The 72,089-nt window shown below is 46.3% G+C and overlaps 1 protein-coding gene and 2 long non-coding RNA genes across 14 annotated transcripts; 2 read left to right on the top strand and 1 right to left on the bottom strand.

Annotated features, from left to right (window-relative positions):
* The first annotated feature begins 24,471 nt into the window (after positions 1-24,471).
* LOC109741177 (uncharacterized) lies at positions 24,472-27,128 on the top strand. Of its 4 annotated transcripts, none has more exons than XR_012184453.1 (5): positions 24,472-25,143; positions 25,239-25,388; positions 25,577-25,669; positions 25,773-25,841; positions 26,642-27,128. XR_012184453.1 is itself a non-coding variant. In XM_045228597.2 (5 exons), the coding sequence occupies exons 1-4, from the start codon at positions 24,979-24,981 to the stop codon at positions 25,817-25,819; spliced, it is 393 nt and encodes a 130-aa protein (XP_045084532.1). In that variant the 5' UTR covers positions 24,697-24,978; the 3' UTR covers positions 25,820-25,841; positions 26,642-26,915. The 4 variants fall into 4 exon arrangements, 2 of the variants coding, with proteins under 2 accessions (XP_045084532.1, XP_045084531.1); XM_045228597.2 differs by having other exon boundaries at positions 24,697-25,143; positions 25,301-25,388; positions 26,642-26,915; XR_012184452.1 differs by lacking the exon at positions 26,642-27,128 and having other exon boundaries at positions 25,773-26,040.
* A 1,742-nt stretch (positions 27,129-28,870) lies between these two features.
* On the bottom strand, positions 28,871-34,706 carry LOC109741178 (uncharacterized). 8 transcript variants are annotated; one of them, XR_005756675.3, is made up of 10 exons: positions 34,289-34,706; positions 32,255-32,431; positions 32,129-32,167; positions 31,842-32,010; positions 31,716-31,754; positions 31,261-31,327; positions 30,402-30,892; positions 29,645-29,808; positions 29,376-29,567; positions 28,871-29,226 (listed from the first exon to the last, which is right to left on the bottom strand). It is a non-coding gene; the product is annotated as an uncharacterized lncRNA (long non-coding RNA). The 8 variants fall into 8 exon arrangements; XR_005756671.3 differs by having other exon boundaries at positions 31,842-32,167; XR_006663838.2 differs by having other exon boundaries at positions 30,550-30,892; positions 31,842-32,167; positions 34,289-34,705.
* A 6,251-nt stretch (positions 34,707-40,957) lies between these two features.
* On the top strand, positions 40,958-44,746 carry LOC120964432 (uncharacterized). 2 transcript variants are annotated; one of them, XR_012184447.1, is made up of 4 exons: positions 40,991-41,615; positions 42,852-42,947; positions 43,219-43,337; positions 44,018-44,746. It is a non-coding gene; the product is annotated as an uncharacterized lncRNA (long non-coding RNA). The 2 variants fall into 2 exon arrangements; XR_012184448.1 differs by lacking the exon at positions 43,219-43,337 and having other exon boundaries at positions 40,958-41,615.
* Positions 44,747-72,089: the final 27,343 nt, after the last annotated feature.

Below are 72,089 nucleotides of genomic sequence, written 5' to 3'. Positions count from 1 at the left end.
TGTAGAAGAAACATTCCTTGTACTTATCCGAATTTGGGTTTTCCAGGGGCGTTTATGGATCTGCCATGCAGTATATCAGATGCTGCTGAGCATTATAGAACCGAAGAAGGGATGTCTATGGAGAAGCTATTCTGGTCCCAATATCTTGGACCCGAACATCCGGTGCCCTTTAGCGACCAGCTAAAGCAGTTGGCGAGCTGCACAGGTCGGCAGAGCTAGCCATGAAGGACCTGATAGTACGGTTGTGGCCTACCGAGCCTATACCTAGCAGCTACTTCGGACTTGTTAAGCGGCTTGTAAGTGCCTGTCCGCGGCTCGAACCGTGAAGCGATCGGTCTGTATTGAAGGTGCGCGTATGGCATTTGCCCGCCTCAAGACGCATTGGGTAAAGCTAGATGCCAAGAAGCTGATGACCGAGGGGCCGCCGGAGGGCAAGGAGCATCATCGACCCGAGCTCTATTTTGATGGTGTCCTGGAGGGGTCCCGCCTTGTAGCGGAGCAATGTTCGAAGGATGTCATACTCCCATGAGAACATTTGTATCATCCTGTCGTGTAATATGGAACAATGATGTTATGTATTATAATGCTTGCGATTTACATTTTACCTCCTGTGTGGCCGTTTATGCAATCTGAGGGTTGACCAGTCATCGGCTTCTGCCCCCACGTAGATAGTACGGGGGTGTTCAGGATAAATCTAAACACACTTTACTCCACATTATGGTCCTTAAAGGAGGTTTTTAGCGCAACAAACAAGGCAATCAAACTATGCGGCCTTTACCGCCCTCACTTAGCCATAGGAGTTTGACAATTAAGAAAGTTGGCGAAGCCCCTGGTATTCGGAAGGCCGAACTAGGGGCGTTGTACACGCCTAATCAGAGGAACCGATACTTCGCAAGAAGCGGAAAAAATCTCTAACGATTTGGAACCACTCGAACAGCTGACCAACTCTCGCCGCATCATGACAGTCAGTTTTTGGCTTTCTCTACTGAGGTGCTCGTCCAGAAGAACTGGGACACAATCGCAATAGTTCTCCCTTTACTACCCTAGCCGATATAGCGGAACGTAAGGTAATAAGCACAGGAGCCGGGCAACCCAACTATTGACCAAAGACATGATTCGGAGCTGATGCATATAATGCTATAAGTTCGGGGTGCCGAACTATACTGTAAAAGTGTTCGGACTTTCATTGCCGTAATGCGGGGTGTAATGAAGCCCCTGGCGTAGTAATACGTACCATGGTGTACGTGTGCAATGAGTAATAAATACAAAGGTGAGGAAACAGGAAAATTAAGTAATAAGCTGACGCCACCATTTATTCACCATTGGTGATGTAATTAGTACGTCGAGGCATACTTTGTGCAAGTAATGCGATAAGCAAGTAAGGCTATTTAACATGCCGCAACCAAGGGCGAGCTGTGTGCGGGTATGTAAAGCAGGTATGGCAATCGTTTAGTAGAGACCACCTGGGGATTCCCTTGTATGCCAGAGCTCCTTGCCTCCTTGGTGTGTTCTGCAAGCGGGACGTCCGCATAGACCTTGAAAAGAAAAAAACCGAAATGAAAAGGAAAAGTAAAGGCGTGCGAATCCTAGGGTTGGTCAAGCCTTACTATGGATCGCGAGCGAGTTATGCCTCCGTCAGTACCCATGGGGTTTTGAGTGCGTAGTTATGTACGCGCGGTACGAATGCCATTTCTTCATCGGGGCTGGGATGGAGGCCGAATTACTAATTCAGCTCTTGACGAACCGAGCTGCCCTATTACAGTGTAGTCCGGACCTTCTTAACGATGTCCAGGGGCTCGGCGGCCGGATTATGGTGCCGCTTGAGAAGGCCGCTCTGTACTTCTGCTGCTAGGGCTGCGGTGTGCTCCTTGGTATGGAGGGAAGGTTCCGTGTTTCCATTTACTGTAATGACGCCGCGTGGACCGGGCATCTTGAGCTTGAGATAAGCATAATGTGGCACCGCGTTGAATCTAGAAAATGCGGTTCGTCCGAGCAGTGCGTGGTAGCCGCTGCGGAAGGGGACGATATCGAAGATTAGCTCTTCGCTTCGGAAGTTATCCGGGGAACCGAAGACCACCTCCAGCATGATTGAGCCCGTACAATGGGCCTCTACGCCTGCTATGACTCCTTTAAAGGTAGTTATCGTGGGCTTGATTCGTGAGGGATTAATGCCCATTTTGCGTACTGTATCTTGATAGAGCAGGTTGAGGCTGCTGCCACCGTCCATTAGGACTCGTGTCATGTGAAATCCGTCGATGATTGGGTCGAGTACCAATGCGGCCGAACCGCCATGACGGATACTAGTTGGATGATATCGACGATCAAAGGTGATCGGGAATGACAACCATGGGTTGAATTTTGGGGCGACTGGCTCTACCGCATAGACGTCCCTGAGTGCGCGCTTGCGCTCCCTTTTGGGGATGTGTGTAGAATATATCATGTTCACCGTTTTGACTTGAGGCGGGAATTTCTTCTGCCCCCCAGTGTTCGGCTATCGAGGCTCCTCGTCATCGTCCTTGCTCTATGATTCCCCTTCCTTGTTTCTGCTATTTACCCCGCTGGCTTGCTTAAAGACCCGGCAATCTCTGTTAGTATGGTTGGCCGGTTTGTCTGGGGTGCCATGTATCTGGCACGGACGATCGAGTATGTGGTCCAAGCTGGATGGTCCTCTGTCCTTACTTTTATAGGGCTTCTTTCGCTGGCCGGACTTGGAGCCACTGCATCTGGCGTGACTATAGTGTCATCGGTGTTATCGCCATTGCTTCGGCGTTTGTGTCTGTTGCGCCGGAGCTTGCCGGTGCTGTTTTTGGCCTCGGAGGGGCCTGCTTCGTTGGCTGTGTTTGTACTGCGAGCCAGCCAACTATCCTCTCCCGCGCAAAAGCGGGTCATAAGTGCCGTGAGGGCTGCCATGGACCTCGGCTTTTCTTGGCCGAGGTGGCGGGCGAGCCATTCGTCACGGATGCTCTGTTTAAAGGCCGCTAGGGCTTCGGCATCCGAACAGTCGACGATCTAGTTCTTTTTGGTTAGGAACCTAGTCCAGAATTTTCTGGCGGACTCTCCAGGTTGTTGAACTATGTGACTTAAGTCATCGGCGTCAGGTGGCCGGACATAAGTACCTTGGAAGTTGTCAAGAAAAGCTTCTTCAAGGTCCTCCCAGCTGCCGATGGAATTTTCAGGCAGACTGTTTAGCCAGTGTTGAGCTGGTCCTTTGAGCTTTAATGGGAGGTATTTGATAGCGTGGAGGTCGTCCCCATGGGCCATATCAATGTGGAGAATAAATTCCTCGATCCATACTGCGGGATTGGTTGTTCCGTCGTATGATTCAATATTGACGGGCTTGAACCCCTCGGGGAATTCGTGATCCATTACTTCGTCTGTGAAACAAAGAGGGTGTGCGGCGCATCTATATCGGGTCGCGGCGCGGCGCACCTCCAATGGAGTCCGCCTACGGTTATCGGCCCGGGCGGGACTGGGTTTGTCACGTTCAAATAGGTAGCCGTCGTTGCGAGTCGAAGAACATCCTCGCGATCCGTAGATTGATTTGGTGTGTTCTGCTCTCTTGTCCAGGTCTTGCCGAAGGTCGTATGTATAATCCCGAGTTGTTTTGTCTCTGCTTTTGCATGGTGGGGCGGGTTGCTGTTCGGCCTGGGTTGCCGCTTTGTTCCGACCGCGGGGCGGTCAGTCCGCCGCGCTGTCACGACCGCGTGGTGGTTGGTCTGCATTGCACGAGGGAGGTATGGGCTCCGGTGCCTCCTCATCGAACTGAGGTAGCAGTCTCTGTTACGGGTAGCTCTTGGTTGGGCGCTTGAGGCCGTATTCTTCGGCTGCTAGGACGTCAGTCCACCTGTTAATGAGCAGGTCTTGATCAGCTTGGAGCTGCTGCTGCTTCTTCTTCAGGCTTCTTGCAGTAGCTATTAGTTGGCGCTTGAAGCGCTCCTGCTCGAGGGGTGCCTCAGGCACGATGAAGTCCTCATTTCCAAGGCTCTCCTCATCCTCGGAGGGTGGACGATAACTATCGTCATCTAGGTCACTCAGCATATCCGGTTTATCAGTGTTAGCTTGCTCATTGTCTTGTTCCTCCTGTTTGGATTTTGCTCCAACAGGGTCTTCATTGTTTTTGGCGTCGTCCGGAGTACTATTTTCTCTGGTGCCAGTGTTGCCATCTTTTGAGCGGCGTTTAGGGCACCGGCGCTTGGACTGTGTCTCAGAAGGTTTATTCGTATCTGGGTCTTTTTTGTCATCGCCGCTAGATTCTTTGGGTGTATCAACCATGTACACATCGTATGAAGAGGTGGCCGTCCAACGTCCAGTGAATGGCGCGTCTTGGCCTTGCTCCTTATCAGCATCGTCGTCCATACCATTGATGTCATCGGAGTCATAATCCAGCACGTCGGTTAAGTCCTCGACGGTACCTATGAAGTGGGTGGCGGGTGGGAAGCAAAATTCTCCGTCGTCAGCCCCTAGTTTGAACCGGACATAGTTCGGTTGTGAGTCTCCCGCCAATGACAGGTTCTTTAAATAATTTAGCACATCGCCCAAAGGTGAGTGCTGGAAGATGTCTGCGGCGCTGAATTCAAAAATCGATAACCGATCCAGCTCGGTGTCCGCAGGCGTTCGTGATTCGGAACTTATGGCCGAAGACGAGTCCGGAGTTCCACTAAAGCAAATATTGCAAGGTGTCGAGTCTGTGTGCGGCTCCAACACCGCGGACTCTGTGGCCCTGTTCCGGCTCTAAGGCCGTTGCAGCAACAGGAACCATTTCCTGGACGTGATCCGATGACAGAATTAAGTCATGTTTATCGGAGCGAGGGGGAGCGATCGCCGCGGTCTCGAATCCGTCGAAGATCAAGTCTCCACGGATGTCCGCAACGTAGTTCAAGCTTCTGAGTCTGACCTGATGGCCAGGGGCGTAGCTATCGATCTGCTCCAGATGGCCAAGCGAGTTGGCCCGCAGTACGAAGCCGCCGAACACAAAAATCTGTCCGGGGAGGAAGGTTTCTCCTTGGACAGCGTCACTATCGACGATTGAAGGGGCCATCGAACCTTTCATCGATGGCACAGTGGAACTCTCAATGAAAGCACCAATGTCGGTGTCAAAATCGGCGGATCTCGGGTAGGGGGTCCTGAACTGTGCGTCTAAGGTTGATGGTAGCAGGAGACAGGGGACACGATGTTTACCCAGGTTCAGGCCCTCTCTATAGAGGTAATACCCTACTTCCTGCTTGATTGATCTTGATGAATATGAGTATTACAAGAGTTGATCTACCACGAGATCGTAATGACTAAACCCTAGAGGCCTAGCCTATATGACTATGGTAATGAGTATATCCTTTCCGGACTAACTCCTCCGGTTTATATAGACACCGAGAGGATCTAGGGTTTACATAGAGTCAATTACATAAGAAAGAATCTTCATAGTCGGTCGCCAAGCTTGCCTTCCACGCCAAGGAGAGTCCAATCTGGACACGGGTACAGTCTTCGGCCTTCACGTCTTCACAGCCCATCAGTCCGGCCCATGGATAACAGGTCGGACGCCCGAGGACCCCTTAGTCCAGGACTCCCTCACCCAACCACCTGCGGCCTTGATTGACGCGTGGCGACTGACGGGACGTGGGCGTCTCTGCTTCCCCACGCTGCCTCGGCAACTGCCGGACTGACAAAAGGCTGGCGCGGGTTGCGCTGCCTTCATTGCTTTCCTTCGTCTTGCTCCAGATCCCCTTTCTAGCTCCTCGCCTCCAAAGACTCTAGATCCGTCCAGATCCTCCTTCAAGCCTGCCACCAATGGCGCCCAACAAAGCTCGGGCTGCTCCTCCGCCTTCCTGGTATGAGCCAGCGCTCAGTGCGCTGAGCGTCTCGGGAAGAACCTTGCCGCCATGCTCCTGATGACGGCGGAGGGCGATGAGAAGAGGAAGACTACGCTCTGGGCTGGGTCCGCCGAGCCAGAGGCCCCAGGCAGCATCTTTTACCCCTTCTTCATGCGCAGCATCATCGCGGGGTTGGTTCCTCCTTTCTCCGACTTCTTCTATTCCGTGCTCAGCCATTACAATATTCATGCCCTCCATCTTCATCCCAACTCCATCCTCCTCCTGGCGATCTTCACCTTCTATTGCGAGGCGTACGTCAGAGTGATGCCATCCGTGGCACTGCTGCGCCACTTCTTCTTCCTCCGGATCAAGGAGGGCCACTGCTCGGGGTGCGTCAACTTCGTCACAGCCAACAAGACTAACGCGATCTCGAAGGCCGGGAAGAAGGCCGAGGGCTTCAGGAGTAAGTGGGTCCTGATGGACGCCAAGTACTCCCACCCCCGGCTGGTGCTGCCGACGGAGATGCCTGTGTCCCACGACGGGTGGCTCCGCGCGAAGCTCACTGACCCTCGGGCGGAGTCGGTGCTGGAGAAGATGACCGCCGACCTGAAGCCTGGTGTCTCAAGGATGGCGAAGCTGACGGGAGCCATGATCGTGAAGGAGTTCATGGTGCAGCGCGTGGCTCCCCTCCAGGCACGCGCGCGCCCCTGTGGAAGCTCGGGGACGAAGGGGACGACCTTCGCCTGTGTCCGGAGGCCCTGTCTGACGAGGAGCTGGGCACGGCCCTCCGCTCCTTGGTTGGGGATGACCAGGGGTACCCGCCGGACAGCTTCGTTCCCTTGTACCGTCGCCTGGATGGGGCAAAGATTGATGTGGCCATGCCTGTCTTCGATGGGCGTGGTCTTGTGTCGCTGGCGCCCTCCGAGGCCCCGGTGGTGAAGGTTCCGGTGGTGGTGTCCTCCGACGAGGAGGAGGAGCAGGACTCGGCGGCCACCCTGGAAGGGTCTGGGGAGACCTCCCCTCCGCGCAAGGCTGATGTTCTTCGCGCCTTGCCCGACGACGACGATGCTGACGACCACCTGGTGAAGGAAGTCCCGCCTCCCGCTGGGGTTGCCACGAGGTCCAGGTTCTCCCCCTCGGGGAAGTCGACGTCCAGCGTCCCGACGAAGAGCATATCATCCCTGATCTCTCGGGGTGACGCCCCTGCTTCACCGCCGCCCGGGGCTACCGCGGCCTCGCAGACTCCTGGGGACCGCGTGCCTGCGCCCCAGGCCGCGAGGCCCCTAAGCTTCGCACTTCTGAAGAGGCGTCGGGACTACACCACCGTGGACCGGTGAGTTTCCGGCCTTGACCTTGCCCTTGTTCCTGCTCCTGTCGCGGCTTCCTGATCCTTCCTCATTGATCTTCTAGGCTGACGTCATCGTCGAAGAAGAAGAAGGAAGGGCGGCCACACCCTCGGGGGCCCAGCAACCTGGCACGGCTGCACCTCCTCCGGTGCAGAAGGGCGACGATGGCGCCCGCACTTCTCCGGCCCGGTCGTCCTCGTGAGGCCTAGAGGAGCGCCCCCAGGAGAGGGCGACCGCCAAGGCCTCGCCAATTCCTGAGGCGCTCGTCCCAAGCCCGCTGGCCGAGGCCCCGTAGGCTCGGGAACTCCTGGCCTCTTCTTCTACCGCCATCAGCCTGCAGGTCTTGGCGACGACACTGCCTCCTTCTTCGGCCTCACCATCAGTTTGCAATCCTTCTGCCTGGCCTATCCTGGAGCACGCTCTTTCTGCGCTGACCCTGCTGCGGGAGGATCTTCAAGGCCCCAAACATCGCCTGGTGGCCGGGCGCCTAGAGCTGATCTCTGGCTGGCCACTCCGATGCGTCCGTCCGGGCGGTGCTGAGCCAGGCCGCGGTGGCCTCTGAGAAGGACAAGCAGGCCGTCGCCCAAGCCGCGGCTACCTGCGAGGTGGCGCTGAAGGACGCCGGGGCTACCCAGGATCGCTGCCGGCCGCTGGAGGCCGAGCTGGAGACCATGCGCAACGAGTGTGCGGCCGAGGCTCGAGGCCGCCAGGCGGAGGAGGAGAACGTGAAGGCCCGAGAGGACGCTGTCAGGGGTCGCGACGCTGAGCTGGAGCAATTGGCGAAGGCGCAGGCCACGGAGCGCAGCCGGCTGGAGAAGCTGGAGCAGGAGATGAAGGAAGAGAAGGCCGAGCTGGAAGCCAAAGCGAAGGTCCTAGCTGAGGACCGCGTGGCCTTCAAGTCCCTTGAGGAGAAGTCCTGCGTGGCGCTGCGGCACTCTACGAGAAGGGCTTGGAGGAGCCGCTGGCGACAGACGACGAGGGCCCCACCCAGCTGCTCCCTCATCTGGTCGCGGTGCTTGAGGGTGTCATGGACGGGATCGGCCCCTTGGTGGAGGGGGAAGCCCGCGCACTCTCCTCGGCTGCAATGACGCGTGTCTTCAGCCACCTCCATCTTCATGATCCTGATGCCGACCTTGACGAGCTGCTCGAGCCCGTGGACGGCGAGCGCTGCGCAGCTGCTGCCGAAGCTGTGAAGAGCCAGGTGGAGGCCTTGCTGAAGAGGTTCTGCTCCTTCGACCCTGCGCCCTCAACTGGTGGTGCTGCTGAACCTGCAACTCCGGCGGGTGGCGCAGGTGAGGGCAATGTCGCTGTGGAAGGGGCGTCCCTTGCAAGTGACGGCGGCGTCCAGGGATGACGAGATGGCTTGCTGATGGCTCCTTTCCTGTTTTGCTTCTGCAACATGCACCATGCCTCGTGGGGGTGTATAACTTGTGTTTGGTATTGGGAGAACAATATGTCTTGTAATATGTGTTTGAGATTCCGCGATTTCCTTCCCGTTTGCTTGGTGTTCTATGTCGGCAGGGCCCGACCCCGCGCATACCTCAACCACCGTTGGATCGTCCGGATCGCCAGGACGAGACCAAGGGGTGGGGGCTACGTGGCCAGTTAGGCTCCTGAGTCGCGATGCTCAGGAGTCCCCCTTGATGCGCAAACAGCTTACAGAAAGGAGATGCGGGAGTAGGCCTAGTGTTCTACGTCGGCGGGGCCCGACCCCGCGCATACCTCAGCCGCCGTTGGATCTTCCATATCACTAGGACAAGACCAAGGGGTGAGGGGCTACATGGACAGTTAGGCTCCTGAGTCGCGATGCTCAGGAGTCCCCCTTGATGTCCAAACGACCTTCATACCTTGGCTCGGCTCGGGAGGGCGCGTGACGACCAGGTCCGAGAGACCTGGCAGGGCGGCGTATGCTTGGGCGTGACCCGAGCGCAGCCCCCGTGCCTAGCCCCCTCGCGCGGCTCTCCTGAGGGGAAAGAGTTCCGGTGAGGCTGGACACTGAGTCGGGTGGCTCCGTGAGGTTGGTACGGCCATGGGGCCGCCCTCAGTTGTTTATCACCAGTGCGGAGCATAGCGCTTCCGCACTTGCACGGGCATAGCCACTCCTCGACCGTGTCGACTGCCAGCGCGGAGCATGGTGCTTCCACTGGTGTGTGGGTGAGGGCTCCCTCTGAGTGGAGCCCCCGAGGCATGTACAGCCCCGCCCTGACACGTGGCTTGCACAGCAGGGCTGGACGAGGTGTGTCTGGGCACTCATGTGCCAGCGCGGGACTCACGAGGCCCTACCTCAAGGCGGGTTGCGCCTGGTCTTGATTCCTGATGGCTGCGACGGTCCTGCGAGATGGTTAGGCAACCTGCGTCAAGCGAATCTCCTGAGGCGATCACATGAGAAGGCCAGACACCAACGACCCCAGGAGGTGACGTGAGCGGGGCCGGCCCACCAGACAGAGCTCAGTCGTTGGGTTTATTGACGCTGCAGGGACGGACCCGAGCACAGACGTCGTGCCTAGTCTTCTCATGCGAAGAATCCTGAAGAAATACGACCGGCGCGCGGCTCCCGCGGTGACGAGGCACCGGGTCGCGCGCCCTAGCCTGTCCATCCATGACTAACTCATGCGAGAACAAGGCACCAAGGGCCACGGAGGTGACATACACAACAGCGGGCCCACGAGCCAGATCTCGACCTCTTGGGTTTGGCGACACTGCAAGGACGGACCCGAGCACAGACGCCGTGCCAGTCCTCCATCATGAGGCGGTCGTGAGTAGGCTTGCTAGGGCGTGCGACGTTCATGGCATCGTAGTGTCGGGCAGGCAGGTGGTAATCGTAGGTAACTCATGCGGGGGAACAAGCTAACTTAGATAGATGCAAGAACGATACAAGCCGTCGGGACGGACCCGAGCGGCCTGGGGATGATGCAGCCCGAGGGGCGCCCCCGACAAAGCAAGCTAAAGATGCAAAAGGATACATGCCGCAGGGATAGGCCCATGCGACCTGGGAATCGTGCAGCCCGAGGGACGCTCCCAGCTGAGTAAACTTGGAAAATGTCACCTGGTATCGTTGTCGAAGGAGGGTTGAGGTAGCTGAAGGCGCGCGATGAAGGAGTCGCTCCTCATGAGCCGCCGGGGCCCTGAGGCTCTCGAGGCTCTAGGGGCTCGGGTGGTTCCTTGAGGATCCATCCCCATCTCCGCCAGGACTGCGTGATGCCTGACCTCCTGAGCCGCCAAGATGCTCCGTAGATAACGCTGGTAGGCGGCCGCCATGTTCGGCAAGCCAAATGGCATGCGGACGTAGCTGTGAGGTGGACCCTCGCAACGCCCAACGCGTGAAGGCCAGAAGCGCTCCTGAGACGCGGCTCTGTTGAGCCCTGGAATGTCGATGCAGACACGCAGCCCGCCGTCCTCGCCAGGATGGGGGGTTGCGCCAGGTGGGCGGCGGTCGCCGCGCATGGTCCTTGCTTCTTGAAGCTCCTGGGTGGCCTTGAAGATGAACTCCTGAGCACCGAGCGCTCCTTGCCCAGTGCCTTCTTGAGGGAAACGTGCCGCAAAGCACGCCTTCACGTGGTGCCCGAGCGCCTCCCTCGTGATGTTGGCTAGGTCTGAGGCCCTCCAGAAGAGAGCCCCCGAGCCTCACCCGAGGAGGGCGCCGGGCGCACCTTTCTATGCGAGGGAGGGAGGCGCCCCAGGTGCGGGCGTTGATCCTGAGCCGGCGCTGCTGGAGACGCCACTCTCCTGAGGCCCTGTGCGGAGTAGTTGCTTCTTCTTCTTGGGGATGGCCTTAGGAGGGTACTGGATGCCCTCGCTGTCGGGGTTTTCGATTGCTGCGGCTTGGAAGGCACGCTCCAGGGAGCACACCGCATCTCTTTCTTCGCAGGGAACTGTGATGATTCCACCACTTCCTGGCATCTTGAGGACGTTGTAGCCATGGTGGTGTTGGGGAACGTAGTAATTTCAAAAAAATTCCTACGCACACGCAAGATCATGGTGATGCATAGCAACGAGAGGGGAGAGTGTTGTCCACGTACCCTCGTAGACCGAAAGCAGAAGCGTTAACACAACGCGGTTGATGTAGTCGTACGTCTTCACGATCCGACCGATCAAGTACCGAACGCACGGCACCTCCGAGTTCAGCACACGTTCAGCACGATGACGTCCCTCGAACTCCGATCCAGCCGAGTGTTGAGGAAGAGTTTCGTCAGCACGACGGCGTGGTGACGATGATGATGTTCTACCGACGCAGGGCTTCGCCTAAGCTCCGCTACGATATTATCGAGGTGTAATATGGTGGAGGGGGGCACCGCACACGGCTAAAATATCTTATATCAATTGTGTGTAGAGGTGCCCCCTTGCCCCCGTATATAAAGGAGCAAGGGGGAGGCCGGCCGGCCCTTGGGGCGCGCCAAGGAGGGGGGGAGTCCTCCTCCTAGTAGGAGTAGGACTCCCCTTTCCTAGTCCAACTAGGAAGAGAGAAGGGGGGAGGAAAGAGAGGGAGAGGGAGAGGGAAAGAGGGGCCGCGCCCCCCTCCCCTAGTCCAATTCGGACTCCCCATGGGAGGGGGCGCGCCACCTCCTGGGCTGCTGCCCTCTCTCTCCCTCAGGCCCACTAAGGCCCAATACTTCCCCGGGGGGTTCCGGTAACCCCTCCGGCACTCCGGTTTTATCCGAAACTTCTCCGGAACACTTCCGGTGTCCGAATATAGTCATCCAATATATCAATCTTTATGTCTCGACCATTTCGAGACTCCTCGTCATGTCCGTGATCACATCCGGGACTCCGAACAACCTTCGGTACATCAAAACATATAAACTCATAATATAACTGTCAGCGTAACTTTAAGCGTGCGGACCCTACGGGTTCGAGAACTATGTAGACATGACCGAGACACCTCTCCGGTCAATAACCAATAGCGGAACCTGGATGCTCATATTGGTTCCCACATATTCTACGAAGATCTTTATCGGTCAGACCGCATAACAACATACGTTGTTCCCTTTGTCATCGGTATGTTACTTGCCCGAGATTCGATCGTCGGTATCTCGATACCTAGTTCCATCTCGTTACCGGCAAGTCTCTTTACTCGTTCCGTAATACATCATCCCGCAACTAACTCATTAGTCACAATGCTTGCAAGGCTTATAGTGATGTGCATTACCGAGTGGGCCCAGAGATACCTCTCCGACAATCGGAGTGACAAATCCTAATCTCGAAATACGCCAACCCAACAAGTACCTTTGGAGACACCTGTAGAGCACCTTTATAATCACCCAGTTACGTTGTGACGTTTGGTAGCACACAAAGTGTTCCTCCGATAAACGAGAGTTGCATAATCTCATAGTCATAGGAACATGTATAAGTCATGAAGAAAGCAATAGCAACAACTAAACGATCGAGTGCTAAGCTAACGGAATGGGTCAAGTCAATCACGTCATTCTCCTAATGAGGTGATCCCGTTAATCAAATGACAACTCATGTCTATGGCTAGGAAACATAACCATCTTTGATTAACGAGCTAGTCAAGTAGAGGCATACTAGTGACACTCTGTTTGTCTATGTATTCACACATGTATTATGTTTCCGGTTAATACAATTCTAGCATGAATAATAAACATTTATCATGATATAAGGAAATAAATAATACTTTATTATTGCCTCTAGGGCATATTTCCTTCAGGTGGGTCACTGCCATGAACTTGGCTAATGCTGGATACCCAAGGATGGCGTTCTACGGCAGACGGATGTGGGCAACGTCGAAGTCGATGAGCTCGGTGCGGTAGTTGTCGCGCTGGCCGAAGGTGACAAGGAGACGGACCTGCCCTATCGGGGTGGTAGAGCCATCGGTAACTCCTGAGAAGGGTTTGGTAGGCTGCACCTGATCGTATGGCACTTGGAGGCTATCAAATGTCTCAACGGACAGGACATTGAGCCCCGCACCACCGTCAATGAGGGTCTTGTTAACTTGGACGTTGCTGATGACGGGCGAGCAGAGCATCGGGAGGGCGCCGACGGTCGCCGTGCACTTGAGCTGGTCCGACGAGCTGAAGGTGATGGCGCATTTGGACCACCTGAGCGGGCACGTGGCCTCGAGCCTGGGAACAACCGCGTTCACCTCGCGAGCAAACTGCTTGAAGACGCGCTGGGATGCTGGGGCCTGAGCTCCGCCCAAGATGCAGGCGATAGCGCGTGGTTCCTGGAAGCCCCCAGCCCCTTCGTCCTGATGATGGTCGCCGTTTCTTCTTGGTGGTGGCGGCAGTGGAGGGAGACCAGCATTGCCCTGAGGGCGGTCCTCGCGCGGCTGGTCCCTCCAGGCGCCCTCACGAGGCTGGTCCTGCCAGCGGTCCTCATGAGGCCTGTCGTGTCACTCCTGGCGGGGGTCGCGGTCGTCCCAGCGTCCCCCACCTTGTCCTCCTCCTCGGCCGTAGCCCCGGTCATTGCTCTCGGGGCGTCGACCGAAGCGTCCATCTTGGATGGCCCTGAGCTACTGACAATCGTTGGTGTTGTGGTTGTGTACGTTGTGGAAGGCGCAGAACGGACGGCTGCTCTTGGACGACTCGGGGTTGTCGCGGCCGCGCTTCGTGTCTGGCTCCACCGCGAGCACGACCACCCCTTTGCACTTCACATCCTTGGCCCTGGCTTTCTTCTCCTCTGGGTCAGTAGCAGGGAGCTCGAGGAGGGAAAGGCGCCCTTCCTCAGCTCTTGCGCACTTGGTCGCCATGTTGAACATCTCCAGAGCCGTGCATAGCTCCTCGTGGATGGCGAGCTCCTCCTTCATCTTGACGTCGCGGAGGCCATCGGAAAACGCTGAAATGATGGCCTCGTCCGTCACCTTGGGGATCTTGAGGCGAACGTTGTTGAAGCGCTGAATGTACTTCTACAAGGTCTCTCCTGGCTTCTGCTTGATGTGGTGCAGGTCACTCGCAGCCGGAGGGCGGTCGCGAGTGCCCCGGAAGTTGGCGACGAAGCGGTCGCGCATCTCACCCCAAGAAGAGATTGACCCCGGGGGCAAGTTCAGGAGCCACGAGCGAGCACCATCCTTGAGAGCCATGGGGAACCAGTTCGCCATGACTTTCTCGTCGCCGTTGACCGCCTTGATGCTTAGCTTGTAGAGTTGCAAGAACTCCGCAGGGTCGGGGGTGCCGTCGTAGCAAGGAGGCAGGTCTGGCTTGAACTTGCCTGGCCAGACGACGCTACGCAGCTCCGGAGTGAAGGCGCGGCAGCCTGCTGTGGCCACCGGAACCCTTTGCAGAGGCGGAGCCTGCCCTTGATGTCCGCGCACCGCCACCACAGGCGGCACGCGGTCCTGTCGTGGTGGCGCCGGGAGCGCAGGAGCATTTTCTTGCGGCCGGGGAACTTCTTGGCAGCTTCCTTCTTCTCGCGCGGGCGCTCGGCGCGATGGGTCGCGCCAAGGGGCCGCGCGCCTTGGTGCCAGGGCGCCGTATTAGTGCGGAGGTGGCGGAGGCGCTCCGTGGGCTACGTCACCCGCGGCTGGAGGAGGGCGAGGTAGCGAGAGAGACGGGACAGGTGAGCCCCCAGCGGCGCTGACGAGCTCGGCGATGCGGTCCAACCAGTCCTCGTAGAGGTCGTCGACCGGGCGGTAGCGCAGGAGCTCACGTGCCATGAGCAGAGCGGCCTGCGCATCCGTGGGCGTGCGGCGAGCGTGGGACGATGAACCGGCCGGAGTCAGCGACGGAGTAGTGGTGCGGCCGTCCTGCCGCACCGAGGGGTGCAGCGAAGATGCTTGCTGCTCGTTTCCCATCGGGTCGGTGGTGGCGTTGGCGAAGGGTGATGGAGAACAACGGGGAGGCCCGCCGACAGGGCCGTCTGAGCGACACGGGTGGCCAGGGCGGCCCGGCGCTCGGCGCTCGTCTGCCATGGACGTGGTGGAGCGGTGGAGCACGGATCGATGAAAGGAAAGCTTCAGCACACCCCTACCTGGCGCGCCAAATGTCGGATTTCGGGTTCCGGCAAAACCCTGAAGGTTCGAACACTAGGGTGCGCACGAAGGTCTCTCCCTCCCCCTAGCTCGCTCACTCACCATGATCTGAAAGCTCAGCACGTTGAACTCGAATAACAGGGGACACAAGAGTTTATATTGGTTCGGGCCACCGATGTGGTGTAATCCCCTACTCCAGTGTGGTGTGGTGGATTGCCTTGTAGGCTGGGGATGAACAAGTACAAGAGAAGAACAGCCTCTTGAGGAGAGGTGTTCTTGAGCTCGGTGAGCTTGTGTGGTTGAGGCTGATCTGAATGATCCGTCCCTTTGCTAAGGTGGTGGCTAGTCCTATTTATAGAGGCCCGGGTCCTCTCCCCAAATGTTAGGCGGGAAGGGATCCCACAACTGCCAATTTGAAGGGGGACAACTAGTACAAGCTATCCTGACAAAAGGTGGTCTTCGCCTGCCAAAGGCTCTGGTGGTGACGCCATCGTGGGCTCCGCGATGACCTCCGTCCTGCCGTCCTGCTGGTCTTGGTCTCATTGCACCGATATGGAAACCTTTGCCTGATGCCTCGGGACTCCTCGCGTGCGCTTGCCCCTTTAGCACCAAAGAGGCAATGGGTACTCTGCGCCCGCATGGCCTTGGTCGTCACAGCTCACGTCACGGGAACCTCACGAGGTGCCCCTCGCCTTGATCTCTCCGCTCCTCGCGAGCCAGCCTAGCGAGGCCGCCCCTAAGGAGGTCTTGTGTCATCCGCCTCGCGAGGCTCGGCCCCTCGCGAGGGTCTTGAGTGTTTGCTGGTGAAGGTGGGCCATACCAGGCCGCTGCAGGAGCCACGCCATGGGCCGCAGGCAGGCAAGTTTGGGGACCCCCGTTCCTAGAACACCGAAAATATCATCACTTGGTTGTTCATCAATCTCAATTTCCTCATCAACAGGTAAACTATGGTTGGAGTCTCTGCCGTTGAAGTTGGCAGTTCTGTTGGGTCAGCTAATTGTAAGATGGGATCATCACCTTCTGCCGAATTTGCTGCAAAGAAACTCTCTGTATTTTCATAATCTGTTGGAGGGGATTCTAAAGGAGAATGCTGGATGCACTTCATAACAGCTGGTCTCCTGGGAGCAAGACTGAGGTCAAGATTGGAAGCATCCTGCACCTGTTCAAGATTTGCAATATTATGCACTTGTTCCTCAAAAAGTGGGTTGACCACTGGTGCTAACAGAGGTATAAATTGAAAGTCATCTAACTGATGCTGAGGAATGGCTGCAGGGAAATTATTTGGATGAGGAGCCTATTGAAGTAGTTGGTGAACTTGGATGGGCCCCAAGACCAGATTAAGGTCTGGGAGCCCATGGAAAGCCTCTTGGGCCTGGTCCACTACATTCGAAACTTCATTTCCCTCCATCTGCTGCAACTCTTCCCCCTGCAAATTGTCCTGAGCCAGAATATTAGAACCCGCAGAGAGGGTAATTTCACTATGATTATCCATAATTGGCAGGTCCACCTGGTGCTGCTCATCAAATGGTGCCATCAAATCAGCAAGTTCCATGAACTCTCCTTCTTCTAATTCTTGGTCAATTAAATCTTCCTCCCCATCAGCAGGCATAGCCCAATGGCCCCACCTGGCACGCCCACATCATCATCTGGTTCTCCTGAATATTCTGAACTGGAGGATTGTTATGCCCATTATCCATGTCATCTTGAGCTTGATGTTCCATGATAGGGCCCAGGAAGTGATTAATCTGATTAGGATGAAAATTAGGATTATGTGGCAGGGGATGAGGGTTTCCATCAATAGGCACTGGGTCTTGATGTGTCTCCATCGTATCTACTTTTCCAAACTCTTTTGCCCTTGTTTTGGACTCTAACTTGCATGATTTGAATGGAACTAACCCGGACTGACGCTGTTTTCAGCAGAATTGCCATGGTGTTATTTTTGTGCAGAAATAAAAGTTCTCCGAATGACCTGAAAATTCACGTAGATGATTTTTGAATTAATAAAAAATATTGGCGAAAGAATCAACTGAAGGGGGCCCACACCCTGGCCACAAGGGTGGGGGCACGCCCTCCGTCCTTGTGGCCCCCCTGGACCTCCACCGACCTCAACTCCAACTCCATATATTCACTTTCGGGGAGAAAAAAATGAGAGAGAAGGATTAATCGCGGTTTACGATACGGAGCCGCCGCCAAGCCCAGTTCTTCCTCGGGAGGGCAGATCTGGAGTCCGTTCGGGGCTCCGAAGAGGGGGATCCGTTGCCATCGTCATCATCGACAATCCTCCATCACCAATTTCATGATGCTCACCGCCGTGCGTGAGTAATACCATCGTAGGCTTGCTGGGCCTTGATGGGTTGGATGAGATTTACCAAGTAATCAAGTTAGTTTTGTTAGGGTTTGATCCCTATTATCCATTATGTTCTAAGATTGATGTTGCTATGACTTTGCTATGCTTAATGCTTGTACTAGGGCCCGAGTGCCATGATTTCAGATCTGAACCTATTATGTTTTCATGAATATATTTGTGTTCTTGATCCTATCTTGCAAGTTATAGTCACCTACTGCATGTTATGATCCGGCAACCCCGGAGTGACAATAGTCGGGACACTTCCCGATGATGACCGTAGTTTGAGGAGTTCATGTATTCACTAAGTGCTAACGCTTTGGTCCGGTACTCTATTAAAAGGAGGCCTTAATACCCCTTACTTTCCAATAGGACCCCGCTACCATGGGAGGGTAGGACAAAAGATGTCATGCAAGTTATTTTCCATAAGCATGTATGACTATATTCGGAATACATGCCTACATTATATTGATGAATTGGAGCTAGTTCTGTGTCACCCTATGTTATAACCGTTGCATGATGAATGCCATCCGACATAATTATCCATCATTAATCCATTGCGTATGAGCTTTTCACATATTGATCTTTGCCTCGTTACTTTTCCGTTGCCACTGTTACAATTGCTACAATACTGCTACTATGACTTTTGCCACCGTTACTGTACTTCCTACTACTTTGCTACTAAATACTTCGCTGCAGATATTAAGTCTTTCAGGTGTGGTTGAATTGACAACTCAGTTGCTAATACTCAAGAATATTCTTTGGCTCCCCTTGCGTCGAATCAATAAATTTGGGTTGAATACTCTACCCTCGAAAATAGTTGCGACCCCCTATACTTGTGGGCTATCAAGACCTTTTTCTGGCGCCGTTGCCAGGGAGCATATCTCTATTCTTTGAGTCACTTGGGATTTATATCTGTTGATCACTATGAGGAATCTGAAAGACAACAAAACCAAGATCTATCCCTCAACTACGAGGGGAGGTAAGGAACTGCCATCTAGCTCTGGACTTGATTCTCCTTCTATTTTGAGTAAACTTACGACACCTACACCTACTATTGATTCTGATATGTCGCATGTTATTGATGATGCCACTTCTGCTATGCATGATGCTTATGATGAAACTACTTCTCTGCTTGATAATATTGTGCCACTAGGTGAATTTCTCGATGAACAACTTGCTAGGGTTAGAGAGAATGAAATAACTAAAACTGGTGATATTTTTGTAACTGAAGATTATGATTCTCCCCCTAGATATGAATTGCCTGTTGTACCTGAGGGTTATGTAATGGATGAAGAAAATGCTAGAGACTTCTTTGCTTGCAATGATAGAGAAGATCTTAAGAAATTGTTAGCCAGGCTGAAAGAAAAATCCTTGAATGCTAGAATGAAATATGATCCCAATTTTGCTACTTCACCTATCTTTGTCACTAATAAAGATTATGAATTTGCTGTCGATCATGATTTAATTACTTTGGTTGAATCTGATCCTTTCTATGCTTATGAATCTGAAATTGTTATGGCACATCTTACTAAATTGAATGATATAGCCACCCTATTTGCTCAAGAGGAATTTTTTTGCTATTACTATATTCTTAAATTGTTTCCTTTCTCATTAAAGGGTGATGTTAAGTTATGGTTTAATCCTCTTACTCTTGGTTGTGTGCGTAGTCCCCACGATATGATTTACTACTTCTCTGCAAAATATTTCCCCGCTCATAAGAAAAAAGCTGCTTTAAGGGAAATATTTAACTTTGTGCAAATTGAAGAAGAGAGTCTCCCACAAGCTTGGGGGAGGCTTCTCCAATTACTTAATGCTTTTCCTGATCATCCTCTCAAGAAAAATGAAATACTTGATATCTTTTATAATGGACTAACTGATGCTTCCAGAGACCACCTGGATAGTTGCGCTGGTTATGTTTTCAGGGAAAGAACTGCTGAGCAAGCTAAATTGCTATTGAATAATATATTGAGTAATGATAATGATTGGGCACTTCCTGAACCAACTCCTAAGCCAAATCCAAAGAAAAGGGGTATGTTATTTCTCAGTTGTGAAGATATGCAAGAGGCAAAGAAATCGATGAAAGAAAAAGGTATTAAAGCTGAAGATGTTAAAAATTTACCGCCTATCAAGGAAATACACGGTCTTGATAACCCAACACAGGTAGTAGAGGTAAACTCTCTCCATAGATTTGATGAAGGTGATATTCCTCATAATAAGTCTGCTAGTCAATGCTTGGATGAGTTTGATAATTTTATTGTTAAACAAGAAAAATTCAACGCTTATGTTAGTAGACAATTGAAACGTAATGCTTACATGCTTGATGACTTGGGTAATTATATGATTAGAACCGTTAATGATCTTAAGCTTATTAGTAAACATGCTTCCATGGTTACAACTCAAGTAGAAGAAGTACTTAAGGCACAAGATGATTTGCTTAATGAGTTGAATAGTTAGAATATTGATAATGATGTTAGGGTTATGACTAGAGGTGGTAAAATGACCTAGGAACCTTTGTATCCCGAGGGCCATCCTAAGAGAGTTGAGCAAGATTCTCAGAGAACTAATACTGATGCACCTAGTCCTAGTAATAGAAAGAAAAAGAAAACTGATAGGACTTTGCATGCTAGTGAACCTGCTATAGACACACCTGAGAATCCCAATGATATTTCTATTTCTGATGCTAAGACACAATCTCGTGATGAACATGAACTTAGTGATAATGTTAATAATGATGTTCATGTTAATGCTCAACATAGTAATGATAACGAAGTTGAGATTAAACCTGCTGTTGATCTTGATAACCCATAATCAAAGAATCAACGTTATGATAAGAGAGATTTTGTTGCCAAGAAGCATGGTGAAGAAAGAGAACCTTGGGTTCAGAAACCCATGCCCTTTCCTCCTAAGCCATCCAAGAAAAGGGATGAAGAGGATTTTGAGCACTTTGCTGAAATGATTAGACCTATCTTTTTGCGTATGCGTTTGACTAATATGCTTAAAATGCCTCCTTATGCTAAGTATATGAAAGATATTGTTACTAATAACATAAAGATACCGGAAGCTGAAATTTCCACCATGCTTGCTATGTTGGAGATATGCCCTAGAGGCAATCATGTATGATCATATTTCCTATGTGTTTATGAATAAAGATAGTCCTTGGACATTATCAATGATGTGTATCAGCAAGTACGTGACTTGTTTGTGGGACTATGCATTGTATGATGACTGCCCTAAAAGGTCCCTAGTCGAAAGGGCTATGTGGACATGCAGCCAACTAGACTAGCATATGACACGGTCGATGGCTTGGTCTCACTAACCATGGGGCATTGGATGCTAACCGGATAATATGGACTTGGAAGGATCTGGTCGGATTCGACATAGTCGGATCCGAGTCAAGATAAGGTCTGAGTCGGATAGACCCAACTTTGAGATGCAGCGATATGTCATATGTGAGTCTCTGGTACAACATACATTCTATGTCCTAAAACTTGAGCTGGCGCATGTACTCGGGATGGTGACAGACCTGCTTTGGGCCGACCAAACGCTACTCCATGACTGGGTAGTTACAAAGGTAGGTTTTGGGCTTGTCCAGACCCATGCTGCGAGACATGGTCGAGCAAGATGGAATTTGCCCCTCTGACCAGGAGAGATGTACTCTAGGCCCCTCGTGTGATCCGACCGGGATAAGCATGGCCATGCGACAAGGATTATGAGATAATCCGGTTTGTGGTCGGTGATACGTCTCCAACGTATCTATAATTTATGAAGTATTCATGCTATTATATTATCTGTTTTGGATGTTTATGGGCTTTATTAAACACTTTTATATTATTTTTGGGACTAACCTATTAACCCAGAGCCCAGTGCCAGTTTTTGTTTTTCCCCTTGTTTTCAGTGTTTCGTAGAAAAGGAATATCAAACGGAGTCCAAACTGAATGAAACCTTCGGAAGCGTGATTTTTGGAACGAACGTGATCCACGAGACTTGGAGTTGAAGTCAAGGAAGCTTCGAGGTGGCCACGAGGCAGGGAGGCGCGCCTGCCCCTGGGCGCGCCCCCCACCCTCGTGGGCCCCTCGTGGCTCCCCTGACCGACTTCTTTCGCCTATATATATATCCATATACCCTAAAAACATCGGAGGACAGAATAGATCGGGAGTTCCACCGCCGCAAGCCTTTGTAGCCACCAAAAACCAATCGGGACCCTGTTCCGGCACCCTGCCGGAGGGGGGATCCCTCACCGGTGGCCATCTTCATCATCCCAGCGCTCTCCATGACGAGGAGGGAGTAGTTCACCCTCGGCGCTGAGGGTATGTACCAGTAGCTATGTGTTTGATCTCTCTCTCTCTCTCTCTCTCTCTCTCTCTCGTGTTCTTGATTTGGCACGATCTTGATGTATCGCGAGCTTTGCTATTATAGTTGGATCTTATGATGTTTCTCCCCCTCTATTCTCTTGTAATGGATTGAGTTTTCCCTTTGAAGTTATCTTATCGGATTGAGTCTTTAAGGATTTGCGAACACTTGATGTATGTCTTGCATGTGCTTATCTGTGGTGACAGTGGGATATTCACGTGATCTACTTGATGTATGTTTTGGTGATCAACTTGCGGGTTCAGTGACCTTGTGAACTTATGCATAGGGGTTGGCACACGTTTTCGTCTTGACTCTCCGGTAGAAACTTTGGGGCACTCTTTGAAGTTCTTTGTGTTGGTTGAATAGATGAATCTGAGATTGTGTGATGCATATCGTATAATCGTACCCGTGGATACTTGTGTGACATTGGAGTATCTAGGTGACATTAGGGTTTTGGTTGATTTGTGTCTTAAGGTGTTATTCTAGTACGAACTCTATGATAGATCGAACGGAAAGAATAACTTCGTGTTATTTTACTACGGACTCTTGAATAGATCGATCAGAAAGGATAACTTTGAGGTGGTTTCGTACCCTACCATAACCTCTGTTTGTTCTCCGCTATTAGTGACTTTGGAGTGACTCTTTGTTGCATGTTGAGGGATTGTTATATGATCCAATTATGTTATTATTGTTGAGAGAACTTGCACTAGTGAAAGTATGAACCCTAGGCCTTGTTTCCTAGCATTGCAATACCGTTTATGCTCCCTTTTACCACTTGCTACCTTGTTGTTTTTATATTTTCAGATTAAAAATACCCATATCTATAATCCATATTGCACTTGTATCACCGTCTCTTCGCCGAACTAGTGCACCTATACAATTTACCATTGTATTGGGTGTGTTGGGGACACAAGAGACTCTTTGTTATTTGGTTGCAGGGTTGTTTGAGAGAGACCATCTTCATCCTACGCCTCCCACGGATTGATAAACCTTAGGTCATCCACTTGAGGGAAATTTGCTACTGTCCTACTAACCTCTGCACTTGGAGGCCCAACAACGTCTACAAAAAAGAAGGTTGTGTAGTAGACATTAAACTCTTTTCTGGCGCCGTTGCCGGGGAGGTGAGTGCTTGAAGGTATATCTTTAGATCTTGCAATCGAATCTTTTTGTTTCTTGTTTTATCACTAGTTTAGTCTATAAAAGAAAACTACAAAAAAATGGAATTGAGTTTGCCTCATACGCTTCATCTTTTTAATATATTTCGTGAGAATGATGGAAAGGAAAATTGTGCTCAAATGCTAGAAGAAGAAGTCTATAAAATGTTTGGCACTAAATCTTTGAATGGTGAGCATGATTGCAATGTTGTTAGTATGAACTCTTTGAATATCCATAGTACTAATGATGATTGCACTAGTCATGATGAAAATATCTCGTATAAGCATGTCGATTTTTGTGGAGTGCATAGAGTTTGCAAGTACATACCAAACAGGGAAGATAGATTTTGCAAGAGGCATAAGTATTTGGAAACTAAATGGTTGCAAAAGAGGCTAGATGTTAGTGCTGAAATTTTAAAATATCTTCGCCATACTTGTGAACTTTGCAACGAGCATGGTCATTTAAATATCAAATGCAAATTGTTTCATGATCGAATCGTGTCCAAAAATTGTGATGACTTGATTTTCCTTGCACATCATAATGAACTTAGTTTGCTTTTGGGTTATGAAGAAATGAAACGTCAAACTAAACACATTCAGAAATATAACCTTGAGAAATTCCCCGATATTGATCTAGAAGAAATTTATATATATTGTGCGGTGAATTGCATTGAAAATCCTTATATTGCCAATTACATAAAGAAAAGAAAACAAATAGAAGATGAAGAGAATACTAACGAAAGGGAAGAGACCTCACAATATTCTCCTATTATTTTTTACGATGAATCAGGTAACGAGGAGGAGCCTTCTATTCAACCAATCTCATTAATAAGGAGCTCCAAAAAAAGGATTGAACCCACACATGATGTGAAGAAGAAAAAAAAAAGACGGAGAAGCAAAGGTAGAAAGGTATCCCTCCCTAATGATGTTGCTCCTATTACTCATTGTGATGATGATAATTGCTATACTATTGGTGCTATCCATACTATTAATGATGAGAGTGATTATGCTTATGATATGAAAATGCCCAAGCTTGGGGATGCTATGTTTGATGAGAATGACATGTTTGAGAATATATTTGCTGCAATTAATGTTTGCCCCAAGCTTGGGGTGCTATGTTTAATGAAGATGATATTTTTAGTCTCCCAAGTTTTGATGAGCAAATTTATTATAATGATATCATGCCTCCTACTTATGATGATTATATTGATGAAAGTGTGTTTGAAAGAGTGTCAACTTTAAGAAGTAATTATCTCACTATTTTGGAGGATGTTGAATCTTATTGTGATAATTATGAAAATGCATGGTCATGACTTTATTTAAACCTATAAAGATGCTAGCCAACTTGCCTCCACGGAGCTTCCCCGATTGGGTCCTCGCTGGCCGTCCGATCTGTCCCTCCAACTCAGTTGAACCGTTGGATTTTCACTTGCAGTTAAATCAATTTTCACCTCGCAGTCATTTTACTGCCCAATGACAAGTGGGCTCGTCTCACGCTTGCATTGGCTGGGTCATTTTCGGTCCGGTGAACCTTTCCTCGCACGTCGCGCATTGCCTGGTTTGCCTGCGTCTGGAGGGAAGAGCCCATCCAACCCTAGCCCCCGACCCACATCCACGCACTCCTCCCTCCTCCCTCTACAACCGTCGCGCCCATTCCTCTCTTCCGCCTCCCTCCTCCTTCCCAGATCCCTGCCACCGCCACACCCACTCGTCTCCTCCTCTCTCTTCTAGCTTCCTCCCCCTTCCCGATCTCTGCGTCGGCCGTCGCGCGAGAGGAGCAGCGGTGGCGGAGACGCTCAGGTGGCGGCGCTCGGGTGCGAGACGACCGAAGCGGGAGGGGCTACTCCGGGCCCCGATCTGAGGGTTCAGTTCCAGGGCGCTGGCACCTTCTCCCTCTACGACGCCGGGGGCGAGCTGGGGTTGGTCGTCACCACGGTCGACCACCTCCCGTCGGTGCACGACGGCGGTCGGGTCGGACCGGGACAGAACCGCAGGAGGCCATGAAGGGCACGGCGGCTGCTGGCGGAAGCAGCAGGGTTTGAAGGAGCGGCAGATGTGGGCAGGGTCGGCGGTTGGGGCAGGCTCGCCAACTGGGCAAAAGCGAGCGCTGGTGAGCGCAATGAAAGGAAGCCAAGCGTCGGCGTACGTCAACGATTCGGGCGCCTGCGGCATGTATCTTGGTGAATGTACAGAGCTAATGTTCAATACATTCTCTCAGGCATGAATTTACAGATTCAAGATTTTCTTACACACTTGCTATTTGTCTTCGTCCTTTGCTCAACTTCCATGGTAACCTGTAATTTTTTCTTATAGTTTTTAGAGGGCGTTTCGGACTCAAGATTGATCTAGTAGTGCACGTGGTGTGGTGTGACCAGGAATATCTGATCTGCGCCATGACAATATGGCCTTGCTGCAGCCAGGCGGTTCTTGGGAGTATGGTGCTTCGATTTGGTTCCTGTGGTGGTATCTTCCCTCCTCTCTCCTTTTATTTCTTATACTTATGCTTTGATGCTTTGATATGTTGTATTGGCTTAAATTATGTACTTAGTTGAGTCCTACTTGCTTATTGAGATGAACCGTTTACAAAGCTATGATATTAGTTTCAGAATTTGAAATGACACCGTTACCTATCTGAGATGATTTATTTTCAGAGTGTATATGGAGAGGCCGCAAGCAGCAGGGGTCAGCGGAGCGGCTGCTGCGGTCGACAGAGCAGCAGGAGCAAGGAGCTCGAGATGGTTCAGGTTTGCCTCCACTTCCTCTCTTGTTCGTTGGTATACAGCTAGGTTGTTATATAAAGTTGTTTGTTGTTATACCGCTAAGTTTTGGGGGCATTTTCTATTGTAGGTAGAGCGCCTACAACGATTACTGAACTGGATAGAGGTGCCTTATGATAGTATAGCTAAAGAACATCAGGTATGAGTAGATGGCACTGCCACCTATGTGTTTGATATTTGTTTGTTGTGATATTTCAGGCCCCCAAATTGTTGTGATGTAAATGAACACACGATATTCCTGTTAAAATGTAGAGACAGGCCTTGTTCTCTGATTATAAGGTTGTCCAGTGCTGGTTGACATTGTATATGTGTGATACCTAACAAATTGACTGTGTTCCCATGTTTGCTTTATTAGAACATAATAATCTGATGTTCATAGGGTATCAGGAGATGCTGGACCTTTGTAACTCGATTCATCAGTTTAGTTGCAGTCCATGCTAGCCACTCTGTAGTGTAGGCCTACATTCTGGTGAGATGTATATCCGCCTTCTCTCATCAGGCGGTGGCTTCTGGTGATCTGTTCCTTTTCCTTGTTTTTAATTTTTCCCTTCCCAAGATTATTATCACCCATCCCAATTGCTACCTCCTCAGTCATTGGTTTATCTCCCAGATTGGTTCTTTGGATGGTGAGGTTAAATTAATTGTGATTAGCTTCTTCTACAAATTTGTCCCAATGCAATTAGCAGGCTAGCAAATTCGAAAAATGAAATTTTGAGTGAGTGTGTGGATGCATACAGATAGTAGATGAGCAATTAAACATCCTCTATTTTCTGTAAGTATATGTGGATGTGCATAAAGTGTTCTCTATTTTTTTAACGAGTATATATTGATGCATATAAGATGTATATGGTGGTTTCCATTCTGGTTTACATGAGTAGTATGTGGAGCTTATTTAATCTTCAACTATTATGGCTTTATCGGTACTTCTTGACATATCAGGAGCTGGTGTTATGTTCTACCTGATCGATTTTTAGCAGACTTGGTGAGGGGGATGTTGGCTGAGTGCGCTCTTGCAGCGTGAATGTTGGCTGAGTCAACTGATTCTAGGTGCGGGTGCGCCCTCTCCCTGGGCGCCGCGTGCACATCGCGCTGTCTGCAGGAGCGTGCGGCAGGCTGTGGACGGGTGCCTCAGCTGCGTGCGTTTGTTCCCTGCCGCTGCAGGTGGGCTCTGTTTCTAGCTGGTTCGGCTCGTCTGTCACCGGCTTGTTTTCATGTGTGTGTTGTTGGTCTCGTCCCGTTTGGAGAGAGATGTTGGGCTGACCGATGCATCGTGCGCATGGGGTCCCTGGCTGACTCCGTCGCTCTGACCTGACTAGTTGACAGCCCGTGCGCTGCCACGGGCTTTGTAAAATTTGTACTGGTTGCATGTCGAATTTAACATGGACAGAAAAGATAGCCAATAACACACAAAAATGATCTAAAATCCCCTTCACTTGCAATGTATTTCGATAAAAAATTGACCGTATAATAGAAAGACCTATCATATCTGATTCACAAAATAAAGAAGGGGCTACAAAAACATTGAACTCTTTATTGTGCTCTGCATTACAAATGATAATAACACTTGAATGCCTTTATTATTTATGCTTAAGATACCATCTCACAAAAGCAAGTGTATTATTATTATCCATTAATTGAAGACAAACACATGGAGTATTTTGTTCCCTTTAAACAAATGTTTTAACAAGTTACAACCAGAAACTCAATTCCATAAAAAAAGAACTTGATTGCAATATGCAAAAGCCTATATTCTAGAACATGCAATTCACCATTTAGGTACTACTGCAACAAAACACATCTTCTAGAACATGTTACTATCTTGGGAGAGGTAAATACATCAATCTTTGATAACATTTATTGTTAAAAAATTATGTATACATTTATTTGTATTTTTATAATATTGTGATAAATCCATTGACGATTCTTTTCTAGTTTGTTTGAGCGGTGTAACGCCTGATTTGGTGTATCGGTTCAATAGTAACTCACAGAAGAGTCAAAAGGAAATGTGTGTTGTAGTGTGAACTCTGACATAAACCGATCGAAGGGAAAGCCTAATTCGGTATACACTCAGACTTTAAGTTCAAATATAAGTGTGAATCACAGGCAGCATTAATTGTGAACAACAAGGCTAAAATTTGCACAGAGAATATGTTGTCGCAAGTTTAAAACATATGTTTTTTCCCGTTTTAGCACAAAACTTGGAAAATACAGTCGGATTGAGGAGAAAACAAGTCTATAAGATTAGTTCTATCAATTGTTCATTATTCTATTAGCAACTAAAATAGAGAGATGGATAGATATATAGAGAAACAATACATAATCAGATCCCCAAACATCGTGAGGCAATATAAAATGTCTGAAAAAATATAGTTCTCTGAAATATTGCAAGGGAGCCCCAAAATATTGCAAGGGAGCCCCAAGACATTGACATTCTAAATTGCTTAGAGCTTAAATGCTTAATACAATCATGCTTCTCCATTTTGAGCCAATCCACCTAAGGTGGACTACTTCATTAATACATGCAATCATTCCAGATAGCCTGCAAAACAAGAGGTAAAAGTCAGTAAATATTGTACGAATAAATTTTTTAGTTGAATTGAAAGGCTCAAATTAAAAATCAATAAATATATGCAGGGTTATTTCATACTGCTAGTTTATTGGGCAGCATTAATCTCCTTGTCGGCATATAATGTATAATCCAAAATCATATTACCAATTTTGGGGCAACTTTATACTACTTGCGGATATAAAGAATATGATTAACTAACAAATATTGGATTGTAACAGATGTGAAAAAGTACTTCTATGCTTCAACGAATCATATGGTGTGAGTATCGTCTGAAAGCTTTTAGGATAAATAAAGATAGAGGGCTGTTTTGTTCAAGGAAACAGAATGACTCTCCTTACATCAAGTCTAAGTTCATCATCATTCATCATTGTTACATGTATAAAACGGGGAAATACACAATGAATAAGAGGAATAAGGATAGAGAGCTGTTAACTTCATCGCACTGTTCATTTGCTTATACTGAAGAAATAAGATAAGATCCCCTGTGACAAATCTATTTATATTGACAAATGAATTCCCTCCATTTGTTAAAAAGATGCCTATTTGGTTGATCTGGAAGGCAAAGGAGAATTTCAAAACATGTATATGGTACCTTGCTAGAAGGAAAAAGATAAATGATATACTTGTCTCAAAATCAGAATGGATGATAGAATTACATAGAGCGGTTTGCCCATTTCGAAGATTCTCAGTGTTGTAAGGAACTGTGTCAACGAATTCCCATAGAAAATATAGCGTATAATTCCAGGAAATGATTTATTTCTGTTACTCACAAACAACATGTACAACATTGAGAAGCTCCTCGTGAATCAAGCTTACAACACTAAATATTAGAAAATCATACTCTCTTCTTGCTAGCCGGTGGTGAGAAAACATGTGCTGCAATTAGTATTGAAATGTTCTCCTTGGTAGGTTCATGAAGAATGCCAGCAATGAGAATCTCATCCAGTATTTAGGCCTGAAAATTTCACCACTGGTACTCATGAGAATTAGTCAGTACTAAAAAGAATGGTGTAGCTCTCGCAAGAAATTTCATATAACTCCACTGCTGGTTCTTCGGTGTCTGAATTTCAGCATATATGTGAATATTAAATCGACCTCACATACCTAAAGAAATTAGGAAAAACACCAAGGCCGCAGTACGGCTCCTGTGTCTTTGACAATTTCGACACGCCTACCGCGTCCTCGCCGATTGTGGCGGGACCCCTACATCCTTGGTGGCGGCCACGGTGCCCACGTCCACCTGCAACCACGTTTGGGCGGTACTGGGGCATGCGGTAGCACTGGAGCAGCCACACACTTGTACCCGGCACTACTGCGTGTCAATGCAGATTAGAGAGATATATAGTTTAGGATCCAGAGATGGAAGAAGATACCTGGGCCGACACTGCTCTCGTTGATTCAAAAATCCCTAGGACCACCCCCAGCAGCGGGCCCTCTCATCCTCTTCAAGGCTACCTACCGCCTCGCGCTACTCCTTTTCTCGCTTATCTCCACTGGCGCTCACCTTTCCGCTGGTGCCATCCGTCATGCCCTTCGTCTGACAACAAAAATAATTTGTTGTGAATATATATTGCCAATTAGGCAGGAACAATCATTGCAAACTCAAAATTCGATTACTGTAAAAGAAGGAGCTTGATATCAGATTACTTGATCTTTCGTAGAGAAAAACAAAATACTAAACCAAACTTTGCTAGAACAGCAGGAGATCTGCCCAAATAGCTGCTCCATCACCATATGCATAGTTATAAGATAATTAAATATTCTGATTCATCTGCACGGGCATCAAGTTTCATTATAAGGGTTCAGATTTATTTTAGGGCAGAGAGACTTTAGATGGTTTCTATCTCCCTAAATTCTAACCCCAATGTGCATCTATGTCCCTGTTTCTTACATCCTCACTCACCGACCAGATCAAGAAGAAGCACCCAGATCATGATTCAAGTATTTTAAATTCAAAAGACAAAAAATTAACATCAAAATAATCTCGAATAACAATGGCACCACCAATACCAAAATTGAGAAGTACGCTAGATGGTTTCTCCGAATTTGTGAGATTTCCATATATCTAGATCTTATGTACACGGGCTCATGTCTAGATCACTTTCATCAAATACTCATCATCAACTTAACTTGGATAGTTGGTCACATGTGCCATGGATAGTTGGCCACATGTGCCATGTGGTACGTCTAGATCACTTGTTGGGCGTATTTAGGACTGCTCTCAACGTACAGGTAGCCACTCCTATATGTACAGGTACCTCACCGTACCGCTTCTCACCGTACAGGTAGCCCCCTCACTACACAGCAGCCGATCACACAAGCCGCTTGTCCCCACCATGGCGTTGCTCTGCCCACCTCCTCTCCCGTCAGCCTCCACAGCCTCGTGCCCATGTCCTCTCCCCACCATGGCCTCGCGCCACCCCGCCATGGTCCCGCCCCACAACCAACTTCGTCGGTATCAGAGATCGATGTTGTTGCTGGCGTCCATCCTCGGCGACGACGACCTGGCATGGCTCTAGGCCAAGGCGGTTGCCGAGGCAAAGAATCTCTGCCTGGCCGCCTAGAAGGGCGTGTAGCTGGCGGCCAAGCTGCCGTCCAAGCACACTCCACCTGTGGTCTTCCTGCAGGTCGTATTGTGGCTGAAGATACTAACGATACCAAAGATAAACGCAGAAACTTTAAAAAGATCATCTCAACAAGGTATGCAAGTAATTTCTTTTGGGTGTTTGAATTGCCACATCTTGGGTTTTGTTTTCAGTCCATTATATATTCTAGGGACAAACTTCATCTCATTTCATAGACCAAATAATATTTAACTACAGGACCAGATTCGCGTAAACTAATTTGCAAGGTTTATTCGATTTTGTGCATGACAAGGGGCAAGTAGAATTTTTTCTGTATGCACTTAGCAAGATTAAAGTAACAGGCACAAAATGAATCAAGTGTCTTCAACAAACAATTTAAAAGTGAAAGTAGATAAACAACTTACTAATCCACATAGAAGAGTGTTGAGTATTGAAATTTGATTTGCCGCATTGCAATGGTCCGCTATGGTCCTACAGTAATATGTGTATGACAGCAAAAGGATCTTCAAATCAGTATGTACACTAACTTATCCATTATAATTCGATATAGTATATGAGATAACTTGAACATCTCTAGAAACCAGTGTGGAAAAAATATAACAACCAAATCGCACGTGTGGATTTTCATATGCATCCCAGACGCTACAAACTTGATCAGAGCCGAGAGCAAGGAAATGCATATCACAGTTGCAATGACCGCTAGGAGAACCCTCTCCACATCCGCGTGTTGAGAGACTTGAGATATTAATTTTGCACGCACTCCACACAAGCACATTGATGTTATGTTAGCAGAGTAGAAGAGCCATCATCTTAAGTTAGGGTATACATTATCATTTTGGGTATGATCAAATGGAAATACCTGCTCATGTCGTCCTCTGATCCACTCATCCAAATCATCCTACAAAGCTCATGCATAATGGTTTAAGAAATAAAGTATATATGCTCAAAGGACGAGATTGATAGCTAACAAATAGTTTATGCTTACAATTAGCTTGTGGTCTCCTCCTCCAACATGTGTTTCCTGTTTGAGCGTTGTGAAAGGTCAGGAGGTCCAGGCAGGTCAAGGCGATGGCCACCTTCAACTTTGGCAATGCAAACCCCCTCTCGATGGCCCTCTCCACAACATCATCCATCCGCGTGTTGAGAGACTTGAGCTATTAATTTTGTAGGCACTCCACACAAGCACATGCATGTTATGTTAGCAGAGTAGAAGAGCCATCATCTTAAGTTAGTGTATACATTATCATTTTGGGTATGATCAAATGGAAATACCTGCTCATGTTGTCCTCTGATCCACTCATCCAAATCATCCTAAAAAGCTCATGCATAATGGTTTAAGAAATAAAGTATATATGCTCAAAGGACAAGATTGATAGCTAACAAATAGTTGATGCTTACAATTAGCTTGTGGTCTCCTCCTCCAACATGTGTATCCTGTTTGAGCGTTGTTAAAGGTCAAGAGGTCCAGGCAGGTCAAGGCAATGGCCACCTTCGACTTTGGCAATGCAAACCCCCTCTCGGTGGCCCTCTCCACAACATCATCCAACATATTGACATTTAGCTGACTGAAAGGAACTATAGCAAGGAAAGGGGAAATGTATCATCAGATAATTCTTTGGGCCAAATAGCAGAATCTTACTTAATTCATGAAATTACACTGCTAGGTGCTTGCAGAAGAAACAATGGCACGAGGAAAGATTCGTGTATGCATGTGCCTTTAGCAAGCAATAGCAAGAGGCAAAAGAATAATAATAAATAAATGCTCAAATAATAATCTTTGATGGGGGGGCGTTACACTGTATTTCAGAATAATCCATTCATTTTATGATAAAACCAAATATGCAGCAGAATAAAAAATTATACAAGGTGAGTAGTAGTAGATGAGTTTTTGAAGAATGGATCACTTTCCTACCACAAGGACTGCCCAAAAACAGTGCTAAAATATTATAAAGCATCTCATCAAGCATTCCTGCTCAGGTCCTAGGTATTGTATAATCCCTTCTTGCCATGTATGTATTCCTATACACATACAGCCTAAAATGCGGTAGTTAACAAAAGTCAAGACACTATAAAAATATATTAAAAAAAACTTCATCAGAATAGTCTCGGTATTCAATTGCTATCTTCTGATGACATCTGGGTCATTGTATTTTGAAATCGCAAACTGACAATAATTAACTGCAAAAATTGCCCGTTCATACATCTCCATCTGTCCATATTCACAAGGATTTCGCTGTCATAACTGTAGAGTATTTACTATTTACAGTGATTAGGCACACACACACACCCTAAAATCAAACACAAGGATCAACAAAAACACCTTATCTTCTTTTACTTCCATCACATTCCATTTCTTTTGACAAAAGCTAGCGAGTTCTTGCAGTTTCAATAACAAGCAGGTAGCTGAAACTCACATCAAACTAATGTTCCAACTATACAAATAAAAAACTAAAAATGAAAAATGGAGATGCGTATGCTTGTTCAAATAAAAAAAAGTCACATAAACTAAATTTTCCTAATAAAACCTCCTTGGATAGCTTATTCTAATTAAAATGTTTAATATCAAGTGAGCAACATGTTCCAGAATAATGATAATTAAATGAAAGCAATTGGCTAGTTAATAATCCCTCTGTAAAGAAATATAAGAGCATTTAGATCACTACTTTAGTATTCTAAACGCTCCTATATTTCCTTACAGAGGATGTACATACAGTTGCAGGAAGGTAAGTGTGCATATACAGGACAAAAGCAGAAAATGTTCAACGCCAGGGCTATGAGATTAACATACCAGCTCTATCAACTGTTATTTCTAATTCAGTAAATTTGGTACAAAGCTTTTATAAAGCAGCCCTTAGAACCTCAAGCTTCTGAAAAATGTAACTATAACAGAAGAAATGAGATGTGTTATGTACTGCAGACTGTACTACCAAGCAAGCAAAGAAAACAAAGTTTGAAATTCAGATCATTTCAGTACCTTATTCAGCATGCATAATAAACCTTATTCAGCTTGGTACTCACAAATACATTGATTTTGAAAGAGCAAACATTTCCTGCATCGAACTTGAATTTCTTTAAGATGTGATTGGGAACACTTGCTAGTGTCCAACATAGCCTATGTCAAGTCTGCACAAGACACCTAGCCAGACATCCAACTTGAATTGGCAGAATCAGCCTTTTCTCATCTGATGGGTTGTAGTTTATTCAGTTTTTTTTCTTTCAAAATGGCATCGCTCAGTACAAATTTACGTAGGCACGCAGGCGAAGCCGTTTGAAGCTACAGCCAACATCAGCAAGAATTCAAGCGAAAGGCACCGGGGTAATAGGAAATGATCATATGACGAAGAATTAAACATAAAAGAAAATATTTTTGGAGAAGGAAGAACATGTCAGGAGGATCTGATGAACCTGCTACGCATACTCATATGGACTTACGGTTCCGGTGAAGTGGAGCTGAGGGAAGAGGGGATCACGAGCAGCGGCGGGATGGTCGGCGCTGGAGCTCATGGCGAAGTGGACCTGTGGCGCGGCGGCGGGGGAAGGGGTCGTTGGCGCGCAGGGCAGCGGCCGCGGTGGGACGTGGGGGCGGCGGCCGCGGCTGGATCTGGGCGTGATGGCCACGGCTAGAGCTGGGGCGGCGGCCGCGGCGGGAGGTGGCGGGGGCAGCCACGACGGGCGGTGGCGGTCGCGGTGCGGAGACGGGTTAGCGTTTGAGGGAGAAAGATGGGGGAGGGGATCGGCGGCGGCTGCGAGGGCGAGGGCAACGGCGAGGGGATCTGGTGTGGTGTCGCTCGAGGGCACCTGGAGGCTTCGCCCGTCGCTCGCTCGTTCGCACGTTGCCAGTCCAAGACGGGTTTTTTTTCGCTGGTTTTCTTTCGTTGGTTTATTTTCGTCCGTTTTTTTGGCGTGGAGGGGAGTACCTGGAGACATCGCTCCCTCGTAACATTGGTTGGTTCGATTTTTTTGGCGTGGAGGGAACTACGTGGGAGGTGGGAGGGAGGACGAAAATAAACCGTGATAGGTGGGACGAAAATAAAACCCGGAACGCGGACTACCAACTGAGACATTAGGAGTAGAGATTGATGCATCGTGCGCGGGGGCTACCATGCCGCTTCCCGTCATGGCGTCCTATGCGGCGCCCCACAAACCCTACCCCCTGAATCCCCGATCCACACCCGTTGCTCCCCTTCCTCCGCCCTCCATCCTTGGTGACAGAGCCGCCACACCATTCCCTTATCTCTCGTTCGTCAACCCAGCCAACACCTCCATCCCACCTTCGTCGTCATCACGACCGACCACCTCCTGTCGCTTAGGGTCCATGACGGCGGCCGGGTCGGGCCGGGGTAGAACCGCAGGAGGCCAAGAAGGGTAGGGCGTCTGCGAGCAGAAACAGCAGGGTTTGAAGGCGCCAACTGATAAAGAATGTACCTTTCACTTTCTTATAGTCTGTTGGTGGCGCTGCCAGTTTGGTTTTCCTTTAAAACAACAAATAGCTTTACATGTTGCTGTATTTGCATCTTTAGCACCATCTCTTTCCATAAATATTGAGATGGTTCAGGGTCAAAAGCAATGAAAGAGTATTTCAATTTTGATTTCCATCTTTATACAGAATTATACCAGTGGCTGTCCTATTACTATCCCGCTTAGGATTACCTATATCTCTTGTCGGCTCTTACGGTCTTATGTTCTATGGTCTTTTTTCCTTGAGCACCTTTTGTCTCTCCTACATGAGAAGGAGTTTGGAGAGTCTTATGCGAGCAGGACTAGGACAATTAATCAACCACACAAGAACTTGGATTGATGATATATAGTATAGTATGGTTACTCTCAGCCTGGCCTGCCATGTTTTATGTGTGTACTTTCAATTTGGCTGCAATGGGAATCTGTACTACCAAATTAAAATGTGTATCTATATCTCATTATAGACAACAAGCCACCATTTTTATACTAAAGGGGGATCAATTTGTTGCCACATGTGTTTGCACATGACAAAACCAACTAAACCATTGATGTTTTTTTCAATGTGTACATGGATTCAGTGGGCCTCTGCGCCATTTGGCGCAACAGCTCACACACACCATTGTTCGTTGGCTGGGCTAGGTAGCAATGGGCCTTTCAAATACCTATGCCTCTGTATGCACAACACAAAGAGGTTTTTCTTTTCATGCACATGGAAAATAAAAGTTTGGTTCAAACACTGCTAAAAAAATACATCCTTAACCGGTCTACACATCTTATACAAATATGTATTTTTTTCAAACTTGGATTTCTCATGGTAATAACCATATTTTCAACTAAAACAATGCTTCCTTAGCTGGTTTGTACATGTTATACAAATGTTTTTCTTTCAAACTAGGATTTCGTAGTGTGATAAACATATTTTCAATATAACATGGATTCACACATGGGCTTTCTACTACCAATATCAAATATGCCCTTGAAAAATAAAACCATTTTCATCGACAACATGGTTTTAGCAGGTCTCTGCGCCATTTGGCGCAACGGGTCAACTAGTTTAGTAATGATTCCACTATCTTGAAAGAGGTTTCAATCGATTATGATGAGAACAAAGTTGCTACTTATGATGACTAGTTGAATGCCCGTGCGTTGCCACGGGAATACGAAATATGATGTGAACAGATGTAACGCCCTGAGACCGACGCTCCAGACGGCTTCCATGTGTTTCGTTTGTTTGTTGCATTCATTATCGCATCATTCGCATTGCATCGGCACTCCGTTGCCGTCATGTTTTCAAAACTTGCATCCGCTCGTAGTTGCCACGCTTCCCCCTTTCTTTCGTTGACCGTTCCGAGTCCCATCGGGTTTTTGCTTCCCTCTTGTCTGTGACCGCCTTAGCCCCCCTTTTGCGTGCGTGTCCGAAACTTCCCCGAACTCAACCCAGACAGTTGTCACCGTTGGGTCCGGATCATCTCCAAGTATCCCTAAAATATCTTCGTTTTATTTATTGGACTTCCTAACCTATTTATTTTGGTCTGTCCGATTACAAATGAAGGGACGAGATAACCCTACCCACACCCACCTACTATAAATAGCAGTGCAATCATCAGACAAATCCCTAATTTCTAGGGATCCTCCTCCCCGCCGCCAGCCTCTGGTTCCCTCGGGATCCATCCCGAGCCAACCGCGCCAGCCCAGCGAGCCCCTCCTGCTACCTCTCCACAGTGCTGGGCAAGGCCCGTGGTGAGAACAGATCCGGCCCGACACGTTTTCCCCAGTTCTGGACGATTTTCCTAATTATCCAGAGACTGCTGTTTTACAAAAAAGTCCCTCTAGATCATGCATTTAATAACTCACAAATGGTGCATCGGATTAAAATGATTTATATATGAAAAGTGCTTAGAATTTCATCTAGTTTCATAATATGCCACTTTCATCCATGTTTTAAATGTTTAAATTGCTGTTTGATTAAATTTGCTCACATGCCACGCTAAAATGATTTATTTCATAACTAATTAACCGTAGCTCCAAATTTAATAAACTTTATATGTAAATGGGGTGGAAAAATTCCTAGTTTAACATGGTGCACTTTATTTTGATGGTTAACAACATTAAAATTGTGTTTAGGGCAGAACAGTACCAAATCTAAAATATGCACATGAGGATTTTCCGGAATTGTTGTTTGTTGTTCCGGCCTCATTTAAACTTGCCTAAATAGTTAGTTTATTTATGCTTCACCCTCTTGCCATGTTTAACAACATTTAACTTTGTTGGGTACATAAACGAGAGCGAACTAAATAATTGATGTGGTGTTTCGTCAATATGCAACTCGTTGCATATTGAGCTCCACTTAATTTGTTGTATTGTTTGTTGCATTTTGCCATGCCTCATTAAATCGGACATGCATCATACTTGTTTGTGCATCATGCCATGTGTATGTGATGGTTGTTTACCATGTTGCTTGCTTCTTTCCGGTTTGCTTGTCTCGTTAGCTTCGGTTTCGTTTCGGAGTGTGAGGATTCGTTCGACTACGTCCGCTTGTCTTCTTCATGGACTCGTTCTTCTTCCTAGCAGGAGTTCAGGCAAGATCACCATTATCCTCGATATCACTTCTATCTTTGCTTTGCTGGTTGTTCGTTCTATCGCTATGCTTGCGCTACCTACCACTTGTTTATCAAGCCTCCCAAATTGCCATGTCAGCCTCTAACCTTTTCACCCTTCCTAGCAAACCGTTGTTTGGCTATGTTACCGCTTTTGCTCAGCCCCTCTTATAGCGTTGCTAGTTGCAGGTGAAGATGAAGTTTGTTCCATATTGGAACATGGATATCATGAACTTTGTTGGGATATCACAATATATCTTATTTTAATTAATGCATCTATATACTTGGTAAAGGGTGGAAGGCTCGGCCTTATGCCTGGTGTTTTGTTCCACTCTTGCCGCCCTAGTTTCCGTCATACCGGTGTTATGTTCCTTGATTTTGCGTTCCTTACGCGGTTGGGTGATTTATGGGACCCCCTTGACAGTTCGCTTTGAATAAAAGTCCTCCAGCAAGGCCCAACCTTGGTTTTAACATTTGCCACCTAAGCCTTTTTCCCTTGGGTTCTGCAGACTCAAGGGTCATCTTTATTTTAACCCCCCGGGCCAGTGCTCCTCCGAGTGTTGGTCCAAACTAGAGCCCTTTGCAGCGCCACCTCGGGGAAACTTGAGGCCTGGTTTTAGTTGTACGGACTGCTCATCCGGTGTGCCCTGAGAACGAGATATGTGCAGCTCCTATCGGGATTTTTCGGCACATTCGGGTGGTCTTGCTGGTCTTGTTTTACCATTGTCAAAATGTCTTGTAAACCGGGATTCCGAGACTGATCGGGTCTTCCCGGGAGAAGGAATATCCTTCGTTGACCGTGAGAGCTTATAATGGGCTAAGTTGGGACACCCCTGCAGGGTATTATCTTTCAAAAGCCGTGCCCGCGGTTATGTGGCAGATGAGAATTTGTTAATGTCCGGTTGTAGAGAACTTGACACTCGACTTAATTAAAATACATCAACCGCGTGTGTAGCCGTGATGGTCTCTTTTCGGCGGAGTCCGGAAAGTGAACACGGTTCTTGTGTTATGGTTGTGCGTAAGTAGTTTCAGGATCACTTCTTGATCACTTCTAGCTTCACGACCGTTGCGTTGCTTCTCTTCTCGCTCTTATTTGCGTATGTTAGCCACCATATATGCTAGTGCTTGCTGCAGCTCCACCTCACTACCCTTTCCTACCTATAAGCTTAAATAGTCTTGATCTCGCGGGTGTGAGATTGTTGAGTCCTCGTGACTCACCAGTTACTTCCAACAGTTGCAGGTGTCGATGATACCAGTGCAGGTGACGCAACCGAGCTCAAGTGGGAGTTCGACGAGGAACGTGGTTGTTACTATGTTTCGTTTCCTGACGATCAGTAGTGGAGCCCAGTTGGGACGATCGGGGATCTAGCATTTGGGGTTATCTTCTTTTCTTTTGACTTTGATCATAGTCGGCCTATGTGTACTCTGAATGATGTATGTTTAATTTAAGTATTGTGTGAAGTGGCGATTGTAAGCCAACTCTCTTTATCCCATTCTTATTCAATACATGGGATTGTGTGAAGATGACCCTTCTTGCGACAAAACCTACAATGCGGTTATGCCTCTAAGTCATGCCTCGACACGTGGGAGATATAGCCGCATCGTAGGTGTTACAACAGATTACTTGACAGTGGACATCTTATATGAGTGCTTTTTATGGAGTACATTTCAACAACAGAACAATGCCAAAGTTAATTGGAAATCTATGAACATGGTCTTATTTTCTAGCCAACGCATTGTAGACTTTGATCAGATTTTTCATTTGTCGAAATTTTATTTGGAGAGAACATGATGAAAAATGTAAACAACAGAGCATGATGTGACGCATTGGTAGGGGACCAACCCCATGAAACTGCGAGCTTCAGATCCACCGTTTGTACATTGCCATCAGCTCTCACTTATTGGTCTTTGACACATAGTTTATAAAAGAAAGACACACGGTGTGACTAAGTTTTCAAGCTCCGCGCGGCAACCAGGGTTTCATCGAAAAAGCACCATTCAGCATCGACGGCTTGATCAAAGAAGAACCCTTCTGTGCTGCCTTAGACTTAAGTTTTATAATTTTTGGCTCTTCAATTTTCTGTTTATTTTCCTGAGATTCTTCGGTCAGTTCGAACTCTTGTTGGTAGGTTGTATAGAACTTGCTGAGTTTTTGATCTCTTCCAACAACATCACCTTCGGACTCTTGTTGGTAGGTTCTTTTTGATGGTCACTAATATCCATATCTATCATAGACACGTTCTGAAAAAGTGAAATATATATACAAATATGATGTAAATATAGTACCATCATTTATTCTTTTTCTTTGCGGGGAGTACTATCATATATTCATATAAAACATGCAAACTAAAAAGGTTGAAAAGACAGACATCTAGAATATGCAAAACGAGATTTGTTCTAGTCTAGCCAAGATATTTGGTAGCCCCGACAGACCGTCCAAATACCTCAGTTCTTATGCTATAATGTATAGAGAATGGCGTTTTGGCTCTCGGCCTCCATGGAGGCCTTTAAAAAAACAAAATTCAAAAATTCCAGTTCTAAACTTTTTCGTACAAGTAAACAATGATGTGAGGCGTATGTGTGTAAAATTTAAGGATGAAATACGTTGAAATGCGACCTGTACAAAAAAAAACAAATTCATGATCTGGGAGGATGAATCGTATCATGTGTTAAAAAATCACAAATTTGTACTCCATCCATCTGGAAATACTTTTCATCAAAATGAATAAAAAGGGATGTATCTAGATGTATTTTAGTTCTAGATACATCTCTTTTTATCCATTTTGATGACAAGTATTTTCGCATGGAGGGATATTTTTTGCATAGGCCACGTTTGAACGTATTTGTCTTCAAAATTTACACGCTTGTGCACTATGCCTTCATCTATTTCTATATTTTTTCAGAATTTGTTTGAATGTAAAAATATGATTTTTCAAGAATTTTGAATTTTGCATCTCCATGGAGCTCGGCCTCCACAAGCAATTTCGCGTAATATACACTAATATAAATAAAAAAATTATAGAGCCGTGGGGCAAAAAACAATTCTGCTACAGCCAGCACTGTCAGTCTCTTTCTCCTCGCTGCTGACCCCTTTCCCATTCCACCCATGACCCACCCTGCTCCCTGTGCAGCCGCCGGCGCATCATGGCGCACGGCACCCATCCCGGCCCAACCTCCCACCCCACGCCTCCGAACCGTCCCTGCAGCCTACCTGCGCCGTCGCGAGCCTCCCACACCGCGCCCCCATCACTCCCAGCTGTCCGGCGAGATCTCGGGGGCAGGCAGACGCGCACGCAGTCTGGGCGGGGGCATCCACCGCGCGGCGCTCCCTGCCCCGCGCCCCCGCCGCGATGAAGCCACGCCGGTCCGAATCATCAGGTGGTAACGCGCGGCGACTGGCGCGCGCCGTGCAGCGCGAGGTGGGCTCGATCTGCATCCACCGGCAGGATCGGGCTCCTCATTTTGGAGACCCTGCCGCAAACTGTGCTCGGCCGGATGGGCGGAGATCGATGAGGAGTAGATTCCGTGGTGCAGCACGATGCCGACGGCTTCTCTTCGCCACCGAGCTCTGCTCCCCTCCCTATGCGTCAGGATCAGGGTGCCCACGGATCTTACCTTGTCACGGTCGGCTCTCGTCTCTCCCTCCGCGTCCTGCATTGGTAGCTCTGTTGGATTGGCACCGCCGGTGAAATTCGATCTTAGAGGTAAACAAAAATCTGGAGGTAGATTGAATCTATCTTATATATACACAGTTTGAAGGATAGCTAGATGAGTAGTAATTGGTATACGGTTGTGATTAAGTTGTTTATTCTGTGAGATGAGGATAAAACCTTTCTTGGGTTGTCTGGATACGGAGTTTTTGCCAGTTCTGTTTCCCATAAACTCGTTTAAAGGTCTAACCACCTGAAATGAGTTAGCGTACCAAAAAATAGTTTTTTTAGGGGCAGAAATAACTAAAACTTCGTTTTAGTACAACAGGAAAAGTGGGTCTTAATAGTTTTTCTATAAACGATTTTAGCTGTCCCTATTGAAAAAGGCATGGCTTGAAACTTCAAAAAAAGAAAAAAAAAGTCTGGTCAAGGAGGCTTAGCTTCCTCTTCCTGGAGAGTTGACCTTCCAATCCTGAGCAAATTCTAATTGTACACACACACAATGCATTTCAACAAAGCAAAACACAATGGGGGAATCATAAAGATTTATGCAAGGTAACCTGACATAAAAGTCAGCACTGTCCAATGGTCACATTCATACTGATGTACCAATTGTAAAAAACGAACGCAAAGCTCGGTCTGCATCTTTTTGCAAATGAGCTCAGCATAACGCGCTATTGTGGTATTGGCCAAAGCTTCCATTCCGAGGTCCTTGCCATTTTGCAGGTTAGCGATGTTTGTATTCAGGGTCTAATATGACTCATTCTCCAGTCACCACAATGCTCTTTCTGAATAGCTTAAGGGTTGATGTTTCTAATCCTGTACTTGGCACTTTGGAATCACCATCTGCAACGAGTTTTGAGGCCTGAATTTAAGGACACATGCGTGCTAAATCTAATCACAAAGCTACAGAAAAAGAGCAGATGAACAAATTATGTTCCTTTTGTTCATATCGAGGTTTCTATTGTCTTGAAAGACTCATCCTTTAATAGTAGAGATATGAGGAGCTCACTGATGGCAAACTCAGCTCGAATTTGGGTTCTTCATAAATTATCAGATACATAGTTCCTTATCCATGTATTTCCAACGAGAGATTCTATGGAACTGAAGTTTAAGTCGGTTTTTTAATTGTTATGATATTAGATGCCTCAGGTTTTTACCATATTAAAAAGCGTATGCCTTAGAAAGAAACGACACCTTAGTATTTTTGTTCTTCTGTAGCAAGTCACTGTCCAAGCATCTTCATCCTTAATCTGTTTGCAATTTCACACTGTCTCTTGTTATTTCCAGCTTAAACAGGTGCATATTCTACCAAGTATAGAACGGGGAGATGTCGCGAAAGGAATATTCATGGTTTCTGAAGACTGATTATGCTCACAAACTCAGGTTAGTGTGCATTAAGATCTACAATAGTTATGTGCTGTAATGCAGAATTGAACATACTTTACCTTGAGTTGTTATAATTTGATCCGGCGACTTCATGTGCTAAGGACTTCCTTGTAGACTATGTTCTTCATGGTCGTTAATAAGGGTTCAAATCTTTTTCGCTTCTTTGAAATCTTGCTTTGTTCCTTGCCCTTGCCCTTACCCTTGCCTTTACCCTTGCCGTTGTCCTTGATGGCGAGAATCTTAATGTTCCTCTTCGCGGTGGCTCTAGACAATGCAACGTAGAGCTGACCGTGAGAGAAAATCGGGTCTGGTAGGTACACCCCGACAATCGCTGGGTTGTGATCTCGGTGTCCTCTCATATTCAACAACTGATAAGATTAGTGAAGGGTAAGTTATGAAAGCTTATTGAATACCTTATGTGCATACATGTGATTGACATATACATACCTCTTTTCCCTTTGTCATAGAGATGCCTTCTGTCCTGTGACATCTTTGTGTTCTATAAAAGCTTTAAGTTCTTAACTAAACCTGCATTTTTTGCATGAAAAAAATGATATGATATTTGTAACTGTATTGTACTGTAATTAAGAGGACTTTAGCAATATTCTTTATGGAACAGGGGTCTTCAATATGAACTTAAGTCTGGGAACTGAATAGATGTCTATAATATGAAATTGGGTGAAAAGCATGTCAATCTCACGTCATCAATTCTTAGATTTTTTAACTTTGTTACATTTGCTTTCATTCATTTGCATAGAGTGGCCTTGCTGCAAAGACAAGATTGAGATGACATGTCACACCCGTCCACATTAGCACACATTATACATTTGTTTCATGTATTTAATTCCCGGAAGTTGATGAGCCTAATGAAGCACCTTCACAATTTGGTAGCTGGTACATAGCTTAAAATCCTGCATGCTTTGTTCAATGTACTTGGAGTAGAACTTAAAGATGCAATCTGAGTACTACTATATTTTTGAGGTCGCATCATGAAGTTCTGAACAGGAGTTTAGTATCTTTCTGATGTAAAAAAACTTTGCTGAAACAATTGAGGATGACAAACCTAGGGCATGGTGGGCACCGTTGAACATAACAAAGGTGGATCTCAGTCCTTTTGCCATCGGAGAGGCAGAAGACGGTAGGTGAAGAACTGTGAAGATGATGGCAGGAGGATGTAGCGGCGACATCAGGAGATAGACGCAGCAACAGCCGTCGAGTGCAGGTTCTGGTTCAGGGGCGTCGAGGTTGCGGTTCAGCATGCGAGGAGATCAGAGGTTGATGGCAGCAGAGGCTGCGCTCGCACAGCTCGCGTGAGAACGATGTGGTCGGACGGCGAGTGAACCGGCGATTCTCTCCTTGGCGTAGTGCGTCCGTGGGTCGATGGAGCTCGTACGCGAGGAAGAACTGGCATTTCTCTCCCCGGAGATGTGCGTTCGTGGGTCGATGGAGGTCGCAGGTGGTTTGATTTTTGGCCGATGGACCTCGTTCGTGGGTTGAGCTGAACTGTTTTTTTTGTTGGCCGGTTTGTTGATCGATGAACCTCGTTCGTGGGTTGAGGACTTCGTTCGTGGGTTGAGCCGAATTGTTTTTTTTGGCTGTGGATCTTGTACGTGGGCTGAGTTGGCCTTTGATTTTTGGGATACTGCACGCGTGGCCCATCGCATGATGGTTGTCGTACGAAGGGGTGGGGGATCGAACGATGTCGAACCATCACGACGTTCGATCCCCCTTTAATAGTAGAGATTATTGTGATGACACTTATGCTATAAAAAGTAGTGATGATTATATTTATAAAACTTGTCATGATTATGATTACCCTTTTTTCTGAACATTACTTATTTAATGTGGAAACAATTTATAGTATTCGAGTCTCTTATGATACTCCCACTATTCCGAATGAGAAGAAATTTGCTTATGTGGAGAGTAATAAAAATTCTATGCTTGTAGATCATGGAAAGAATGCTTTATGTGATGGTTATATTGTTGAATTCATTCATGATGCTGCTGAAAATTATTATGAGGGAGGAATATATACTTGTAGAAATTGCAATAATATCAAGGTTCCTCTCTATGTGCTTATAGTTTTGAAGTTATGCTTGTTTTGCCTTCCTATGCTAGTTGATTTTTGTTCCCATAAATTGTTTGCTCACAAAATCCCTATGCATAGGAAGTGGGTTAGACTTAAATTTGCTAGTCATATTTTTCATGATGCTCTCTTTATGTTTTAATTCTTATCTTTTATGTGAGCATCATTGAAATCATCATGCCTAGCTAGGGGCGTTAAACGTTACTGCTTGTTGGGAGGCAACCCAACTTTATTTTAGTTTCTTGCTTTTTGGTTCTGGTTAGGAATAAATAATCTATCTAGCCTCTGGTTAGCTGTGGTTTTATGTTTTAATTAGTGTTTGTGCCAAGTTAAACCTATAGGATCTTCTTGGATAATAGTTATTTGATCTTGCTGAAAATGAAGGAAATATGCCCTAGAGGCAATAATAAAGTATTATTTATTTCCTTATATCATGATAAATTTTTATTATTCATGCTAGAATTGTATTAACCGGAAACATAATACATGTGTGAATACATAGACAAACAGAGTGTCACTAGTATGCCTCTACTTGACTAGCTCGTTAATCAAAGATGGTTATGTTTCCTAGCCATAGACATGAGTTGTCATTTGATTAACGGGATCACCTCATTAGGAGAATGACGTGATTGACTTGACCCATTCAGTTAGCTTAGCACTCGATCGTTTAGTATGTTGCTATTACTTTCTTCATGACTTATACATGTTCCTATGACTATGAGGTTATGCAACTCCCGTTTACCGGAGGAACACTTTGTGTGCTACCAAACGTCACAACGTAACTGGGTGATTATAAAGGTGCTCTACAGGTGTCTCCAAAGGTACTTGTTGGGTTGGCGTATTTCGAGATTAGGATTTGTCACTCCGATTGTCGGAGAGGTATCTCTGGGCCCACTCAGTAATACACATCACTATAAGCCTTGCAAGCATTGTGACTAATGAGTTAGTTGCGGGATGATGTATTACAGAACGAGTAAAGAGACTTGCCGGTAACGAGATTGAACTAGGTATCGAGATACCGACGCTCGAATCTCGGGCAAGTAACATACCAATGACAAAGGGAACAACGTATGTTGTTATGCGGTCTGACCGATAAAGATCTTCGTAGAATATGTGGGAACCAATATGAGCATCCAGGTTCCGCTATTGGTTATTGACCGGAGAGGTGTCTCGGTCATGTCTACATAGTTCTCGAACCCGTAGGGTCCGCACGCTTAAAGTTACGATGACAGTTATATTATGAGTTTATATGTTTTGATGTACCGAAGGTTGTTCGGAGTCCCGGATGTGATCACGGACATGAAGAGGAGTCTCGAAATGGTCGAGACATAAAGATTGATATATTGGAAGCCTATGTTTGGACATCGGAAGTGTTCCGGGTGAAATCGGGATTTTTCCGGAGTACCGGGAGGTTACCGGAACCCCCCGGTAACTTAATGGGCCTTAGTGGGCCTAGGTGGAAGAGAGGAGAGGAGGCTAGGGCAGGGCCGCGCCCCCCTTCCCCCCCAGTCCGAATAGGACAAGGAGAGGGGGGGCGGCGCCCCCCTTCCTTCCTCCCCTCCACCTCTTCCCCCCTTCCACTCCTAGTCCAACATGGAAAGGGGGGAGTCCTACTCTCGGTAGGAGTAGGACTCCTCCTGGCGCGCCTCTACCTCCTAGGCCGGCGGCCTCCCCCTTGCTCCTTTATATACGGGGGCAGGGGGGCACCTCTAGACACACAATTGATCTACGATCTTTTAGCCGTGTGCGGTGCCCCCCTCCACCATATTACACCTCGATAATATCGTAGCGGAGCTTAGGCGAAGCCCTGCGTCGGTAGAACATCATCATCGTCACCACGCCGTCGTGCTGACGAAACTCTCCCTCAACACTCGGCTGGATCGGAGTTCGAGGGACGTCATCGAGCTGAACGTGTGCTGAACTCGGAGGTGCCGTGCGTTTGGTACTTGATCGGTCGGATCGTGAAGACGTACGACTACATCAACCGCGTTGTGTTAACGCTTCCGCTTTCGGTCTACGAGGGTACGTGGACAACACTTTCCCCTCTCGTTGCTATGCATCACCATGATCTTGCGTGTGCGTAGGAAGTTTTTGAAATTACTACGTTCCGCAACAGTGGCATCCGAGCCAGGTTTTATGCGTTGATGTTATGCACGAGTAGAACACAAATGAGTTGTGGGCGATATAAGTCATACTGCTTACCAGCATGTCATACTTTGGTTCGGCGGTATTGTGAGATGAAGCGGCCCGGACCGACATTACGCGTACGCTTACGCGAGACTGGTTTCACCGTTGCGAGCACTCGTTGCTTAAAGGTGACTGGCGGGTGTCTGTCTCTCTCACTTTAGGTGAACCAAGTGTGGCTACGCCCGGTCCTTGCGAAGGTTAAAACAACACCAACTTGACAAACTATCGTTGTGGTTTTGATGCGTAGGTAAGAATGGTTCTTGCTAAGCCCGTAGCAGCCACGTAAAACTTGCAACAACAAAGTAGAGGACGTCTAACTTATTTTTGCAGGGCATGTTGTGATGTGATATGGTCAAGACATGATGCTATATTTTATTGTATGAGATGATCATGTTCTGTAACCGAGTTATCGGCAACTGGCAGGAGCCATATGGTTGTCGCTTTATTGTATGAAATGCAATCGCCATGTAATTGTTTTACTTTATCACTAAGCGGTAGCGATAGTCGTAAAAGCAATAGTTGGCGAGACCACAACGATGCTACGATGGAGATCAAGGTGTCGCGCCGGTGACGATGGTGATCATGACGGTGCTTCGGAGATGGAGATCACAAGCATAAGATGATGATGGCCATATCATATCACTTATATTGATTGCATGTGATGTTAATCTTTTATGCATCTTATCTTGCTTTGATTGACGGTAGCATTATAAGATGATCTCTCACTAAAATTTCAAGATAAAAGTGTTCTCCCTGAGTATGCACCGTTGCGAAAGTTCTTCGTGCTGAGACACCACGTGATGATCGGGTGTGATAGGCTCTAAGTTCAAATACAACAGGTGCAAAACAGTTGCACACGCGGAATACTCAGGTTAAACTTGATGAGCCTAGCATATGCAGATATGGCCTCGGAACACTGAGACCGAAAGGTCGAGCGTGAATCATATAGTAGATATGATCAACATAGTGATGTTCACCGTTGAAACTACTCCATCTCACGTGATGATCGGACATGGTTTGGTTGATATGGATCACGTGATCACTTAGAGGATTAGAGGGATGTCTATCTAAGTGGGAGTTCTTAAGTAATATGGTTAATTGAACTTAAATTTATCATGAACTTAGTCCTGATAGTATTTTGCAAATTATGTTGTAGATCAATAGCTCGCGTTGTTGCTTCCCTGTGTTTATTTCTGATATGTTTCTAGAGAAAAATTATGTTGAAAGATGTTAGTAGCAATGATGTGGATTGGATCCATGATCTGAGGATTATCCTCATTGCTGCACAGAAAAATTATGTCCTTGATGCACCGCTAGGTGACAGACCTATTGCAGGAGCAGATGCAGACGTTATGAACGTTTGGCTAGCTCAATATGATGACTACTTGATAGTTTAGTGCACCATGCTTAACGGCTTAGAATCGGGACATCAAAGACATTTTGAACGTCATGGACCATATGAGATGTTCCAGGAGTTGAAGTTAATATTTCAAGCAAATACCCGAGTTGAGAGATATGAAGTCTCCAACAAGTTCTATGGCTAAAAGATGGAGGAGAATAGCTCAAGCAGTGAGCATGTGCTCAGACTGTCTGGGTACTACAATCGCTTGAATCAAGTGGGAGTTAATCTTTCAGATAAAATAGTGATTGACAGAATTCTCTAATCACCATCACCAAGTTAGTAGAACTTCGTGATGAACTATAGTATGTAAGGGATGACGAAAGTAATTCCCGAGCTTTTCGCGATGCTGAAATCGACGAAGGTAGAAATCACGAAAGAGCATCAAGTGTTGATGGTTAACAAGACCACTAGTTTCAAGAAAAGGGCAAAGGGATAGAAGGGGAACTTCAAAAAGAACGGCAAGCAAGTTGCTACTCAAGTGAAGAAGCCCAAGTCTGTACCTAAGCCTGAGACTAAGTGCTTCTACTGCAAAGGGACTGGTCACTGGAAGCGGAACTACCCCAACTATTTGGTGGATAAGAAGTATGGCAAAGTGAACAAAGGTATATTGGATATACATGTTATTGATGTGTACTTTACTAGTGTTTATAGCAAACCCCTCGGTATTTGATACTGGTTCAGTTGCTAAGAGTAGTAACTCGAAACGGGAGTTGCAGAATAAACAGAGACTAGTAAAAGGCGAGGTGACGATGTGTGTTGGAAGTAGTTCCAAGATTGATATTATCATCATCGCACACTCCCTATACTTTCGGGATTAGTGTTGAAACTAAATAAGTGTTATTTGGTGTTTGCGTTGAGCATGAATATGATTTGATCATGTTTGTTGCAATACGTTTATTCATTTAAATTAGAGAATAATTGTTGTTCTGTTTACATGAATAAAACCTTCTATGGTCATACACCCAATAAAATGGTTTGTTGGATCTCGATCGTAGTGATACACATATTCATAATAATGAAGCCAAAAGATGCAAAGTTAATAATGATAGTGCAACTTATTTGTGGCATTGCCGTTTAGGTCATATTGGTGTAAAGCGCATGAAGAAACTCCATACTGATGGGATTTTGGAATCACTTGATTATGGATCACTTGATGCTTGCGAACCGTGCCTCATGGGCAAGATGACTAAAACGCCATTCTCCGGAACTATGGAGAGAGCAACAGATTTGTTGAAAATCATACATACAGATGTATGTGGTCCGATGAATATTGAGGCTCGTAGCAGGTATCATTATTTTCTGACCTTCATAGATGATTTGAGCAGATATGGGTATATCTACTTAATGAAACAGAAGTCTGAAACATTTGAAAAGTTCATATAATTTCAGAGTGAAGTGGAAAATCATCGTAACAAGAAAATAAAGTTTCTACGATCTGATCGTGGAGAAGAGTATTTGAGTTACGAGTTTGGCCTTCAGTTAAACAATGTGAAATAGTTTCACTACTCACGCCACCTAGAACACCACAGTGTAATGGTGTGTCCGAACATCATAACCGTACTTTATTAGATATGGTGCGATATATGATGTCTCTTACCGATCTACCACTATCGTTTTGGGGTTATGCATTAGAGACAGCTGCATTCACGTTAAATAGGGTACCATCTAAATCCGTTGAGACGACATCTTATGAACTGTGGTTTGGCAAGAAACCAAAGTTGTCGTTTCTTAAAGTTTGGGGTTGCGATGCTTATGTGAAAAGGTTTCATCCTGATAAGCTCAAACCCAAATCGGAGAAATGCGTCTTCATAGGATACCCAAAGGAGACAGTTGGGAACATCTTCTATCACAGATCCGAAGGCAAGACATTCGTTGCTAAGAATGGATCCTTTTTAGAGAAGGAGTTTCTCTCGAAAGAAGTGAGTGGGAGGAAAGTAGAACTTGATGAGGTAACTGTACCTGCTCCCTTATTGGAAAGTAGTTTGTCACAGAAATCTGTTCCTGTGACTCCTACACCAATTAGTGAGGAAGTTAATGATGATGATCATGTAACTTCAGATCAAGTTACTACCAAACCTCGTAGGTAAACCAGAGTAAGATCCGCACCAGAGTGGTACGGTAATCCTGTTCTGGAGGTTATGTTACTAGACCATAACGAACCTACGAACTATGAAGAAGCGATGGTGAGCCCAGATTCCGCAAAATGGCTTGAGGTCATGAAATCTGAGATGGGATCCATGTATGAGAACAAAGTATGGACTTTGATTGACTTGCCCAATGATCGGCAAGCCATAAAAAATAAATGGATCTTCAAGAGGAAGACGGACGCTGATAGTAGTGTTACTATCTACAAAGCTAGACTTGTCGGAAAAAGGTTTTTTGACAAAGTTCAAAGTGTTGAATACGATGAGATTTTCTCACTCGCAGCGATGCTTAAGTCTGTCCGAATCATGCTAGCAATTGCCGCATTTTATGAAATCTGGCAAATGTATAAACAAAACTGCATTCCTTAATGGATTTATTAAAGAAGAGTTGTATATGATGCAACCAGGAGATTTTGTCAATCCTAAAAGTGCTGACAAAATATGCAAGCTCCAGTGATCCATCTATGGACTGGTGCAAGCATCTCGGAGTTGGAATATACGCTTTGATAAGTTGATCAAAGGATATAGTTTTATACAGACTTGCGGTGAAGCCTGTATTTACAAGAAAGTGAGTGGGAGCACTACAACATTTCTGATAAGTATATGTGAATGACATATTGTTGATCGGAAATAATGTAGAATTATTCTGCAAAGCATAAAGGAGTGTTTGAAAGGAGTTTTTTCAAAGAAAGACCTCGGTGAGGCTGCTTACATATTGAGCATCAAGATCTATAGAGATAGATCAAGACGCTTGATAAGTTTTTTCAATGAGTACATACCTTAACAAGTTTTTGAAGTGGTTCAAAATGGAACAGTCAAAGAAAGAGTTTCTTGCCTGTGTTACAAGGTGTGAAATTTGAGTAAGACTCAAAGCCCGATCACGGCAGAAGATAGAAAAAGAATGAAAGTCATTCCCCATGCCTCGGCCATAGGTTCTATAAAGTATGCCATGCTGTGTACTAGATCTATTGTATACCCTACACTGATTTTGGCAAGGGAGTACAATAGTGATCTAGGAGTAGATCACTGGACAGCGGTCAAAATTATCCTTAGTGTAATAAGGATATGTTTCTCGATTATGGAAGTGACAAAAGGTTCGTCGTAAAGGGTTACGTCGATGCAAGTTTTGACACTAATCTAGATGACTCTAAGTCTCGGTCTAGATACATATTGAAAGTGGGAGCAATTAGCTAGAGTAGCTCCGTGCAGAGCATTGTAGACATAGAAATTTGCAAAATACTTACGGATCTGAATGTGACAGACCCGTTGACTAAAATTATCTCACAAGCAAAACATGATCACACCTTAGTACTCTTTGGGTGTTAATCACATAGCGATGTGAACTACTCCCTCCGTTCCTAAATACTTGTCTTTCTAGGCATTTCAACAAGTGACTACATACGGAGTAAAATGAGTGAATCTACACTCTAAAATATGTCTACATACATCCGTATGTGATATTCATTTGAAATGCCTAGAAAAACAAGTATTTAGGAACAGAGGGAGTAGATTATTGACTCTAGTAAACCCTTTGGGTGTTGGTCACATGACGATGTGAACTATGGGTGTTAATCACATGGTGATGTGAACTATTGATATTAAATCACATGGCGATGTGAACTAGATTATTGACTCTGGTGCAAGTGACCCACCTGAAGGAAATATGCCCTAGAGGCAATAATAAAGTATTATTTATTTCCTTATATCATGATAAATGTTTATTATTCATGCTAGAATTGCATTAACCGGAAACATAATACATGTGTGAATACATAGACAAACAGAGTGTCACTAGTATGCCTCTACTTGACTAGCTCGTTAATCAAAGATGGTTATGTTTCCTAGCCATAGACATGAGTTGTCATTTGATTAACGGGATCACCTCATTAGGAGAATGACGTGATTGACTTGACCCATTCAGTTAGCTTAGCACTCGATCGTTTAGTATGTTGCTATTGCTTTCTTCATGACTTATACATGTTCCTATGACTATGAGATTATGCAACTCCCGTTTACCGGAGGAACACTTTGTGTGCTACCAAACGTCACAACGTAACTGGGTGATTATAAAGGTGCTCTACAGGTGTCTCCAAAGGTACTTGTTGGGTTGGCGTATTTCGAGATTAGGATTTGTCACTCCGATTGTCGGAGAGGTATCTCTGGGCCCACTCAGTAATACACATCACTATAAGCCTTGCAAGCATTGTGACTAATGAGTTAGTTGCGGGATGATGTATTACAGAACGAGTAAAGAGACTTGCCGGTAACGAGATTGAACTAGGTATCGAGATACCGACGATCGAATCTCGGGCAAGTAACATACCGATGACAAAGGGAACAACGTATGTTGTTATGCGGTCTGACCGATAAAGATCTTCGTAGAATATGTGGGAACCAATATGAGCATCCAGGTTCCGCTATTGGTTATTGACCGGAGAGGTGTCTCGGTCATGTCTACATAGTTCTCGAACCCGTAGGGTCCGCACGCTTAAAGTTACGATGACAGTTATATTATGAGTTTATATGTTTTGATGTACCGAAGGTTGTTCGGAGTCCCGGATGTGATCACGGACATGAAGAGGAGTCTCGAAATGGTCGAGACATAAAGATTGATATATTGGAAGCCTATGTTTGGACATCAGAAGTGTTCCGGGTGAAATCGGGATTTTTTCGGAGTACCGGGAGGTTACCGGAACCCCCCGGTAACTTAATGGGCCTTAGTGGGCCTAGGTGGAAGAGAGGAGAGGAGGCTAGGGCAGGGCCGCGCCCCCCTTCCCCCCCAGTCCGAATAGGACAAGGAGAGGGGGGGCGGCGCCCCCCTTCCTTCCTCCCCTCCACCTCTTCCCCCCTTCCACTCCTAGTCCAACATGGAAAGGGGGGGAGTCCTACTCCCGGTAGGAGTAGGACTCCTCCTGGCGCGCCTCTACCTCCTAGGCCGGCGGCCTCCCCCTTGCTCCTTTATATACGGGGGCAGGGGGGCACCTCTGGACACACAATTGATCTACGATCTTTTAGCTGTGTGCGGTGCCCCCTCCATCATATTACACCTCGATAATATCGTAGCGGAGCTTAGGCGAAGCCCTGCGTCGGTAGAACATCATCATCGTCACCACGCCGTCGTGCTGACGAAACTCTCCCTCAACACTCGGCTGGATCGGAGTTCGAGGGACGTCATCGAGCTGAACGTGTGCTGAACTCGGAGGTGCCGTGCGTTCGGTACTTGACCGGTCGGATCGTGAAGACGTACGACTACATCAACCGCGTTGTGTTAACGCTTCCGCTTTTGGTGTACGAGGGTACGTGGAAACACTCTCCCCTCTCGTTGCTATGCATCACCATGATCTTGCGTGTGCGTAGGAAATTTTTGAAATTACTACGTTCCCCAACAGAAAATTCCAGAAACTTTCTGTTCACAAAAACAATTGTTAAAAATTATCAGAAAGTGATATGATACTGATTCCAATTGCAGGAGATCAATAAACAAATTATTTAGGTCTTCCTATTTTGGTAGAATTTTTAGAGTTCCAGAAGTTTGCTTTAGTTACAGATTACTACAGACTATTCTGTTTTTGATAGATTCTGTTTTTCGTGTGTTGTTTGCTTATTTTGATGAGTCTATGGTTAGTAAAAGAGTTTATAAACCATAGAGAAGTTGGAATACAGTAAGTTTAACACCAATATAAATAAAGAATGAGTTCAATACAGTACCTTGAAGTGGTGTTTTGTTTCTTTCGCTAACGGAGCTTACGAGTTTTCTGTTAAGTTTTGTGTTGTGAAGTTTTTGAGTTTTGGGTAAAGATTCGATGGACTATGGAATAAGGAGTGGCAGGAGCCTAAGCTTGGGGATGCCCAAGGCACCCCAAGGTAATATTCAAGGATAACCAAGAGCCTAAGCTTGGGGATGCCCCGGAAGGCATCCCCTCTTTCGTCTTCGTTCATCGGTAACTTTACTAGGAGCTATATTTTTATTCACCACATGATATGTGTTTTGCTTGGAGCGTCATTTTATTTTATTTTGTTTTGCTTGCTATTTGAATAAAATATCAAGATCTGAAATTCTTAAATGAGAGAGAGTCTTCATATAGCTACATAATTATTTAACTACTCATTGATCTTCACTTATATCTTTTTGGAGTAGTTTGTCATTTACTCGTGTGCTTCACTTATATCCTATGAGTAAATGGTTGAATGAAATGAATATCATAAATCTGAAATTATATATGTTTCATATGCTTATCCCATGGGGAGTAATGACTTTACATATAAGAAGTAGAGGTGGTAAATTTATTGAAGGTTAGCAAACATTGTATTGGTCACTTGAACAATTCATGAAAGAATATTGAAGGAAGAGAGATTTCACATATAAATATACTATCTTGGACATCTTTTGTAATTGTGAGCACTCATTAAAATATGACATGCTAAAAGGTTGATGTTGGACAAGGAAGACAACGTAATGGGTTATGTTTTCTTATATATGAAATAAAGTATATTGTCATGGATCGCCCAACACGTTGAGCTAGCCTTTCCCCCTCATGCTAGCCAAATTCTTTGCACCAAGTAGAGATACTACTTGTGCTTCCAAACATCCCTTAAACCAGTATTCCCATGAGAGCCCACCATACCTACCTATGGATTGAGTAAGATCCTTCGAGTAAGTTGTCATCGGTGCATGCAATAAAAATTGCTCTCTAAATATGTATGATATTTTAGTGTGGAGAAAATAAGCTTTATACGATCTTGTGATATGGAAGCAATAAAAGCGACGGACTGGATACTAAAGTTCCCTATCACAAGTGGCAATATAAAGTGACGTTCCCTCGCATTAAGATTTTGTGCATCCAACTATAAAAGCGCATGGCAACCTCTGCTTCTGTCAGGACCCCGATTCCAAGTCACATCGATCTAGCCGGTAACACCTCATATCACTTTGCGGCCTCACGCACGGTATTCCCACGGGTGTCACCTTACCATGGCCCGGGACCATTTGCGCCTTTTGGCTCACGTATATGATAGTGTCGCTAGCATCCATATGACAGAGAACTCGGGCCGACATGACTAGTCGTGAACCCAAAGTGGCACTAACTTATGGGGACATGCATACAAGAAACAACATCGAGCATGTCGGTCATCAGCGTGTGAATCCGGGCTGTAGCAACTGGTCTAACAGGACTCCGGGAACCCGGGCTGTAGCAGGCTAGCAGGACTCCGGAAGTCACCGCGTGACATTTCCCCGAAGGGACAGACACAGGAACAATGTGAATCACATGCCGGCCAGTCTAAGTGTTCCGGAGCAGTAGTGCTGGGCTAGCAGGACTCCAGTAAACCAGGCTGTAGCAGACTACCATGGCTCAGTGGAAGCACCAGACTACATTTCCCCATAAGAGAGGCTACCAAGGATAGACAACTAGGTTGTCGGATCCCACACATACCAAGCATTTCAATCATACACACAATATGCCCGATATGTGTAAATACAACATGGCATCACAACAAAACTCTACGACTCAAAGTATTTATTCATAAGACTCCGAAGAGTCAGATATTACAAACATGGGTCTCATGACCCAGCATTCAAGTCATACAGGCAATGAGCACATGCGGAAGCTTAACTTGTCTGAGTACAGACAACTACAAATGAAGAAGGCTGAAAAGCCTGACTATCTACAAGACCCTCCCAAGGGTACAAGATCGTAGCTGAGGTAACAACCTAACGTCGAAGTCCACGCGGAACTACTAGTGAGACTAAAGTCTCTCTGCAAAACATAGAATAAGCAAACATGAGTACAAATGTACCCAGCAAGACTTACATCAGAACTATCTACATATGCATCAGTATCAACAAAGGGGTGGTGGAGTTTGACTGCAATAAGCCAGCTTTGACTCGGTGGCTATCCTAAACTACGACTGCAAGTAACTCTTTTGAGGTGGCGCACACGAGTCCACATATTCACCATATCAATACACCACTATGGATCCGCTCTCGTCTCCCTACGAGAACGCCATCCATAGCACTCACGCTTATCTTGCGCATTTTAGAGTATCCACTTTCACTTGTCTATGAACTATACAGGCAACCCAGAAGTCCTTTTCCGAGGACACGGCTATTCGAATAGATGATGTTAACCCTGCAGGGGTGTACTTCTTCACACACGCTCTCGCCACTTACCACCATGTACACGTCGTGTATCTCGGCAACCTTCAAGCGGAAGCCTGGCGAGGGAGTCGGCCACGACCTGACTAACCACACAAGTCTCTAGTCCAGGTTCATCGCCTATTCGGGTTCCATCCGCAAGGAGATCCGGCCGGGGTGTCGCTCACGGCCCCAAACGATGTGAGCAGGGTTCCCAAGCCCACCATCCGGGTGCCACGTGGTACACCGTGCCACTGTGCCTAGTCTGTCCCAAGCCCACCTGTACCGGGTGCCACTTGGTGGACTACTAACACTACCTATAAACACCAGAAACTAGTTGCAACTCCTAGACAGAGATCGAGTTGATTAATAAGCCGAGAGGGGCTGAGTTACCGGAACCCAATGTGTGGTAGTAACTGTTCATGGATCACAAACACAGAACTCAGTTCCTGAGGACGGCTGCAATGAGACAACCCACCATGTACTCCTACATGGCCTCTCACCGCTACCTTTACCAAATCATGTTCACACACTTAGCTCTCAACGGTAGGACATGTTCACCACATTCCAATTCATCCCCGATGAATCAGACCTGACTCAACTCTAAGCAGTAGCAGGCATGACAAACAAGCATGAATGAGTAGGCACATCAGGGCTCAAACAACTCCTACTCATGCTAGTGGGTTTCATCTATTTACTATGGCAATGACAGGTCATGCAGAGGAAAGGGGTTCAACTACCGCATCATGTAACAGTTGAATCGCTGTTGTCCTAATGCAGTAAAAGAGAGCAGGAGCGAGCGAGTGGGATTATATCTGAATGAACAAGGGGGTTTTGCTTGCTTGGCACTTCTGAAGATAATATAACTCTTCATCGGTGTCATCGATCTCATCGTCGTAACCACGTCTACTGAGGGGGAACAGTTACCGGCAACAGAGAGGAAACACTATCAATGCAATGCAACAATATGATGCATGAACATGACATGGCAATTTGCTGTGATTTGAGCTAATGCAACTAGCAACAGGTTAAATGAAGTTGGTTTGAATCCAAGATTCAAATTCAAACTCCATATGTGGATATTCAAATGCCATTTATATGATTTGTCCTAAACAACAGCTATAAGTTGCTCTAACATGCATGAAAATGGTACAGATGGATAGATTGGATTTTTCTAATCATTATATATATATAAATTATTTCATTTGGAGTTACGGTTGATTTTATATGATTTTTAGAAGTTTTAACAATTTCTGGAATTTTCCTGAATTATAAATAATTCAGAAAAACACTTATTGCGTCAGGGTGACGTCACTGTGATGTCAGCAGTCAACAGGGCCGGTCCAGGTCAAACCTGACCAGTGGGGTCCACTGGTCAGTGACTCAGTCAACTAATAGGGTTAATTAGCACTAACTAAAAGTTAATCTAAGCTAATTAGTCCCTGGACCCACACGTGAGTGGCTGTGGGTTTAAACTTAAGTTAATGTAACACTTAGCTATTTAACTAGGGCCAGGGCCCACTTGTCAGCGGCTAGCCTAACTAACCTAAATAGGATTAGCCCTAACTAACTTAGTTAGCTGGGTGGGGCCCGCGTGTCAGTGAGAGAGAGGGGTCAAACCCCTGGTCAGACGGGGTCAAACCCGGTGGGTTTGGGTTCTCTGCCTCTCTCGGAGGAGCTCGGCGGAGTCGAGGGACACGGTAGTTGGGCGAGTGGACGACGGGGAGCGCGGTAGCAGCGAACGGCGACGAGGCGGGGCTCTCGGTTCTCTTGGGGACGGGCGCTAGGGAGAGGAGGCGTCCAAAGGAGAGAGGGGAGAGGGAGAGAGCTCTGGGCATCTCCCTGGCGAGGGGGGAGGGATGGGGACGCGCGGGACAGCACGAAGCAGGAGGTGGCGTCGGCGCTCGCGCGTCCAGCACACAGCTGCTTCGGTCGGCGGGGGTTGAAGATGACTGGCAAGCTACTAGTGGGCTGGGCCAACCAGCTGGGCCGCGAGATGGGTTGCACGGGTGAGTTCTGTGCCTCTCTGTTTTGCTATTTAAGTTTCTGTTTTCTATTGCTTTAACTCTGTTTTGATTTAGTATAATACTAAACCACATCTAAAAATCCTGAAATAAATTGTGGGGACCTTTTGAATTATTTCCAACAACCCACATTTAGTTTCAGAATTATTTGAGCATTTAAAATAATTATAGCAATTAAATGCCTGAATTCAAATACATAATGATTTAATTCAAATGTCCAGAAATGACCTAAAAATATGTTCATCATTTTTGGCAGAGGTTTTCACCTTTAACAGAAATCATGAACATTTTCAAAGGCATTTTGGGTTCATTGAAAATGATTTTATGTTGAACCTATTTGATTTGATCTGGTGCTAGGGTTTGATCAATCCCCATTTCAAATTCAAAAGAATTTAAACATGATGCAACACATGACTAGCTAGCTCAAAGCATACCAGAAGGGATGTGACAACTCACCCCCACTAAACAAGAATCTCGTCCCGAGATTCAAGACGTGAGGTAAGAAGACAGAGGGAACACAAGGCTAACACGATCCATGATCCAATTGTCCTTTTCGAAGATGTTGATTCATTGCATCATCTTGATCTCGACGTCTTGCTTTGAGAACTTCATCCAACATGACAACGAGAAGAAAAGGGAGAATTTTAGAAGAATCGATCTTCTTGAGGTTCGAGCAACTTAGGATCATCTCAATGATCACAAGATCAACTCATAGAATGAGACGTAGAAACATCTCTGGAGCTGAGAGGCAGAACATGCATAAAGAGGGACGGAAGAAACAATTTGACGGGGGTTTCAAAGTAGCGAGGAAACAATTACCATGATCCCATAACGGGGCACCTTGGGAGAGGTGACTCGTAGAATTATTCCCTTAAGTAGCAAAAGAATTACTTTTGATTCATAGATCATTGAGACTCTTATACCAACCTAAGGCAATCACAATCAATCATTTGAAGGAGTTCAAAAGAATGACATACTCGGACTAGAATGGATGATGTGGACTACCTTGTTGAAGACAACGCAATGGATGATTTTCCTTATCATCAGAAATGGATGGGACCCATGGTAAGTCCACTTTTGAAGATGATCTTGGACAACAACTGCTGAGAAGGGCAGCCCATGGGAAATTGGCACAATGGCGGTGCAAGCTGGGAACAAAATGCAACTGTTGGGAATGTTCCAACCATCATATCTGCCTGAGATTCAGATCCGATTAGTGATAGGATACTCCAGACTCAGCAGGTCTGAAAGAAAGTTTGCAACACAATCGACGAGATGACGTTGCGAGATTCTCGGGAAATGAACTACGGTAGTAAGCTCCAAAACATGAGCTGGTTCTGCTACACACATGTGAACACACTGTCCCAGACAAGCAGGATCACATGGTAGTCTTGCAATAAAGCACTACCGAGTTCTGAATGGGAACCATCATTGGTATAACGAAGTCTTGTGCATATCCATCCGGGCCCTTCAGGATTAGCGCATGAACTTCTTTTCTTTGGACAAATCAATCAGTGGCTTGGTGTGCTAGGAAATACTGATGGGATGGAGGTAGCTAATCTCTCAAGCCATAGTATACTTCGCACATGCATGACTGACTTGGGATGATTCCAGAGGAAGCAAAACTAACTTTCTCGAATTCACGACGGCAACTTGCACCTAATGCACGTGAACTTGGAGAAAGCCACTTCTTGCACCAAACATGTACCTCCTGAACGCAACATGAAGGCAATGGTTACAAAGTTTCCAATACTAACTGGATGTTCAACACGAATCATGGAAAAGATAACAATGTTGCTGATGGGCTCAACAACAATTCATCCAAGTATCCATATAAGTGGAGTTCCACAATTATGTGAACAAGGTGATAGCATTGGTCAGACCAAAGGATGTAATGGTGTATGCTCGAGGAACAACCACGAGTAAGACAACATTACGAATATCGTTGGTTCTAACTTGATTTGACGATAGCCCACACTCAAATCAAGGTTTGGACAAGACGATAGATTCAACAACCGATCATGAGGAACAATCGATGAAGATATCATCTCTCTTCAACTAACACACAAACACAAGGATATCCCTAAAATGAACTAAGCTAGGCAAGCCTTTATCTTCCAACTCTCCAAGTTGTTGTTTAGCGTATCCAACTAGTTCAGGGGTAACCAACATAGATTCTTGGAGAAGGGGTGGTTCATAGGAAACCAACCTGATCACGAACTCAACATAACGGTTAGGGAACAACCTGGTAATACTTCCGAGAACATATACGGAAAATCACGAACCACCAATATGTTATTAAGCTCGAGAACAATCTTGCTTCTCAGGGCAAAATGATGTGATCAAATAAGCAAGGGGTTGACAGAATCCCAACTCATTGATCGAAGGGTGCACCAGGAAAACGGACTAGGTAGCACGATCAATCTCAGGATGGTGATTCAGTAACCAACACACTAAGAATGAAATTGTCCTTTAACTACCAAGCAAGGGGGTTGCTAGGAGTATTGATTTCACACATCACTATTCACTTGTCGGCACTCCGGTTGCGACAACACGGGACCAAGGAATGAATAATGATGGCGAGAAGTATCACTGCATCAAGAATTCATAAGAGGTTGTGTAATTCCCATGGCATTCTTGACATAAGATGTCAATACTCCAGGGTAGAACAGATTCAAAAGCTGGGTTGCATTTTGATCTGCGGAATACAACTGCTTTGACCCAATCCTGGATATGGATGAGGTACTGGAGTTTGTTTCTCCTAGTCATTCCGAGATAGAATGGCTTGACGAAACACAAGAGTAAAAGTCATCGATGAACACGAATGCTCACATACTCTTGACTATTAAATGATAGACGGAGGTCAGGATACAACTAAAGAGGGACAACTCAAAGGAACATACGATTTTCTGAGTTGTGGGTACATAGATTAGTATGTCAAACAAGTTCAACATATTTCTTCCAGATAATCCATGCAGAAAGGTAGGACTGGCAGATTCACAACGCAGAATGGAGAATTCATCAAGAGCACTCTTATTGTGATGTTTTGGTTCAACAAGGAACTTCTGCCATAAGTAGTTCATGGTATTGGAGGAAGGATTTACCATGGACCTTGAGTACTATCACAAAGGTTACTAATATCCTAAAGGAACTAGCAAACACTATCAACATGAAGTAAGTAGGGTGAATTTTGGGCTCAACAACCCAGGAATAGAATGCCTAGTAACTAAGTGGCATCATGGGATGCTTTCGAGAATAATGGCCAGAATCATCACGCTGGGGATACAAAACATTGCTAGATAACTAGGTGACTCCCTAAGACACCTAGGGTCATAATAATAGCTCCAACATATATGTCAAGGCAATGGAGTACCTCAACAGACCGTTTACTGTGCTTAATCTGGCCCAAAAGGACATCGAAACGGGAAGAAGGGATTCGCAATGCATCAGACTATTTAGAAACCTGGGATGACTCGTACAACATAATGGCTATAAATGCTCAAAAAGATCGGAGACATCCTGCAAAATGGTGGCATAACCACTCAACATCACAATATCGAGGTTCTGAGATCAACTGTTAACACACGGAAGTACTAGAAACTGAACTGAGACTTGAATTCATCAATCCTATAAGTCTATGGATTAGTAACACGTCATCCTGATAGATAGATGAGAAGGCCTAGTTCTTAATCCCCGTAGAATAGAAGAGGATGACTCAGATAAGAAGGCCATGGGGTAAAGGAGTAAAAAGAGCCTTACGTTCCCTCCCACAATCAATTCCCTTATATAACTAAAGCATTTGTACACTCAACTTCGACCAGTTTGGCTTGGTAATCCTACAGGCAGTCAGGCTCTGATACCAAAGCTGTCAGGACCCCGATTCCAAGTCACATCGATCTAGCCGGTAACACCTCATATCACTTTGCGGCCTCACGCACGGTATTCCCACGGGTGTCGCCTTACCATGGCCCGGGACCGTTTGCGCCTTTTGGCTACCGTATATGATAGTGTCGCTAGCATCCATATGACAGAGAACCCGGGCCGACATGACTAGTCGTGAACCCAAAGTGGCACTAACTTATGGGGACAGGCATACATGAAACAACATCGAGCATGTCGGTCATCAGCGTGTGAATCCGGGCTGTAGCAACTGGGCTAACAGGACTCCGGGAACCCGGGCTGTAGCAGGCTAGCAGGACTCCGGAAGTCACCGCGTGGCATTTCCCCGAAGGGACAGACACAGGAACGATGTGAATCACATGCCGACCAGTCTAAGTGTTCCGGAGCAGTAGTGCTGGGCTAGCAGGACTTCGGTAAACCGGGCTGTAGCAGACTACCATGGCTCAGTGGAAGCACCAGACTACATTTCCCCATAAGAGAGGCTACCAAGGATAGACAACTAGGTTGTCGGATCCCACACATACCAAGCATTTCAATCATACACACAATATGCCCGATATGTGTAAATACAACATGGCATCACAACAAAACTATACGACTCAAAGTATTTATTCATAAGACTCCGAAGAGTCAGATATTACAAACATGGGTCTCATGACCCAGCATTCAAGTCATACAGGCAATGAGCACATGCGGAAGCTTAACTTGTCTGAGTACAGACAACTACAAATGAAGAAGGCTGAAAAGCCTGAATATCTACAAGACCCTCCCAAGGGTACAAGATCGTAGCTGAGGTAACAAGCTAAACCTCGAAGTCCACGCGGAACTACTAGTGAGACTGAAGTCTCTCTGCAAAACATAGAATAAGCAAACATGAGTACAAATGTACCCAGCAAGACTTACATCAGAACTATCTACATATGCATCAGTATCAACAAAGGGGTGGTGGAGTTTGACTGCAGTAAGCCAGCTTTGACTCGGTGGCTATCCTAAACTACGACTGTAAGTAACTCTTTTGAGGTGGCGCACACGAGTCCACATATTCACCATATCAATACACCACTATGGATCCGCTCCCGTCTCCCTACGAGAACGCCATCCATAGCACTCACGCTTATCTTGCGCATTTTAGAGTATCCACTTTCACTTGTCTATGAACTGTACAGGCAACCCAGAAGTCCTTTTCCGAGGACACGGCTATTCGAATAGATGATGTTAACCCTGCAGGGGTGTACTTCTTCACACACGCTCTCGCCACTTACCACCATGTACACGTCGTGTATCTCGGCAACCTTCAAGCGGAAGCCTGGCAAGGGAGTCGGCCACGACCTGACTAACCACACAAGTCTCTAGTCCAGGTTCATCGCCTATTCGGGTTCCATCCGCAAGGAGATCCGGCCGGGGTGTCGCTGAAGGAAATATGCCCTAGAGGCAATAATAAAGTATTATATATTTCCTTATATCATGATAAATGTTTATTATTCATGCTAGAATTGTATTAACCGGAAACATAATACATGTGTGAATACATAGACAAACAAGAGTGTCACTAGTATGCCTCTACTTGACTAGCTCGTTAATCAAAGATGGTTATGTTTCCTAGCCATAGACATGAGTTGTCATTTGATTAACGAGATCACCTCATTAGGAGAATGACGTGATTGACTTGACCTATTCCGTTAGCTTAGCACCCGATCGTTTAGTATGTTGCTATTGCTTTCTTCATGACTTATACATGTTCCTCTGACTATGAGATTATGCAACTCCCGTTTACCGGAGGAACACTTTGTGTGCTACCAAACGTCACAACGTAAATGGGTGATTATAAAGGTGCTCTACAGGTGTCTCCAAAGGTACTTGTTGGGTTGGCGTATTTCCAGATTAGGATTTGTCACTCCGATTGTCGGAGAGGTATCTCTGGGCCCACTCGGTAATGCACATCACTATAAGCCTTGCAAGCATTGTGACTAATGAGTTAGTTGCGGGATGATGTATTACAGAACGAGTAAAGAGACTTGCCGGTAACAAGATTGAACTAGGTATCGAGATACCGACGATCGAATCTCGGGCAAGTAACATACCGATGACAAAGGGAACAACGTATGTTGTTATGCGGTCTGACTGATAAAGATCTCCGTAGAATATGTGGGAGCCAATATGGGCATCCAGGTCCCGCTATTGGTTATTGACCGGAGAGGTGTCTCGGTCATGTCTACATAGTTCTCGAACCCAAAGGGTCCGCACGCTTAAAGTTACGATGACAGTTTTATTATGAGTTTATGTATGTTGATGTACCGAAGGAGTTCAGAGTCCCGGATGAGATCGGGGACATGACGAGGAGTCTCGAAATGGTCGAGACGTAAAGATCGACATATTGGACGACTATATTCGGACTTCGGAAAGGTTCCGAGTGATTCGGGTATTTTTCGGAGTACCGGAGAGTTACGGGAATACGTATTGGGCCTTATTGGGCCATACGGGAAAGAAGGAAAAGGGCCTCAAGGGTGGCCGCACCCCTCCCCTTGGTCTGGTCCGAATTGGACTAGGGAAGGGGGGCGCCCCCTTCCTTCCTTCTCTTTTTCCCTTCCTCTTTTCCTATTCCATATGGGAGGTGGAATCCTACTAGGACTAGGGAGTCCTAGTAGGACTCCACACTTGGTGCGCCCCCTCCTAGGGCCGGCCTCCTCCTCCCTTGCTACTTTATATACGGGGGCAGGGGGCACCCATGGACACACTTGATATACGATATTTTAGTCGTGTGCGGTGCCCCTCTCCATCAGATTACACCTCGATAATACCGTCGCGGAGCTTAGGCGAAGCCCTGCGTCGGTGGAACATCATCATCGTCACCACGCCGTCGTGCTGACGAAACTCTCCCTCAACATTCGGCTGGATCGGAGTTCGAGGGACGTCATCGAGCTGAACGTGTGTAGAACTTCGGAGGTGCCGTGCGTTCGGTACTTGATCGATCGGATCGTGAAGACGTACGACTACATCAACCGCGTTGTGATAACGCTTCCGCTGTCGGTCTACGAGGGGACGTGGACAACACTCTCCCCTCTCATTGCTATGCATCACCATGATCTTGCGTGTGCGTAGGAATTTTTTGAAATTACTACGTTCCCCAACAGTCGCTCACGGCCCCAAACGATGTGAGCAGGGTTCCCAAGCCCACCATCCGGGTGCCACGTGGTACACCGTGCCACTGTGCCTAGTCTGTCCCAAGCCCACCTGCACCGGGTGCCACTTGGTGGACTACTAACACTACCTATAAACACCAGAAACTAGTTGCAACTCCTAGACAGAGATCGGGTTGATTAATAAGCCGAGAGGGGCCGAGTTACCGGAACCCAATGTGTGGTAGTAACTGTTCATGGATCACAAACACAGAACTCAGTTCCTGAGGACGGCTGCAATGAGACAACCCACCATGTACTCCTACATGGCCTCTCACCGCTACCTTTACCAAATCGAGTTCACACACTTAGCTCTCAACGGTAGGACATGTTCACCACATTCCAATTCATCCCCGATGAATCAGACCTGACTCAACTCTAAGCAGTAGCAGGCATGACAAACAAGCATGAATGGGTAGGCACATCAGGGCTCAAACAACTCCTACTCATGCTAGTGGGTTTCATCTATTTACTGTGGCAATGACAGGTCATGCAGAGGAAAGGGGTTCAACTACCGCAGCATGTAACAGTTGAATCGCTGTTGTCCTAATGCAGTAAAAGAGAGCAGGAGCGAGAGAGTGGATTATATCGGAATGAACAAGGGGTTTTGCTTGCCTGACACTTCTGAAGATAATATAACTCTTCATCGGTGTCATCGATCTCATCGTCGTAACCACGTCTACTGAGGGGGAACAGTTACAGGCAATAGAGAGGAAACACAATCAATGCAATGCAACAATATGATGCATGATCATGACATGGCAATATGCTGTGATTTGAGCTAATGCAACTAGCAACATGTTAAATGAAGTTGGTTTGAATCCAAGATTCAAATTCAAACTCCATATGTGGATATTCAAATGCCATTTATATGATTTGTCCTAAACAGCAGCTATAAATTGTTCTAACATGCATGAAAATGGTACAGATGGATAGATTGGATTTTTCTGATAATTTTTCATATATAAATTATTTCATTTGGAGTTACGGTTGATTTTATATAATTTTTAGAAGTTTTAACAATTTCTGGAATTTTCCTGAATTATAAATAATTCAGAAAAACACTTATTGCGTTAGGGTGACATCACTGTGATGTCAGCAGTCAACAGGGCCGGTCTAGGTCAAACCTGACCAGTGGGGTCCACTGGTCAGTGACTCAGTCAATTAATAGGGTTAATTAGCACTAACTAAAAGTTAATCTAAGCTAATTAGTCCCTGGACCCACACGTCAGCGGCTGTGGGTTTAAACTTAAGTTAATGTAACACTTAGCTATTTAACAGGGGCCAGGGCCCACTTGTCAGCGGCTAGCCTAACTAACCTAAATAGGATTAGCCCTAACTAACTTAGTTAGCCGGGCGGGGCCCGCGTGTCAGTGAGAGAGAGGGGTCAAACCCCTGGTCAGACGGGGTCAAACCCGGTGGGTTTGGGTCAAACCCACCGGCGGTTAGCCGCCGGTGACCAAAGGCCATGGCGGAGGGCTTCGGGAACCGCCGTCCGGCGGCGGTTTGGCGCGCGGGAGGCACCGGGGAGGAGCTCATGCTCTCACGCATCTTACGGACCGGGCAGGAGATCACGGGGTGGCCGGAATCCATGCCGGCGCCGAGCTTTAGCGGCGGCCGTGGTTCGGCTAGTGCGAGCGCGGGGTTGCAGTGGTCTTCGGAGCTAGCTGAGTGTCTCGTCGACCTCCTAGGAGTTTCAGGAGCTCGTCTATGTGCGCGGTTCGGTCAGGCAGAGGCTGCAGCGACGACGGCTACGCGGCGGCGGCGGTGAGCGCTCGGACGTGGTGGTAGCGCTAGCTAGGGGACGCGCCAGAGTGAGGAGGCAGGGGGGATAGATAGAGGAGCTGACGTCGGGGTTGTCAGAGGCGACGGCAAGGCCGGGGAGTCCCTCACGGCGACGAAATCAACGGCGGCATCTGGCGGCCGAAGGTGGGAGATGATGGCGAACCCGGTGTTGCAGCGCTTCCCTGATCGTGTCCGTTGATGAGGCGACTCGGAGGAGCTCGGCGGAGTCGAGGGACACGGTAGTTGGGCGAGTGGACGACGGGGAGCGCGGTAACAGCGAACGGCGGCGAGGCAGGGCTCTTGGTTCTCTTGGGGACGGGCGCTAGGGAGAGGGAGGCGTCCAGAGGAGAGAGGGGAGAGGGAGAGAGAGCTCTGGGTATCTCCCTGGCGAGGGGAGAGGGATGGGGACGCGCGGGACAGCGCGAAGCAGGAGGTGGCGTCGACGCTCGCGCGTCCAGCACGCAGCTGCTTCGGTCGGCGGGGGTTGAAGATGACTGGCAAGCTACTAGTGGGCTGGGCCAACCAGCTGGCCCGCGAGATGGGTTGCACGGGTGAGTTCTGTGCCTCTCTGTTTTGCTATTTAAGTTTCTGTTTTCTATTGCTTTAACTCTGTTTTGATTTAGTATAATACTAAACCACATCTAAAAATCCTGAAATAAATTGTGGGGACCTTTTGAATTATTTCCAACAACCCACATTTAGTTTCAAAATTATTTGAGCATTTAAAATAATTATAGCAATTAAATGCCCAAATTCAAATACATAATGATTTAATTCAAATGTCCAGAAATGACCTAAAATATGTTCATCATTTTTGGCAGAGGTTTTCACCTTTAACATAAATCATGAACATTTTCAAAGGCATTTTGGGTTCATTGAAAATGATTTTATGTTGAACCTATTTGATTTGATCTGGTGCTAGGGTTTGATCAATCCCCATTTCAAATTCAAAAGAATTTGAACATGATGCAACACATGACTAGCTAGCTCAAAGCATACCAGAACTAGGGATGTGACAGCTTCCCTCTGCGAAGGGCATATCTTTTACCTTATGCAAGAGTCATGGTGATCTTCACCTTTCCTTTTTACATTTTATCCTTTGGCAAGCACATTGTGTTGGAAAGATTCTGATATATATATATGCAATTGGATGTAAGGCCTCATGAGCTATTATTGTTGACATTACCCTTGAGGTAAAAGGTTGGGAGGCGAATCTATAAGCCCCTATCTTTCTCTGTGTTTGATTAAAACTTTGAGCCCATATATATCGCGTGAGTGTTAGCAATTGTGAAAGACTAAATGATAGTTGAGTATGTGGAGTTTGCTAAATCAAAGATCTGACATAGACTCTTCCTGAAAATAAGATGAATTGTAATTGTTTGATGACTGATAGCACGGTTTGTTAGTTTTCAAGAAAGTTTATGATCTATACTTTTAACATGTGAATAGCTTGTTACTTGATCATGAGAAGCTTTATGAGATGAGCTACTGTTATGATATATAATGATGCTAGAAAAGGTGATTTAAATTATCATTGATCAAACTTGTGCACCTGCTAGCATTCACACTTCATAAATTATTTCTTTTATCATTTACCTACTCGAGGACGAGCAGGAATTAAGCTTGGGGATGCTGATACGTCTCCAACGTATCTATAATTTATGAAGTATTCATGCTATTATATTATCTGTTTTGGATGTTTATGGGCTTTATTAAACACTTTTATATTATTTTTGGGACTGGCCTATTAACCCAGAGCCTAGTGCCAGTTTCTGTTTTTTCCCTCGTTTTAAGTGTTTCGCAGAAAAGGAATATCAAACGGAGTCCAAACAGAATGAAACCTTCGGAAGCGTGATTTTTGGAACGAACGTGATCCAGGAGACTTGGAGTTGAAGTCAAGGAAGCTTCAAGGTGGCCATCAGGCAGGGAGGCGCGCCTGCCCCCTGGGCGCGCCCCCACCCTCGTGGGCCCCTCGTGGCTCCCCTGACCGACTTCTTTCGCCTATATATATCCATATACCCTAAAAACATCGGAGGACATAATAGATCGGGAGTTCCGCCGCCCCAAGCCTTTGTAGCCACCAAAAACCAATCGGGACCCTGTTCCGGCACCCTCCCGGAGGGGGGATCCCTCACCGATGGCCATCTTCATCATCCCGGCGCTCTCCATGACGAGGAGGGAGTAGTTCACCCTCGGCGCTGAGGGTATGTACCAGTAGCTATGTGTTTGATCTCTCTCTCTCACTCTCTCGTGTTCTTGATTTGGCACGATCTTGATGTATCGCGAGCTTTGCTATTATAGTTGGATCTTATGATGTTTCTCCCCCTCTACTCCCTTGTAATGGATTGAGTTTTCCCTTTGAAGTTATCTTATCGGATTGAGTCTTTAAGGATTTGCGAACACTTGATGTATGTCTTGCATGTGCTTATCTGTGGTGACAATGGGATATTCACGTGATCTACTTGATGTATGTTTTGGTGATCAACTTGCGGGTTCAGTGACCTTGTGAACTTATGCATAGGGGTTGGCACACGTTTTCGTCTTGACTCTCCGGTAGAAACTTTGGGGCACTCTTTGAAGTTCTTTGTGTTGGTTGAATAGATGAATCTGAGATTGTGTGATGCATATCGTATAATCATACCCACGGATACTTGAGGTGACATTGGAGTATCTAGGTGAGAGGGTTTTGGTTGATTTGTGTCTTAAGGTGTTATTCTAGTACGAACTCTATGATAGATCGAACGGAAAGAATAGCTTCGTGTTATTTTACTACGGACTCTTGAATAGATCGATCAGAAAGAATAACTTTGAGGTGGTTTCGTACCCTACCATAATCTCTTCGTTTGTTCTCCGCTATTAGTGACTTTGGAGTGACTCTTTGTTGCATGTTGAGGGATTGTTATATGATCCAATTATGTTATTATTGTTGAGAGAACTTGCACTAGTGAAAGTGTGAACCCTAGGCCCTGTTTCCTAGCATTGCAATACCGTTTATGCTCACTTTTACCACTTGCTACCTTACTGTTTTTATATTTTCAGATTACAAATACCCATATCTATCATCCATATTGCACTTGTATCACCATCTCTTCGCCGAACTAGTGCACCTATACAATTTACCATTGTATTGGGTGTGTTGGGGACACAAGAGACTCTTTGTTATTTGGTTGCAGGGTTGTTTGAGAGAGACCGTCTTCATCCTATGCCTCCCACGGATTGATAAACCTTAGGTCATCCACTTGAGGGAAATTTGCTACTGTCCTACAAACCTCTGCACTTGGAGGCCCAACAACGTCTACAAGAAGAAGGTTGTGTAGTAGACATCAAGCTCTTTTCTGGCGCCGTTGCCGGGGAGGTGAGTGCTTGAAGGTATATCTTTAGATCTTGCAATCGAATCTTTTTGTTTCTTGTTTTATCACTAGTTTAGTCTATAAAAGAAAACTACAAAAAAATGGAATTGAGTTTGCCTCATACACTTCATCTTTTTAATATCTTTCGTGAGAATGATGGAAAGGAAAATTGTGCTCAAGTGCTAGAAGAAGAAGTCTATAAAATGTTTGGCACTAAATCTTTGAATGGTGAACATGATTGCAATGTTGTTAGTATGAACTCTTTGAATATCCATAGTACTAATGATGATTGCACTAGTCATGATGAAAATATCTCGTATAAGCATGTCGATTTTTGTGGAGTGCATAGAGTTTGCAAGTACATACCAAACAGGGAAGATAGATTTTGAAAGAGGCATAAATATTTGGAAACTAAATGGTTGCAAGAGAGGCTAGATGTTAGTTTTGAAAATTTAAAATATCTTTGCCATACTTGTGAACTTTGCAATGAACATGGTCATCTAAATATCAAATGCAAATTGTTTCATGATCGAATCGTGTACAAAAATTGTGATGACTTGATTTCCCTTGCACATCATAATGAACTTAGTTTGCTTTTGGGTTATGAAGAAATGAAACGTCAAACTAAACATATTCCAGAATATAACCTTGAGAAATTCCTCGATATTGATCTAGAAGAAATTTATATGTATTGTGCCCCCCTCCCCCGTATATAAAGGAGTGGAGGATGGGGAGGAGGCCGGCCTCCTAGGCGCGCCCCAAGGGGAGTCCTACTCCCACCGGGAGTAGGATTCCACCCCTTCCATGAGTAGGAGTAGGAGGGAAGGAAGGAGGAGAGAGGGGGAAGGAAAGGGCGGGCGCCCCCCCTTCCTAGTCCAATTTGGACTAGAGGGGGAGGGGGCGCGGCCTGCCCTGGCCGCACCTCCCTCTCTCCACTAAGGCCCATGAGGCC

This window comes from Aegilops tauschii, chromosome 5 (genome assembly GCF_002575655.3).
Source record: "Aegilops tauschii subsp. strangulata cultivar AL8/78 chromosome 5, Aet v6.0, whole genome shotgun sequence".
In the NCBI taxonomy this organism is placed as follows: Eukaryota; Viridiplantae; Streptophyta; class Magnoliopsida; order Poales; family Poaceae; genus Aegilops; species Aegilops tauschii.
The sequence above is the reverse complement of the archived record's forward strand: the minus strand, read 5'-3'. Positions and strand labels throughout refer to the sequence as shown.

What these genes read in the sequence shown, in the direction of transcription:
- LOC109741177 (XM_045228597.2), top strand. Translation starts at nt 24,979, where the DNA reads ATGTGGGCAGGGTCGGCGGTTGGGGCAGGCTCGCCAACTGGGCAAAAG. An exon ending in TCGATTTGGTTCCTGTGGTG is followed by an intron (nt 25,389 to 25,576) that starts GTATCTTCCCTC and finishes ATTTATTTTCAG; the next exon opens with AGTGTATATGGAGAGGCCGC. An exon ending in AGGAGCTCGAGATGGTTCAG is followed by an intron (nt 25,670 to 25,772) that starts GTTTGCCTCCAC and finishes TTTCTATTGTAG; the next exon opens with GTAGAGCGCCTACAACGATT.